Source organism: Corvus moneduloides, chromosome Z, assembly GCF_009650955.1.
Source record: "Corvus moneduloides isolate bCorMon1 chromosome Z, bCorMon1.pri, whole genome shotgun sequence".
NCBI classification, from domain to species: Eukaryota; Metazoa; Chordata; class Aves; order Passeriformes; family Corvidae; genus Corvus; species Corvus moneduloides.
Window position 1 is genome coordinate 26079878 of NC_045511.1, and position 71740 is coordinate 26151617.

Here is a 71740-nt window from a genome sequence, read left to right on the forward strand (position 1 = left end):
CACAGTTCCCCTTTCTGTGTTTATAAAGACCTGTTTCAGCCTTATTTTTCTAAGGAAGTGAGGTTGTACTGGGAATTGAGGAAGAGCTGGAACACAGTGGCTAATTGTAAGTAAATTTAATGGGAAGGTTGCTTTTGTGATAAAACTGCTTATATTCTCTGTTGTGAGAGGGAGAGTCCGTTATATGTTTGAAATATGTAAGAGGAGGGAAGGAAAGGCAGGCACATTTGCTAAAAATGTCAGGCTGAATACAGCTTCTTAATAAATAATATTTTCTCCCCTTCACAGAATAATTTTTTATTGACTTAAATCACTTTATATTTCTAGCCATAATATTATGTGAAGAGTATCGGATTTGCATGTAAATGCTACCCATTGAGTACCTGAATTGTACAGTATTTTACATTTGCCATACTTGTATTTATTTGCACATGGGTTTTGAGGGGTGAAGGTGGTTTAGGTGCAGAGTAAATGAAAAGTGATTGAGAGTTTATCTTGCCTCAGCCTCAGGTATCAGGTTTCCGACAGCTGGTTTTCCTTGTCCTGATAGTTCTGTTAGAGAACATGCTGAGTGAACTTTATCACCAAGCTCTTGTGCTTTTCTACATCTGCACACTGATAGTCTTTCACTGAAACTTTTTCTCCCTCTGCCCACAGAAATCCAAATGTGAACTGCTTTATAAGTGACTTTTTCATTTGTTTGTACTGTGTGTTTTAAGGATGTGGATCGGCACAGCTCAAGTGCAGGAGGAGCTGAGGCGGAGCCAGATGGCCTTGTATTCATTGGCAAGGAAGAGGACATAAAGAAGTCCCAAAGAATAACAGCCAAAGTCGATGGCAGAGAAATTGTTGTTTTCTACCATGAGGGGAAATTTCATGCTCTGGACTCTCGCTGCTACCGTAAGATATTTGCCTGTGTGATCTCAGTGTTGCTAGAGTTAAGCATGAAGTGTGCTGCATAAATTAATATGGTGTTCTGCCATGTTTCAGATGAAGGAGGCCCTTTATGTCAAGGAGAAATAGAGGTATGTAAGCAAAATAAAAATAATGCAGAGGCATAGAGTCATATGGAAGCTCTAATGGATTTTTTCTAATGCCTTTATCTGAACATAATATTGAAAAAACCCAGTCGTATACACATAATAGCAGACAGTCATACAGCCAAATTACCAAACATACATTTTGTCCTAGAAGATGACTTGCTATCTTTTCTTCTTCTTCCTGCAGGATATCGATGGACAAGCATGTATTGTTTGTCCTTGGCATAAGTTTAAAATTACCTTGGAAACAGGAGAAGGATTGTATGAAGGAATAAATCCTCTGGAGCCATCACTAACACCAAAGTGGCAATCAAAAGGAGTAAAACAAAGGATTCATAAGGTCACAATAGACAATGGAAACGTTTATGTGAATCCTCCAGATCTGTCTGTGAGCTTTGACTCTGATTATTATGCTGACAAGTACAAAATTGGTGGTGAATTAGCTATGGGAAAACAAAGTCACTCAGAAGCCGCGGAGTAGGTCACAGCCAAAAAGCAGAATCCCGGGGAATGCACCAATGAAGAACATTTGTTGGGAAATAAAAATGTACTGTGCCATGAAGGTTGTCTCCAAATTATATTCCAGCGTTAATGTTATGTTAAAGCATCAAAATACATGGAAATGAGAAAGATAAGCAGCCCTGCATTGCCAGAAATGTGACTGATCTTGTGCTGAGGACATTTTTTTCACTTGCATTTCAAAAAAGACTTAATTACAGCAGAGTGCCTCATAATATTTGATATTTTGCTAGAACTATTTTAAATTTTAAGAGGGGATATTGTATATTACAGTTTATAAAACTTACTATGTAATTTAAGGTAGATAGTCATGTGGAAAGGTTATCTTTATATGCTTAACAGTTTATACTTCTAATGCCTTTGGTAAAAATTGCATGGGAATTTTTAACTTTTGAAGTACTTGTGTGATCTCTAGGTGTTTATTAAGTGCCACAAAGGGAAGCACAGAATTTCAGCATATTTTGGTGCACTCCTTTGTGCCTATTTGTGCGTTGCTACCTTGAGTACATAGAGCCATTTATTTTCCTTCTCCTCACTGAACTCTTGTTAGTTCATTGAATAATGTGGCAAGGATTTGTTATGTATAGCTTGTTCTTCCTGATTCTGTTGGTTAGAGGGAGCTGTTTGGTGTCATATGTGATGTAGTAGCCCTTGTTTGTTTTATTTTTTTATTTATTGTAACCATATTTTTATTCATTCATTTGAAAAAAAATCATGCTTTCTGTGTAGAGGCAAAAGTTGTGTTTTTCTGTGTGTGTTCACTGTACAATATCAGACCTGCCCCTTCCAAAGAAGTTTCTCTCTGAGTTCTGCTGCCCTCCGGGACATGGTGGGCTCTTCTGTTAAGCCTGTGGAGCATCACGGAATCATCGAGGCTGGGAAACACCTCTAAGACCATCAAGTGCAATGGTTAAATCAGCCCTGCCAAGCCCACCACTAAACCATGTTCCCAAATGCCACACACATCCCTTAAATACACCATCTTGCATTGCTGCAATTCTTCAGCATGTTTTTTTGTGTGTGTGTGATGTGTTGGCTTTTTGCAAAGTTCGTTCATAGTCAGGTTCAGTTTTAAATGCCTGCTCTTCAGCTTGAAGTTTCTCTTGTGTGTGCAGCAGGCTGGCTTGCTTTTAATGTATGTCACGGGCAACTAGGCCTGTGCCAACACAGTTGTTCATACAAAGGTGTTTAGAAGTAGTGAGGCAGAGGGAAGAATCAAAGGAAAATTTGTGCCCCATTGATCACAATGAAAAAAAGCAAAGCACACAACAAATTAATTTCACCACATCGAAATTGAGAGAACCACCTCTGATCATGCCTCCTTGACATGATTTTTGTGGTTGACAGGGGAAAAGCATATTGAAAGTGCTTTTGAGCTGACCTATCTCAGTTTTGTATTTTATATGAACTACAGCACAGAAACGCTTCTGTTGCTTCCTCCTCCTCCTCCTCCTCCTCTTCCTCCTCTCCCTGACCACTCAGCCAGCCAGTGCCAATGACCAGATGCAAATGCCTGCCTTCTGTTAAATGAATCACATCTTGATTATCTGCTAGAAAATGCTGTTATGTACTGACCAATTCTGTGATTCGTTGGGGGTTTTTTATTACTATTTGTTTGTTTGCTTTAAAATGAATATGTCATCTTCTCCTCTTGAAGCCACAGGGTAGACAGCAGGAAGGTAGGGCAGGTACCTTCCTGCTGTCTACCCCAGATGATGCCCCAACGGGCTTGGGTGGCATGAGGGGGATGGAGAAATGCTGCCCTTCCCTCCCTCCTCACTCAACCACCTGCACCTGCGATTAAACTTGACCACAGACATCGTGTCCTAGTGAAAGACACGGATCATATAAAAGGAGGGTATTGAATCACCCCAAACCGGGTGAAGAGACACTGCAGAGACAGAGTCAGAGAAGCGGGTATTTGCTTTATTCGGCACTGGGTGCGTGGGGGATCGCTCCTCCGAACACACACAGCACTTGCTACAACACAATATTAGGGGTCAGATTCATGAATATTCATCAGGTTCCTAGGGATAGGAGGGGTTATACAAATTAGTTCTCGGAAGTCATTAATATCGTTAGCGTATGTGTCACACGTGCGGTGTACCCTGGTGGTCTCACTGGGGAAGGCTCCTCTTTTTCCTCCGGGGTCTTTCTGATGAATATCAGTATCTTCATCACAATGCACTTTTCACCTTTCTTTCTGAGGCATGCATAGTCCTTTACAGAATGATTCAGCAGTTTCTGTCTTGGATTCAAGTAAATTCTTGTTCCTCTTATCTGGACAAGATTGAGTCCTGCTTCTTAGGTTTTGATCAACATTTGCTGTCCCCCAATACTTAACTGCGCTTACATGAGTTAACTATTGATCATTTTTATCAGTATTGCAAGATCTTCAGCTACGCCTGCATTGGCTCATGGATTGTTGAGATGGTATTTTTTAATGACATTTTTTGAAGCAGTGCATTACTAGAAATTGACTCTTTAAATTAGTAAATATGCAGTTCAGTTTAAGAAAGTACCAACTCTGAACAAAATGCTATTGACTGTATGACATTTAGAAGCATGCTGGTAACAGGAAGTTCGGTTTGAAAGCTTCATGGACATGTTCATACCAGTGGAAGAGTGCTCATGATTTTGCAGAATTGCCTTTACTGGCTAAAATTCAGAAAAGTGTTTATTCATGGGCTTACTCTTAATCATATGGAATAAATGCAACTGCATGTCCAGGCATAGGTAAATCCTTTTTCTTCAATACTTCTCAGGTGTAGTAACTATCTGCAAGCTTTTATGGTTGCTTTACCTTTTTTTTTTTTTTTTTTTTTAAAGTGTTCTTTCCCAGGAGGATTGCTTTAATTTAACATCTAAAGCTTGCCCACTTGATTTCATTCCCCTCGATTTTCCTGTTGATGATCACAGGAAGAACTGAGAATTATTAACTTAGACAGCCATGAACAAAGCCAGGAAGGTTGGTGGGCCATTAGTTTTTCATTTAATTTTCCTCTTTTTCTTTTGTCTTTTTTTCCCTTTTTCCTTTTTTTCCTTTTTTCTTTTCCCTCCCTTTTTAAATATTATTTTTGACAGCAAAGAACAAAGCCTTCAGTAAGTTAGTCACTTCCTTTAAGAAAAATACGTGCACTATTCTGAGCTTTGAAGTGCTAGACTACGCACCTAATTTGAAAATAGTTTAAATATTTAATGTCCTATATTTGAACATTCTGAGTCTTTTCTTTCCAGCCCTTTCTAGGTCCCCAGCTATACCGGTAAGAGTGCATGAAGACATGGAAAGCACAGGTGTTTTCCTGAAAGGGAACCAGTCAGGAGATTTTTCGTGAGGGACAGAGGGGGGAATGCGGGGGGATCCCAGATGTGCTGGGAGGGCAGCGCCAAAGCTGGATGAGGAGTGCCCATACAGGAAAAAAAGAGGAGGTGTTGATCCTCACAAGGAAAGGAAACTTAGGTGGGGAAAACCAGGAAAAGCAGCAAAAGGCACCTTTGGGAGCAAGGACGCTGGAGCAGGGTGGGGGAACCGAGAGCCGTCCAGGGTAGCCCTGGAGAGGCTGGAGTGAGGCTGGAACGTGGCTGTTCACAGTCAGGGACTCACAGCGGGACGGGGACAGAGGCGAGGAGTAGTTAAGATGCTAAGGTGGCATTTAAGGGACAGTAAAGAGACAGAAGGAATGAGTAGCTGCGGGCAAGAGGTCAGTGAGTCAGTGGCTGGATAATTACCGCTTCCTAGAGGGGTGTGTTAATGACAACCAAATCATTCTGGAGGAGTGTTTTGTTTGTCATGGGGGGGAGGTTTGGTTTAATTTGACAAATGAAAAAACACCATCTGGGTTTTTTTCATCACAGATCAGTCAGGCAGGCAGCAGAGAAATAAATTTTATTCTTTGGAATGAAAATTTTCGTGATGATTCTGCAAGACTTTCAGGCTCTGTAATAAGCAAGCAGCTTGAAGACAATCAATAAGTTATGTTTATACTATCATGGAAACATCTTTTCAAGAAAGACAAGTGAAGACTATGTAGCAGTTTGAAACGCAGCGTGAGCCTTTACCTGATGTGCCTGCACTGCAAACCTTGATTAGAGAGTAGTGACTGTAAGGCTGGGCGCTGTCCCTTTCCTTCTCTTTGTAGTACCTTGTTGAGCAATGTTCCCCGGCTGCACTCAGTGCTGCACACTAAGTTAAGGATCCTTTCAATGTAAAACCTGCTATTAAGTTGGGACTGAGAAGTTCATTATTGAGCATGTTTCTTGGACAAGAGCAGTCTTTGCAGGATGGCAGAACACAGGGAGAAAAAAATGTGCATTCTGTAGGAAAATAATTTTTAAAACCACCTTTCTCTGTTGAAGACCTTTTCAATGGCTTTGTACAGTTCCTAATTTCATACTTAATATTGGAATGAAATCAGTTCTGAATTTTGCATCTCTGGTTTCTGAAATGATCAGAAGTATCTCACGTGGTTCTCTTGCTGGTGGTACAAATATGGACTGTTAAAGTCAGCATTCACCAACACCCATCACTCTGCCTCATTGGCTTGGCAGCTGCTTTCCAAGGTTTCTGGGGGAAGCAGGGGCCAGGGAATGGAAATAATCTCAATGGAGAGGTACTTCAGCCTCTGTGTGTGTGTGGGAAGGCTGCCCTTTGCTGGCAGAGCTGTGGGAGAGCTGCTGCCACAGCAGATCCGACCGCTGGGGTCTTCCCCACCCCGGCTGCACCTGAGGTATCTGGGGTCTGTTGTTTTCTGCTGGGCCAGCAAATTCAGCCAGCTCCATCAGCAGGCGAACAGGTACCATGCTGAGGGAGGCAGGAGGAGTCAGTGAGGCTTAAGGGGGTGTGATAAATTGGGTCAGTTCTTTGAACTCTATTCTGCAAATGCTCTTTTTGATGTGGCATTTATTGATGCAAACCTATGGATTTCATTAAGTGAATTTTTTAGTTGAATGAAGAGTTGAGCACAGTTTGCTGCCATCTATAAGTTACTGAAGTAGATTAAAAATGAAAGTGACAGTTTTGCCTGTAGGGAAAAAACCTGGAAAATCAGTGCAGATGTCCAAATTAGCCCATCTGTGACTCTTCCTCCATGAGACGAAGAGAGGTCCCTGACAAGCAGTAGCTGTGATGCTTGAACAGTGGAATTGTTCCCCTGAGAGATGTCAGAGAAGGATGGTTTGTTGTTGCAAACCATAGTAGTTAGAAATCCAAGGCTTATGAATGAAAGACTACTCCAGAAATAATTATTCTACTTGAAAGTAAAATGTGTTATTAAAACCAACAAATGAAAAGTTATAATTAATTTAACTCTTCAAATTACAATTAATTTTTGCATCAGCTGTGTTTGACTAAGGACCCAGATAATGAAGAGATTACAAGTAAAGGTGATCCCTCTTTATTAAGGCAGTCATTATAGTGGAAAAAGTGGTAAAGCTTTTACTCCTACTGAAGTAGGTCTGTAGCACCTGAAAGTTTTCTGATATTTTTAATGTATATATGTGAGTTTAATAAGAGGTTTCACCTCTGCACACAAATGTCCTGCCTTTATTTCCATTAACATCCAAGACTCATATTCAAGGAAAAACTATAGGTCTTTTATTAGAGTGTGTGCTGAACATATCCCCTCCCCCACACCCCACCCCCTCCAAAAATGCAAAACTTCATGTTTATTTGGCACAGATTGCTCCAGGAAAGACTGAATAATTGTGTATCTTTGTTTTGCCCCAGGAAAGCACAGAAGAGTAGTGAAGTGATGGTCTCTCACATTCATTGCAAGGCCTTGGGTATTCCTGGCGCAGCACTGGCTCAGCACCCAAGAGACCAGCACAGTCACCCGCATTTGAAAAGCCATGGATGCTCAGGATCAGCAGCACTTCCCTGGAGGCTGTGTCACCTTGCAGTGCTCATGGTATTTTTCATGAGACTCAGCACTGAAAGAATACCTGAAGCTAATAATAAGTTTGGAGGTGCAGGTGTTCACAGTAGTTTTCATTATCAATTTTCTTGTGCTAAGCAGAATGAAGATTTGATGTCAACTGCATGGATATGCAAGGTTCTGCACCTGGGTCAGAGTAATGCCAAGCACACAGGCAGGGCAGAGAGAATGGTGGAGAGCAGCCCTGAGGAGAAGCACATGGGGTGTTGGTGGACGAGAAGCTCGAGATGAGCTGGCAATGAACTTGGACGGGCCAGAAAGCCAAAAATGTCCTGGAGCAGCAAAAGCAGTGTGGACAGCAGGCCAAGGGAGGTGATTCTGCATCTCCACTTGGGTGAGACCCTGCCTGCAGAGCTGCATCCATCTCTGGGGTGCCACTATAGAGGGATGTGGACCTGTGAGTCCAGGGAAGGCCATGAAGATGATCTGAGGCTGGAACACCTCTGCTATGGAGACAGGCTGACAGAGTTGGGGTTGTTCAGCCTGGAGAACAAAAGTTTCTGGGGAGACATTAGAGCCCTTTCCACTCAGTAAAGGTACTCCAAGAGAGCTGGAGAGGGTCTTTTGACAAGGGCCTGCAGTGACAGGACAAGGGGAATTGGTTGAAACTGACAGGGGGCAGGTTTAGATTAGGCAATGGGAAGAAATTCTTCCCTGTGAGGCTGGTGAGGCCCTGCCACAGGTTGCCCAGAGAAGCTGTGGCTGCCCCATCCCTGAAAATGTTCAAGACCAGGATGGATGCGGCTTTGTTTGAGCAGGTCTAGTGGGTGACATCCCTGCCCATGGCAGAGGTGTTGGAACCAGAGCCCCTTTAAATGTCCCTTTCAACCCAAACCATTCTGTGATGTTATGATTTTATATGATGTGGTACTCTGGTTAGTTTTTCCATTGCTTTTTAATAGCTGATAGCTGTGAAATTGAAGCAGAAATAACCATTTGAAATGTTTCCTAGTTTTGCTATGGAGTATTATTCCTCTGTTAAAAAAAGTGAAAACACTGGAAATGAAACAATAAAAGATACCAAATGTGGTTTTGGCATTTACCCAAACACTCTCCCCGTATCTCCCTAGTGAAAAAAGGAAACAAGAAACAACCCAAAATTTCCCTTGGCCTAAAGAAAATAAATCAGACTTCTCGTCTTTTGAAGTTCAAATGGGACAAAAACAGAGCTGTTCTAAACTCCCTTCCTGAGATGACAGATAAATGAAGCACATGGTGGCTTCCCCTTGCTCAGGGCAGCAGTTTTGCTCTCCCACGGTGGTGACAGGCTGTCCTGTGACTGCAGCTGTGCCATACTTACCCTCTCCTTACCTGTATAAAGCAATTTGTCAGAAAGCTCCCAAGCTCTCCCTGTACCTGGCTCTGCAGAACTCGCCCCAGAGAGGGTGTGGCTCAGTCGAGTAAGTGTCAGATTTGGTTGACAGCCTGTGTCTAGAGGGTTTTTAGTCAGCAGGTTCAGCTGGAAACACAGGTTTGGAGTCTTTGGCCTTGCAGAATGCACAATAACAAAGGAACAAAGTACCTACGGAGACATGTTATGGGGTTTTATCTGTACTCTGTACAGAAGTGAGTGTTCCCCATGCTTTCTGCTTAATGTACCCTGCAGGCATTCCTGTTGGGTGTGTGGGTGTGTGTATGTGTGTGTTCCGTTCAGAAGCTTCCTCCAGCTTCATGAGACCAGTTGGCCCAGTCTCCAGCAGGATTTTATAGCCTTTTGCAGGCTGATGTGCACCAAAACCAAACATCTCAGCTGCCTCATCTCTGGAATGCACTAATTATGCATGGGTGGTTCCCCCTGCAATTCCCACTTGCTGTTCCAGTCTTAGGAGAAACCACATTGCCCATCAGAGACGGTGGGGGGAAGGAGGAAGGAATGTCTCTGTCACACCCCTCCAAGTTCCTTTCTATAGGAGCTGCAGGTGGGAAGAATATCAGTTTATTTTGACAGAGTTGTTCTAGCTGAAATTAAAAATAATAAATGCAACTTCACATTGACAAACTCCTGGTGTTTAGCTTTAAACACCTGGATGACATCCTCTGCAATGCCGTCTCTATACCTGAGGAGCAACATAAGCATTAATTAAGAATGAATGCTGCTAACAAAAATCGCTGTCAAGATCTTTCATGTATCACCCATCTCCAAGTTTCCTTGAAGCCAGGGAAATGGAACAATGGAGGGCAAGCTGCCCATCAACCAGCAGAATTAAGCCTTTATTTCAAAGGGGAGGAACTGAGTTTCCAAAACAAGCTTCCTTCACTCCTTGCAAGATATTTTCTAGCCCAGCAGCTCTTGACAGGTTGCACATCTGAGTTGACTGCAGCTGTGTCCCATCCTGCTGAATGTGGGGCATGTGGGATGCTTACTGCCAAGATGGGATATTGGCACGACACTTTGTGGTACCTAGGAATGCACCCTAGTCACAGGTTTATTTTAATTAGGATTACGAGGAGCTATTGTACATGGTTATGCATATATATGCGTATTGGGCAAGGTTTCTGAGTAAACAAAGCTGGGCCTGCCAGGAGGCAGCACATGGTGAATCGCAAATGAGGTATCTGCAAGATCCTGCCCTTGTTCAGAAGTTCATCCTTTTTAGAACTTGATAATCCAGGTTCCAACAGGAAAATAGAATCCTTAGAAATAGGAGTATTGTAGCACCTGCAAATCCGCTGCTGCCTCCCCTCTGCCTCGTGCCAGTTTCAAGGAGGTCCATGGGCAACTTCTGCCTTGTTGACCCTGTGTTCCTGTTCCCTTTGGGTGGCTGAAGAGCTACTTGTGGCCAGTCTCCTCCTTCTCAAGTGTCTGCTGGCCCTTCTCCACCACACTGGCCACAATGCAGTCACCAGCAGGGAAATCTCCAGCAACCCAGCCATCTGGGGCCACACCTGCTGAGCCCAGCCAGCAGGATGAGGCCTCCCATTGAAAGAGTTGATGGAGCTGATGGAGAAGGTGTGTCTGGACCAACCAGCTGCAGCCTTCCTGTCCCACCAGAGTCTGGGTGCTCAGACGTCCATGGCAGTCTCCTCTCTCCAACATATGCCAGTGGGGAAACTGCTGGAAGAGCTGCTCCACATCCCCAGCCTTCTGTGAAGGGGGCTGCTTTACAACTTTTCAGACACTTGGGCTGAGAGCAAGGCTTTGATGTGTGCAGGTGAAGGTGCTGGTGGAGTTTATGGTCGAAAACTATGGTGACATCTTTGGGGAGGTGATGGCTGGCCTCTCCTGTCCATCAGTTGAGGAGACCCCCACGGCCAGTGACAGGTACAAGGGTGAACTAGAGTCTTGTCACAGCCTGGGGCTTGGGATACCAGAAACCTCAAAGTTAAGAAGACAGCTCTGTGTGCTTCAGGTGTTCTTGATGGAATGACATGGAGCTGTGTCAGGGAGTGTTAGTTTGGATATCAGGAGAAGGATTTCACACAGGGGGTGATTGAGCACTGGAACACGCTCCCCAGGGAAGTGGTCATGGCACCAAGCCTGACAGAGCTCAAGAGGTGTTTGAACATGATGGGATTCATGAGGCTGTGCTGTGCAGGGCCAGGAGCTGGACTGTGAGATACTGATGTGTCCCTTCCAACTTAGGACATTTTATAATTCTAATTTGGCTGAAATGGCTCACAAGGGCCAATGAGGAACAGCATTGTGCAGAGTGCGGAAAGAACTCCATGGCAGATCCCAGGCCCTCTCACTCTCCACTCTGAGCCCTGCTGTGTGGCACAGGGGCCCAGTTCACCTCTGCACATGCACAGGGCTCTATGGGCATCACCCACAGACAGAAGGTGCTGGAGCCATCCTGTCACCAGTGCCAGCCATTAGTTCTTTTCTGGGCTGTAATGACCCTGCTCTGGGTGAGCTCCTGACCTCAAAGAACATTGACCTGGTGAGGAGCTGGGTCAGGACCCTAAACTTCAGCTGAGTAAACTTCCAGCTGTTCAAAGAAATAGTGAGATCTGCTGGGATCTGTCCTTAGTAACGGATCTGACCAGAGGTGGCAACTCTTTAAAGCAACTTTTCTTGGAGCAGAAGACCTTTCCAAGCTGATGCGTAAGGAATCAAGCAAGGCAGAAGGGAAAGTCCCACAGATAAACAGGGATCTGCTCCTGAAACTGAGGAGTAAAAGGAAACACACTGCCAGTGGGCATAGGACTGGTGACCAGGGAACAGTACAGAGATACTGTTTGGATGTTTGGATGTGTGAGGATGGGATCAGGAAAGCCAAGGTAAAAATGAAACAGGACATGGCAAAGGGTATGAAGAGTAACAAAAAGGGATTCTATAAGTACATCAGTCAGAAGAAAAAGGCCAAGGAGAATGTACCCCCTGATAAATGAGAAGAGAGAACTGGCGACAGCAGATATGGAGAAGGCTCAGGTACTCAGTGAGTTCTTTGCCTCACACTTCAGTGGCTGTCAGGCTTCCTGTGTCCCTTGATTCCCTGAGGCTGCGGGTGGGGTTTGGGGAAGTGAAGTCTCCCACATCATCAGTGAAGACCAGGTTTCAGAGCACCGGATGCGCCTGAATGGGCATAAGTCTATGGGACCTGGTGACATGCATCTCAGTGCCCTGATGGATGATGTTGCCAGGACACTCTTGCGATAGTTGAAAAGTCACAGCAGTCAAAGTCCCCAGTGACTGTAAAAATGGAAGCATCATTCCCATTTTTAAAAGGGGAAAAAAGAAGGCCCAGGGGACTACTGGCCAATCTGGTGGCATTCTGTGGTGGAGTGACTGCAATGACTGACAAGGGAAGACTGACCAGTCATCTACCCAAACTTCTGTAAGGCCTTTGACACAGTCCCACACAACATCCTTGTGTCCAGATTAGGGAGATATGAAGGGTGGACTACTTGATGGATAAAAAGTTGGCTGGGTGGATGCAGGCAGAGAGTTGTGGTTGATGGCCCACTGTCCAGGTGGAGCCTGGTGACAAGTGGGGTCCCTCAGGGCTGTGTCTTGGGGCCAGTGCTCTTTACTGGTTTTAATGATGACGCAGACTGTAGGATTGGTGGACCTTCAGCACTTTTGCAGATGACATGAGGCTGAGTTGGTGCTGCTGACACAAGAGAAGGATGGGATCCATCCAGAGGATGGACAAACTTGAGAAGTGGGCCCATGACAACCTCATGAGGTTCTACAAGGCCAAGTGCTGGTGATGCACCTGGGTCAGGGCAATCCCAGGCACGAGTACAGACCTGGAGAATGCTCTCCTTGAGACCAGCCCTGCAGAGAAGGATGGGTGCTGGTGGATGATGGTGGATGAGAGGCTGGACGTGAATAACCCATTTATAAAGACACCTTTATTTATGTCCTTTCATCACATGGTATTTCTCACACCGCATGCAGAGTTAGGATGCAGCAAACACTCTAAGCAGCCAAACACCTCTTGAGAGAGGTCTGACCTTCTGGAATAAGCAATATGAGAGTGCAGGATAATGCAAGAGGCTACAAGGCTAAAATTAAGTTAATTTCTGACAGCAGTAAGGACAACGTTTAAATCCATGAAAAACATTCAGTTGTCACACACCGTTCATCCTCTCTTGCTGCCTTGGTAATTGCTTCTGTATTTAGAGGTATGCAGACAGAAAAGGAGGCTGAAAAATAGAAAGTAGTGGTGAAATCATAACAGAAAAGAAAACAAAAAAGAAATCAGGAAAGTAAGTTAAAAAGAAAACAGATGATTGGAAGTCTCACTCTGAACGGCCTATGTGGGTTTTAGTAAACTGAAGGGTTTTCTTAAGTATTTTTTTAAAATACAAAATGGCCATCCACTGGCAGATGATTAACATCAATATAATGAAAGTTAATTAACAATGTGCTATGTCTTTTGATTCTGGAAAAGTACAGTTGTATAAAAAGGGTTAGAAGGCAACTTCAAACAGGAAACTAACTCCTGATGAAGATCTACTTATGATTCATTGAGACCTTACAACTTCCATAAGTGAATAAGCGGTTTTGTTATGCAGAGAGTTTATGGCAGTTATTTGTATATCTAGGTATAATCTTTGTTCTTTAATTTTCTCTTCTTAAAATGAACATTAACTCACGTATTTTGCTGACATTATTAGATAATTTTCATTTACCATAGTTAATGAATGCTATCTTCACTCCTGTTGTATGTTTTTAATAAGAAAAAAGTGGAAACATGACTTTAGTAAGAAAAACTATAAAGTTATACATTGCTGAAAAAAAAGCGTGGGCAGACAAAAGGCAGAGCTTCTGCAGGGGCACGTTAAGTAGTTTGAGGCACCTCTCCCTGTAAGATTCACGTGCTGGGTCACTCAGTCTTAAGTGCTTATCCAGGGGATCATAAGGTGGATTAAAACAGCTCAGAACTTTCAAAACATGCTGAGCGTATGCCATCCCTCCCCTGCCCCCAAATATCAGCAGCATCTCTGGCCAGGGTGGTACCGTTCTCAGTACCTAGTGGGAGAGCACACCCAGGCAGCAGGGGTTTGTTGAAGCGATTTGATCAGTATGTGTGGCCAGGCTGCCCCAGAAGAGACATTTCCTTGCTCTCTAGTGAGGATCACGTGCCGCTTCCCCATTCTTTGTGGTGCTTGCTCCACGCCCACCTCTCCCTGCAGCTCAGCCTCAGCACAAGTCCACACCAACAAGCCTTGGGAGGGGAACCAGGGCAGGCTGGGGTGGGGGTGATGCTCCTCTGCATGACATGCTGGTCCATGCCCACCTTGTGGCAACAGCTTCCCTTTCTAAAACAGCAGAAACAACTACTTTTTTTGGATCCTTTGACCTGCATTCTAATGCAATTAATAAACACTTGTTAAACTATGACATGAGAATCACAGGATGCAACTCTGCATTTACAGTTGGGGGTTTTCACCATTGTGAGCGGGGTTTCTTCTTTCACATCATGTTGTGCTTTCAGCTCTTCACCTCTGGAGCAGGTTGGGGCATTTAGGTACCACACGGGTCCCCTCCTCATGGCACAGGACCTTGTTTCTTTCACCTCCAAAGGCAGAGAGCTTGCAGGGCTGTTCTTGTGTGGGACATCTGCAGCAGCAGACCGGGCTCTTGTTGTCCACATCTCGTCTTCACAGGGCTAGCAGCTTTCCATAGCTTACTAGTTGCTTGCACAGCTGTATTCTACCACAAACTGGATCTGGTTTTAAATTTAGAAGTGATATTTTTCTTTCTCCTTGTCCTCCCATCAGATCATTTCCCACCCACTTCGTATTTTTGTTTCAATATTGCCCAGGTATTACTTGATCTGATACACTAAGACTAGAAAAAAAGAAGTAGTAAAAGTAGATGTTAATAAATAGATAGGATTAGACGAAACTGTGACAAGAAAAAAATAATAATTCTCTCTGGGATCTGTGTATCACTGGAGGGCCCCAATATATTCAAAAACTCTTTTAGCAGGGCCTGGGGAATGCCAGAGTAGTGGGAGCAGCTACCACTCCTGGTGAGAGGACACATCCTGTGACACTAAGTGAGATCCAGGGATGAACACAGTCTGTTGGGAAGCTGTTGGAGAGGCTCCAGTGAAGTCCAGCATCACTGGCTTCTGGAGGAAGGGTGGTAAGTATGCCAATAAAGAGGGTCGTGTGGGCATAATAATCCTCTTGCAATTTCAAAAAGCCTTTGAGAAGCTTTTTGCAAAGCTTATTAAACTTTGTAAAGAAAATAAGTTGCCACAAGATTGGATGAGAGGTTGGTTTTGGAGTTGAAAGCTGGTGTAAGAAGAGGAAGTGAGGGACAGGGCTTAGTGGTCACTCTCCAGGAAGGAGGAGATTTGTGCAGTCAGGGGATAATTCAGGTCAGAAGGGACCTCTGGAGGTCATCTAACCCAACCTCCTCTCCAAGTGTGTCTAAAGGGCTAAGGTTGTGCAAGGACTTCTTCAGTGAAACCTTGAATACCTCCAATGATAGACATTCCACAACTTGATACAAAAGCCTTCCAATCTGAGCAGTTTTTTCTTGATGCCTCCATCTGTGACCTCCAGAAAGAAGTCAAGAGTGAAACCTGTTGGGCTGGAGGGACATCGGACTCTGGCTGTGGGTGCCTGTGCCATCCCTGAAATAGACTTGGATATGGAGGGTGGGGCTGAGCTTGGTGATGCTTAAGGTTCTTTTCTGTCCCAAACCATTCTGTGATTTATATGTGGAAATTGAAAAAAATTGCTTCCAAGTTTGGGAAACACTACACGATTTTTCTGGCATGGTTATGCTGAAAAATACTACTGGTCCTGAACACTGTCCCTCCATTCATTTCCCACACACAGCTTTTGTTGGTGGGGGTGTGGCAGATGACTGCAACAATAGAAAACCTCCTTTTTGTTTGCTGGTGCTTTGTCTGAACAGGGGGTCTTGGCTGGCAGCCGTGTCTAGTCTGGACAGGAACCAATAAAGCCAAGCCTATCACAGGTTATTTTTTGCAGTATTAGGAGGAAACAACTTTATACAGCAAAGTTTATTACTGTTATTTGGAATCATCTTCTATCTTTGAAAAAAACCACCTGGAAATTTACCTCTCCTAGAAAAAAGAACTCATTCAAAAGGTCTTGTCTTTCACCTGAAGCTGATCACACCAGCAGCAGCAGCAGCAGCTTTTTGCAACGTGCAAATTCAGCTAATGAGCAGGTTTGGCAGTGACTTTGACTTCAGGTGCATTAAATCTCCTCACTGTCCTGAAAATACAGGCTGGATAGTTCTGCTTGGACCAGTACAAGTAAGGCTACAGCTTCCACAAGGGAAAAATCCTCCTCCTTGACTTGCCTGCACTTATCTCCTTGCACTGGAAAATATCATTCCCCTTTGTCATTAGCGACTGTGTATTTGTTCTCAGAGCTTTATCTGAGGTGCTCACCGGAAAGCTACAACGGAAGTGGTTTGAAACAAAACAATAATGTTCCAGCGCAAACTACACACGACCGAATATGCAATTGTTTCCTGGACCCTATCAAAGACTCCCTTTTCTGCAGTTAGTGTTTGTTTGTCAGCAGCAATGGCAAATGCCTGCTGGCTGAGGAGTTTGCTGATCACAGGGTATTCAACTTCCCGACTGCCAAACAGAGAACAGTCAAGCAATCCTCTGCAATCCTCTCAGTTAAACAATCTTCTACGGCTTTCCCTTGCAGTGCCCATGTAATTGGCAGAACGCATCTAGGGTAGGGGTGCCAAGCAACTTCCCTATTTGTGGTATTTATTATCCTGCCAAAGTGAACTAATTTCCTTCCCTGTTTTGTTTGTTTGTTTATTTGAAGTGTATTGCACAATCCCTGAGCAATGCAAGCAAAAACTGGGTTATGGACTTACTTTGGCAGGAGTACAGATAGCATTCTCATCCAATTTTAATGCTTGCTTTAGATATTGTTCTCAGTCTTCTAATTGCTGGGAAACACTAAGACAAGTTCAGTGTATTTCAGTCTGTAAACTTTAAGTGCTGTTCATCAGCTGAGATGAATCTCACATCCACCATCTGCCTACTTTGCCAGAGCTGATACTTTTGTCAGCCCCAAGTTTCCCAGGTGGTTGAAGGAACTAGTGAGAGGAAGACAGGTGTTTTGTGACCCTCCTTCTTGGTTGGTACCCCTGCCTTTGGCACCCCCGGGCAGGACTTGGTCCACAGCAATGAATGAGTTTTGTTAATTGGAGTGTGGGTTAATTGGGTCACTCCTCATTTGTACTGCCTTACTCACCAGTCTGGTTTTTCTTGTTACAACTATCTATATATGTGTCCACATCTGCATGTATATGTGTGTTGTATTTATAATATGCATGCATACATGTTTTTAAACATATGCGCTTATAAGTCTGTGTATGCACATTTGTGTATGTATATGCATGCGCACGTTTATTCATGTATTTAGTTATTTATGCATTTAGCTCTACCAGGTCAGGCTCATTAGTGGTGTGAAGAATTTTTCTCCAAAAGGTTTCCTCATTTTCAATGGGTAGATCGCTGCAAGTGCAAATGTAAGAATTCCAGGGGAGGTTCAGTGACCTTTAAAAAGTACACAAATAGTCATGGTTGCAAAATTTTGAGTCCTCTGTTGACTCACAACATCATATACCCAGTGTTTGGGCACCGCTGAGGCTTTGGAGGTGTAGGGCGATACATCACAGTTGGAGGATCACCTGGGGAAAAAAACAGTGGTTTCCTGTGATAGTTTTTTAAACTTACCTAAGAAACACGTATTCTAACTTCTTTTTTGCAGGAGGAAACAAAACCACAACCTCCACTTGTCCTTTGTCTTATAGTTTTCTAGAGCAAAGATAGACTGAAAAGCAGAAGATCGAATGGGATAAAATGTGTGGAAAACAGGTTGGTAAATTATCTGTTGTTTTGTTCTTTTTTTTTTCAGTAGTAGAGTTTATAATAAAAATAAAAATAAAAATAATTCATTAGCATTCATTAGCAGATATTAATACTTACATTTTATTAAAATGGTCTTGCCATTCAGTACTATATTGGTACAAAACTTTGGCAGTGACATCAAATGGCATCTCCTACATTTGCAAATAGTGGAATAGTGCTTTTCTCAAACTATGGATTGTTGCAAGCAAAGCTCTATTCACTATTCTGTTAATAATCGTATCAACTCCTGTTTTGAATGAGTTCTTGCCCATGGGATTAACAGTAGCATGTGTTCACATAACAGAGTATTGTTTATCACTTAGAATGACTAAAATATTTTTACTTTTTTTTTTTTTAATTTTAGAGTATGCAGTGGTATCTGACAGCAAACATGGTATTTTTAGAATGGATTTGGTATATTTCCTGTGTGACCTCTGTAGGTGACCCTGCGTTGGGGGTTGGGCTAGGTGATCTTCAGAGGTCCCTTGCAGCCCAAACCATTCTGTGATTCTGTGATTTGTGTTTGTTTTAATACAATTTGAGATCATCCTGTTGGAAAATAGTGCTTTAAATGTCACATGAACACTAAAAAATCTGCATGGCATTTAAGAAATTATCAGCCTAATATTAAAAAGATATATATTATTTAAATTTTAAAAAATTAAAAGAGGTTTAAATACTTTAAGAGACGATCTTCACACTGCTCTTTCCTTTGGCTGTGACAGTCCCAGGTCTCTCCCCTGGTGCAGGCAAGTGGCGGCACCGTCCCCTGGTGTGGGGATGCTGGTCCTGTTCCTGCGGGGCGGCGGCAGAAGCAGGAGCAGAAGCGGGGTGGGACACGGCTCTGCCCCAGAGCCTTTCCCTGCCCCAGAGCCTTTCCCTGCCCCTGCTCACCTGGCTGCACCTGCTCTCGGGACGTCATCTCGCTCTGCCCATCGGGTCCGCGGTGCTCGCTGACGTCAGGATGTGATGGCCGTGACCGCCCGGCCGCACCCTGCTGCGCCTTCACCGACAGCGGCGGAGCGGCGCGGCCACCACAGCCTGGGCTGCTGCCGCCGCTGCCCCTCCTGCTGCTGCTGCTCATCCCGCTGCTGCTGCTCATCCCGCTGCTGCTGCAGACCCTGATCCTGCTGCTGCTGCTGCCGCCGCTGCTGTTACTGCGACTGCTGCTGATCCTGCTGCAGCTCCGGCGTGCGGCTGCAGTGCATCGCCCGGAGCAGCCAGCACCAAGTTATCCAGCCCGGCCAAAGCAGAGGGAATGCGGCAAGAGCTCCAGAGGTCACCGCAGCGAGGCTGAGCGTGGACACCAAGGAATACGAAGCCAAGCCCGCTGGGGATTTGCAATGCAAGCAGCCTTTCCAGGTTTCTTTTCTGCTTTGCTCCCACCCTGCTGCTGGATTTGAGATCATGTATGTGGTTTTGCTGTTGATTACAGGAGGGTGTTAAAATCTAGGGAGGGAAGAGGATTCGGAAGGATTAATATGTTAGTTTTGATTTAAGGGGATTTTATTTTCTTTCCCCTTATCCCTGCCCTTCATCTTTGTTAACACAACTTTGTCTTTATTATTTTTATTTTAGGTCGGTTAATATTGTAGCTTTTGGGAATGAAAGAGATGGTTTTTCTGAGGACAATCAGCAGCCCAGCCTGATCTGGAGCTATCTCAGGAGAAGTGCTCTCATTTCCCAGATCGACAGCAGCCTGTCTGCCAGTCACGTTGGAAACCCAGTTTTTACCGAGTATCAAGCCTGCGTGTTTGGAAATGTCAGACTGGTGGTACACGACTGTCCTGTCTGGGTAAGAGATCCATCTCAGTCTTTGTAACTGCAATTAGCAGTGTGAACTTATTTTAGTAAAATGAAAACATATCCTAATTTTATATGGTTCTCACTGTTGAGGAATTTTATTAATAGCTTCATTATTGCAAATAGTAAGAAAAACTTATAAAATGTAACCAGGCAAATGCTGCGAAATCTCAAAGGTGCTACAAAAAGTTTCCCACAAACAAGCCCCTGTTGGCCTCCTCTGTGGGAAGGTGGTTTTTTCAACTGTGCTGCTTAGTGGGAATTTTGTTGAAGATAATCCAGAGGTAAACAAGAATGCCTTCTTAGTGACACTGCATTATAAGCTTTCTCTTCAAATATTTATCAACAATAAAATGAAACTTAATTTTCTGTAAAAAACAGGCAGTAAGTTTTCCAGCTTTGAAAAATGACAGATGAAAAGATTTGATAGCTTGCAAAATACAATGTAGGGAGTAATTTTACTTCTCTTACAAAGAATAATCACATCTTAACATTATTACCTTTATCCGATAGTAAAAAAAAGATTTTGGCACTATTGCAAGTTGTCAGCACCTTTGTTAGTAAGTGAGAAAACTTAGTTATGAGTGTGAGCAGATCAATGATTATGTAAGAAATGATACTGATAATCTAAATTAAAACATATTTAATGACTACTTAGTAGCCTTAAAAAAACCCCATCAGCTTACCAGCTTTTAGAAATTAAAACAATAATCAGTTTCAGGTCCATAATTCTATCCTTTTGGGTGATTTTTGTGCTCCTGTAAGGGAAACCTTTTGGAGAATCTGCAGGAATTGTAACAGCTCCGTGAAATACACAATCAGAAGCTGGCAATCTTGAAACTAAACAATCCAGTTTAGCTGTCCTTCTGTTTTTTATTTCTTTTTGCCAGCTGTGCTTACAGAGACCAGTTCAGATGGACTGGAGGATCCTGTTTCTAATCTGTGAAGCTGCATGTGACCTGCATGTGCAGTTTGCTGGAGTCACTGAAGCGTAGTAAAGAGTAAAATCTCCTGAATATAAATGAAGTCTGTAGGACTTCAAAAGGCTGTTTCAGAGGAATGGAGGATTGTAAAGGAGGTGGGAAGGCAAGTGGGGGTAGCTGGAGAAGGGGAAGGGAGGGGTAGATTGGAGACACAGTTGATGAGTTTTTACACTGCTTTAATTACATTTGCCCTTCTGCAAAATGAGATTGTTCAGTTCTGGAGACCTTATAATTTCTGCCCTTCAAAAGCTAGCTTGTTATTGTCTGAGTCACTGCACATCTGAGCCCTCAGGTTTTTTCCCTCTGTAAGCTAGAGGAGGCAGAAGATGTATTACTGGGAATGTTGAGGACAAATTAGCATTTTTCTCTTCATAGAAGACATCTCAGATAGCAGGACTGGACTCTGGTGGTTATTTGCAAGCAGTGTCCTTGCTAGAGTAAGGCAGAACAGGACTATTTCCCATAGGTTGAGTGCTTGAGGCTTACCATGTAACAGTGGTTTATTCAGGGCTGCTCCCCTGCTAGCCTGGGGAAGCAGCACAGAACAATTCAAAATGTTGACAGATGTTGCCTCAAGTCAGATACTGCATGGCACAGGATCCCTGTTGGATGTTACCAAAACACAGAGGTGGTGGTGTGGTGGGTCTTGCAGTATTTCAGCCTCTACCATCTGAGCACAAAGGCGGATTTGTGTTTTACCTGGGATTTGTACCTCATCTAGATTAAATCCATATGATTAAGGCAAGTCAGTCCTAGACATGAACTTGGCACCTGAGTACACTGGTAGTTGGGAGTCTCAAAACTCAAGGGTGCCCCGCTGCTCTTTGTCCTTCACAGCCATCAGTCTGGAAAGGCAGTGTTGATGTGAGTTTACTGAATAGAGCTCCACGGTGAGTGGGGGGGACCCTTTTGTATGGCAGATTGTGGTGCAGTTTAAGTTTTCTTCAGTCCCAGTCTGCTGCTGCATCTGTCTGTCAGTCCAGGACATTGCTTGGCCTTTTGAGTCTGCAGGAGGGCCAGCAGTTCAGGTGTCTTTAGAAAATTAAAAAGATAGATTCATGTTTGCCAACATGCAAAACAGCATGTTGAGAGCAGCTCTCCTTCCTGAGGCAGTTGCAGGGTGGAGGATGGAAATGTTGACTTTGGGGACCTTATAATCCACGCTGGCTGTATCACAGGGCTGTAGAGACAGTAGCGGAACACCACACTTTTCAAAATGTGGGAGCAAAATGTCAGGGTTTCCAAGGACAGGTTGCTATTTGTATGCCACTCTCTGGGTGTACCATTATGGCTTGCTGTGTCCGGCACTGCTCTGGCAGAGCTGTGTGCTCTATGCAGGGGACAGCTGGACAGTGCACCCACATCCTTGTAAATCATGTGGCTTCAAAGCATTTTCTCAAAAAACACAGACCTAGGATGAGAGGAGACATAATGAACTAGGTAAAAGACATGTGTGCTAACATCTCTGCTGAATATTGTGATTTTAATAGCTGATCAGCTCCTATGCATGCTCAAGCTGTTCTATTGTAGGTCATATTGAAAAAGAATGTCAGAGTTTTTCTAATTTTGGAGGGGCAAACCTCTGTATGGAGCTAGTAACTCACAAGGAGTACCTTCCAAGAGGAATTTTAAGATTTGCTTTGGGAAAGGCTGCTTTAATAAACACTCTGTATTAGATTTGACAGTCTTCATGACTGAGATGCCATTTTACTGACTTGCATGAATTTTGCAATTCCACTTAACACTGAATTTTTTTATGCTTCTGCAGAAAAAGTGCAGGCACAATTTTTAATATCTGGTGACAAGTGACTCTTCTTCAAGTCCAGAATTAAGCACAGAATAGAAGCTGTAATTCGTGTTTTGATTCATTTAATTACAGCGCTTGAAAATAAATGGCAAAATAAAAACTTCTTTCTAAGTGTTCCCTACTTGCGGTAACTCTTGTTTTCCCCTCTCTTACTCAGATCAATACCCTGAGGATATGAGAGTGTTTCTGTCTTATCCTGAGGGTCTTGCTGCCCTTTTTGACTTTTTCTACTATGAGCCACCTGGTTTTGGTTTGGTTTTGTTTTTATGGCTTTGGTTTGTTTGGTTGATTTTTCCCCATGGAAGCAATACCCCCAGAATTTTTTTGGTTTCCCCTATTCTATAAAAACTGCTCCGTTTCTAGAGAATTACTAACATCATCAAGTACAGAAATGTTACAAAAGGGGAAAAAAGAGAGCTGGGTTTTGGAGATTGCCTTGTGTTGGATTAGATAGTTGCAGTGGTGCGGATTCTCTGCTGCATCTTCTCAGAGCCTTGCACAGAGCTGCAGATCTCCATGGGGCTCACTAGTACATAAATATATTAACTGCAACTTAAATATATTAAACACAATTTCGAAAAGCTGTTCTATGATTTTTTTTTTCTAATTCTCTCTTACAACTTTCTCATTCTCTTAGTCTATTTGTATTTTTTCTTGTCTGCTTTTTTATTTACTGCACCAACAGGAGTAGTCACTTGAACACTGTGAGCTTTCTTATGGCAACGGTATCATCCATAGTGTAGTTGTCTGGCTTTTTTCTCTTTATCATAATTCTTGTGCCCCTTGAGCTGCCAAGGCTGGCCAGTCCTTATCATGTCTAAAGGTAAAGGAATCGGATCCACTTTTAGATTTCATTTACTATTTTTAGAAATCTAGACAAATTACTGCTTCAGTAAAAAATGACAGCTTGTAACTTTTCATTTTTCAGAATGTCATCCCTTCTCATTTTTAAACTTGAATGCCTGAAGTGGCAATTTACAACAAATGATCATATCCTGGTAAAAAATACTATTAAATTAATTTATGAGAGGATGACACAGGCCAATATGAGCTTCCTTTGTTTTGTGGGGGGGACGTTTAGGGGGATTTCTGAAGAAGATACTTCCATCTGTGCTGCAGATTACTTATCTGAGTAGGTTCAGGGGACTAGTAAATTGTAGAGGGTACGCCCATAAAATTTGCCCTGCTGCACACCTGATAAGAAATTGCAGAGGAATCTTGAAAAAAAATGGGGAAGGCCCCAGATATGTGGTGTGGAGAGCATCAGTGTGAAGAAGGTTTTGGTAGTGGAGACTGGGTCTGTAAAAGGATCATAGGGAGGGATAACTCCCCAATATTCCCAATGCAGCTCTCTTGGATACTGAGGAAATCCCAAGGGAACTTTCCTAGGGGGTGGCCAGGCACCCTTGTCCCCACAAAGAGTGGCTGGCATTGCTGCTGCCTCAGATCAAGGGCTGGGCTGGGTGGACGTGGGGACACTTACGAGCAGATTTCAGAAAGAGTGTGGGCATTGCAAGGGCATTTGTGTGAGGAATTTCACTGCCATTCCAAAAAGGCATTCATAAACCATTTTTAACAAAGCAAGTATTGTTGTCTTGAGGGATCATGTGATTTTTGTAAGAAAACTGTATCTTCAATGCCTCTGAAAGCTTTATTTTCAACACTGAATCTTGAGAAGTATAATTTACTAATGGCAAGAATATGTTATGAGACACTTAGAATGAAGGCATGCAAGGAAGGATGAAGCTTTTCCTGAGTGGAACAACATCTGAAGTATAATTATAATTATAATTAATAAGGTCATATTAAAATAAATTTAGCTGTGCAGTTACTTTTTCCTTTTGTCAACGGCTGACTTGGGAAACAAAGCAAGAAGCATGATGAGGAGTAGCTGTTACACAAATTTCATGGATGGAACCTGAAATAAAGGTTGTTCCTGAATCTGAACTGATGTTCAGATTCAGAAGAAATTCCGTCTGTCATTTTTGCATAAAGGTTCTCTAAAAGCGATAACAAAGGAGGCTCCACATGCTCTGCATGTGCAAATAACCCATTGTCAGAGATATTTTTGGAGGATTTTCCCAACACATTAGATTTAGCTCTGTTGTACCCTTGAGTGAGTGAAAAACAACATACGGCAAAAACAATATACAAACTATACACAAATATGATATTAATACACATTAAATTCCTTAAGAAGTTTCCATAAGCATTTTTTATTACTCATGCTTAAAGTTGAGCAGTTACCACATATTTGTCCACCTGTGCTCTGCACTTTGTTTATGATACCGCCAATTGTCTCCAATCTTTTAGCAATGGGCAGGTACAAACCTGGGCTGACCTTGAAGAGTGTCAGCTGGAAGGAAATTGCAAAGGAACAGATGTGCTTTCTGTCTGCCAACAGAACAAAACAGATAAATATTCTATGTTATTTTTGGGTTGTACTGTATTTTTCCATTAAACCTTTGTTGTGTTAAATGTATACAACTCTATTAAAAATTCTCCATTGAGGTCTTCATCAGCTAAAAGATACTAAAGCTGTCCCTTGAAAACTTTCAATTTTTGCCTGCTTGTGTGACCATGTTCTCCAAATGTCCATCTAGACAGCTGTCTCAAAGCACTGTAGCTGGTAGTCTTACTGCTAGAGGTACTAAAGGTGCATTTATGTGTGAATGTTATGCCATTAACTGGGCCTAAATGATTGTATTAAGTGCTAGTTGAGACTCTCCTTAGCCTGGGATTATAATAGTCTTTAGCTGGTTGTCTCAAAAAAACAACTATCAAGAGCAGTGCACTTGACCTCCTCTCTTGTCAACATGGTTAATTATCTAAGAGCTATTCCTGATAAATTGTTAATTGTGGTTTACTTATTGCAGAACAAAAGCTTCTATTACAGAGATCAGTGGGAATGCCTACTACAATTTATCTCCTGATTTATTTTTTTGTGAGGTCAAGACCTGAATTGGGAATTATGTGCACTAACAGTTCAGGTAAATATTTGCTGACTTTGACTTCCATCAAGGTCATGCTACTTCTTGTAGTTAAGAGCATTGCAGCAACCTCATTGTATTTCAAACAATGACCCTTTTGAAATGATCAAAAATAGTTAAGTTGACAATGCAAGCCACATCACTTGTTGATATTACTAATCTTTTATGTATTTGACTCCCATTTATAATGCTTTTATTTCTGTGACTTGCTTTTCAAAATTTGCATTGATCCCCCCCAACTCAAACTTTGAGTTGTGCCCTTTTGTTACTTCTTCTGTGCTCACTTATTCCTGTTTTTCACATCATCTTTATTTCATTACCGCTGATTTCCTTTTTCAAGATCCCAAGTTCTTCTAGTTTTGCCTCATGATATGCAGGGCTGTGTAGAATGACAGAATCACAGATTGGTTTGGGTTGTAAGGAACCTTAGAGATCCCCTCATTCCGACCCCTCTCCCATGGGCAGGAACTACTTCCAGTAGACCAGATTGCTCAGAGCCTCATCCAGCTTGGCCTTGAACACTGCCAGGGATGGGGCACCCACAGCTTCTTGGGGCAAACTCTGCCAGGGCCTCACCATCCTCTAAGTAAAAAATGTCTTCCTTAAGTTCAACCTAAATCGACCCTCCTTTAAAACCATTTCTGCTTGTCCTATCACAATAGGCCCTGCCAAATAGTTTGTCCCCATCTTTCTCATAAGCCCCCTGAATATCTATAAATAGAAAAAAAAAAATCTTGGTTCTGAGAGGTGATAGTATTTTGGGTTATCAGAATTGTTTTTTGGTTCTCTGGACCAGTTCCAGATTTCTCTCAAGAGTTTTCAATTCAGCATACATTCAAAGGTAGGGCTATCCCAGGTATTTATGAGCTATCTTCAGGTGAAGCAGAAGTTGTGGAATCACAGCTCCATGACGAATACACAAGTAATAAACGTATATTGCATGTGGATACAGCACAGTTGGAAATTGACAGGGTATCAAACAATTTTAGAGGTTAAGTCCTCAGCATGAGCAATGAAAAATTGAACATGAAATTGAAAAAAGAAGTTCAGGTATGTGATTGAAGTCCTTATCCTGAAGACATTAACACCTGGTAAAGCTATGTGGAAGCTCTTGTGAAGCAGATAAAAATCACACTGAATTATTGAGTTTGTATTTAACAGTTCACAGGTACATGGGATAGTTCTGTGTAACCTTTTCCCTAAAATGGTGTGATTAATAATGTTTTTGTATGAATAGCTGAAAACCTCTACCACTGAAGGTGCTTTTATTTCCTAAATGAAACAGTTTTAAAGTTAAGTATTTAAACCAGCAAAGTTTCTTCCTAAAAGAAATATACCCAGATAAACTATATTTTCAGTTCTTCTTGCAGAATTCCTGAAATCATGGAAAATATTTGTGATTTATTCTAACAAACAACTTGCTCTCCACACAAGGAAATTACAAAGCATGAATTCTGCTCATTGTTGCATGTCTTCAGATAAGATCTAATCAGCCAAAAACACTTACGTAAAGTTTTGCATTAAGAATATTGAATATTTAGTCTTTTTCTTTATAGACAGTAAATTCTTGATCAGTGTTTTTTTCTTATTAGGATATATTTGACAGTGACTGGTACACGTCCTGCAGGCTCATTGGAGGAGCTGATATTATTGTGATTAAATACTCTGTCAATGACAAGACTTCATTTCAAGAACTAAAGGACAGCTATGTCCCAATGGTAAAAAAAGCATTAAACCACTGCTCAGTTCCAGTAATAATTTCTGCTATTGGTGCAAGAAAAAATGGTATGTATCCAGCCTCCTGTAACGACAGATAAAATCTCATTTGGAATTTGGGTACAGTGTAATTTCAGTAGAAGTTGGTTGTTTTTCCAAGTTGTTAACAGAAACAATTAGTCTGTCAGGATGACAGTAATACACACATGTATTTTGGCTCTGTAGACTGATGTATTGGCTAGAACATTGTGCTTAATTAACCTCAGTGATGAAAGGCAACCTATCCTTCTTTGACCTCTGCGACGACTTTCTTGTGGAGCCATCACACATGGGGATTAAATCCAGTAATTTGGATTAAGCAACATATGTTTGGGTATAAAATATGTCTAGTGTACAAGATCAAAATTCTATCCAGCAGTCTGCAAACACTGGAGAATGGGTGGGAAAAGCCTTGAAATTCTCTGGGATTTTTTTCCTAAAGTAATGAATGAAAAACACAAGCCTGGCTTGTCTTTTACTTTATGACACTTGTCTAAAACAAGTGCTTCTGAGCATCCCTCCTTTTAATGAGTAAGGGACGCGAAGAGTGTAGATGTAAACATTTATTTTATAATGTACATAGAAATATTCATCCATATGAGTATATCCTCTGTGGATGGAATGCTCAGTTTTGCCAGGGTCAACTTATAAATCTTCTAGCTCAGTGACTGATAAAGGACAGTTAAAGATCTCCATAACAGTTAAATATTTATTTTCTTCCATTTAATAATTCACTGATCACAACCAAAAGCTTTTATGCTCTCATTTATACAGGAGTAATAAATCTCCCATTCTAAAGGCAAGATCTTGGTAAATTGTTTGTCTTCCCAACCCTTTTCTTACACTTAGTATTTAAGCACAGGATATCACCAAACTGAATGACTCCTCTAGTGGTTTTTTTTTTTTCTTTTCCACTTAGTTTTTTCTGTCTTCCTCTTTAAATAATGTGGTCATGGGAGACATCAGGCTGGATCTCTGGGTTTGCCCTGGGACCTGTCAGAGCAAACTGCTGTGCACACACAGAACCCTTTTGTTTCTAGGAGGTATTTGTGAACACAGCAGTTTGCTCATACAGATTACTAAGATCTTAATCCTCTGTAGTGGTAAATGGCGCTGCCAAAACAAATGATCAGAAAAAAAAAGAAAAAGCTCTTTTAGTACATGTTATCCATAGGTCTAGGCAGAGGACATTAACATGGAGCATGCACAGCACGTTTGAAAGCACATCCATGGCTGGCAGGTTCTTACTGTCATTGAGCAAAGCTGACCCAGTGTGGCTAAAAGACTTTTAACATTTAACTGGCATAATATTAAAAGTTCCTAATTTGTTTTTTAAAAAATGTATGTAAAATATGTGTAATTAAATCAGATCCTGCAGTATGTACATACCCATCAAAGGTTGGTCTGGAGTGGAAATTTTCCTTTTACATTTCTGTGTGTGCTTCCTGCATGGACAGGCCACAATAATTCAACAGGTTTAAGGGTGTCATTCATGAATGATAACACCTGAAGGCTAGTACAAGACCTGGGCATGCAAATGTAATGAGCCAAAGCCAAACCTGGCTTCTGGAAGTCTGGCTGGGCTTTTCCACCTTAACAAAACCAGTAAAGTAATGCTAGTGTAATGTGTATTGAGGTTTGTAGAGTGACTAGTATTTTGAACTGATTAATAAGAAGTTGGGGTTTTTTTCTGTAATTACAGATTTCTTACTATAAAATTACTGTTTTCATTTCCCTCTTTGTTCTCTTCTAAAATAACTTTACAGTTATTTAGGAATCAAAAAATTCTGCATTATTTGGCCAAAATGGGTTTTTTTATTACTTTTTACCCCAGGAGTGCCTTGCACCTGTCCCCTGTGCACTTCAGACAGGAGAAGCTGTGTCATGACCTCTGAGGGAGTTCAGCTTGCAAAGGAACTTGGAGCCACTTACCTTGAACTGCACACTCTTAATGACTTCTACATCCAGAAATACTTTGGAGGAGTGGTGAGTGAGAATCTGCTGGTTTGGAAGCAGGTAGAACACAGAGGGAGTGCATGATTGATGTGAGGGCTTTAGAGAACCAGGGGAGGCATACCATGGGCCCTTCCACTGAGTGCAAGTTCCCACTGATGCAAGATTCAAGTTAGAAAGAAGTCCTTCACTGTGAGGGTGGTCAGACACAGGGACAGAATGGTCAGGGAAGCTGTGAGTGCTCCATCCTTGAAAGTGTTCTTGGCTGGGTTGGACAGGGCTTGGAGCAACCTGGTCTAGTGGAAGGTGTCTCTGCCCAGGGCAGGGGGATTGGAACTCGATTGTCTTCAAGGTACTTTCCAAGCCATTCTAGGATTCTATGATCCTGTGATGCTATCTGAATTAGCAGTACCTAAGTTGCTCTGGTTTTAACTAGGAAGGTTTAGGAAAGCCATACAACACACTGCAGTTTTCCACTTGTATTTCTGTCCTTTTATCTTAACACCCAACTGAACGAGGCCACTTCACAAGATACAGTCAGCATCTAAAGAGGTTGTTAAATTGAATATCTTTGTGTCTGTCATTTCTAGGAAGATGAAATACCCAAAAATTAGCTACAATCATTTGAATAAATCATGTTTTAAATGGTACTAATTCCATCTAAATATGGTAGCTTCTGCTAAGGAGTGTTGGGACTCTCCTGGATGATTCATAATAGTGTCAGTAGCTTTAGCGCTGAATACAGAACCTGTTATACTTCTTAATTTGACATCTAGGTTGTTATTAAACAACAAGGGTTTTTAAAAAAATGTATTTCTTGTCTTAGTTGGAATATTTTATGATCCAAAGTTTGAATCAGAAGTCATCTGAAAAAACGAAGAAAAGGAAAAAGACACAGAAGTGCCACCGAGTCCAACCACCTCTGCTTGAACAGCCAGGTGCTCACTCATGTCTGGTCTCTATTATCATTCCTTATGTGTGTCACTTTCTATGCACAATTAATATTTTTTATTGCAGTTTTTACTAACAATTGTTCCTGTGAGCTGTGCTATCTATTGTCAGTTATTCTGAGTATGTTGCATCATCTTTTAGTGATGGTTTAATTAACTTGAGGAGAATTGTATGGCAATATGTAACATTGCAATGGATTTCTAGTTAATTTTAGATATAACTAATAGCGGTTTTCTGGTGGACTTAATGAATAGCGAAAACATGAATTAATAAAATCCTTACATAAAAGGCTTGTGGACTGATTACAAAAGAAAGCTGTTAGTGCATGAATTACTATTCTACAGCATCAGCAAGGGAGAGAAGTATGCACTTTAATGTGATTTCTGACCATATGATGCATTTATTCTGTGAAATAATTACTGACAAGTAGTTATCTCTAAATTTGTAATTGTCTCTTCTTGTATGTTCTAGAAATTTGCTCAGACCTCTTAGATTTGGGATACACAGTCAACATTTCTTTATAGTGTAACTGTCTATAGAAGGTTCATGGAAGGACAGGCACTTACTGTGAAATTAAGTATTTCTTAACTTATTTACTGTACCAAGTATTTCCATTTTTAGAGTATTTTACTGAAGATAGTCGAACTGCATATAAGAAATTTTCTCATTGAATACCTCTTTTAAAAATTGCCCTTTGTTTGATAAGGTCAGTTGTCCTATGATTAACACTTGCCTAAGTTTTACAGCCTGACTTCTTTTGCAGAAAAAATGCCGATCCTGAAAGGTGAAGCCTCGCACTACAACGCAGACCTGCACAACCTGCTCTGCTGCTGCCAGTGCACAGATGTGGCCTTCTACCCCGAGGACCTCAGCAGGGCAGTGGAGGCTCACAAGATCATCCTCTGCTCCGTCAGCCAGCTCTTCATGCTGCTGTTTGGGGTGAAGAGCCCATCTGACGCCCACGATGCCTCCATCATGCAGCTGGCACAGAGTCTCTTTGCGGTGGAGGCAGGGGATCCCTTCCCCTCATCCCCCCGTGGTGTCCCACCCTGTGTCCCACCAGTCAGGGTGGTGGTGAAGGATTCTGTCTTCTGCTCTTGTCTCCCAGACATCCTCCACTTCATTTATTCAGGTACCTACTGGGAACAGGTCTGGCTACCCATTTCCTATCCTCTCATGAAGGAGTATGTGCATTACCCTAAGGAACATGGGTTTGCTGTCGCGAGATGATGTTTCACCATGTTGCCACACGTATTTTATCCTTTGTGACTATTATGGACAATGGAAAAAAACCATCACCTAGATTTAACAAAGATTAAATTAGTTGTCATTCCAGACTTAATGGGCCTAAATTAAATTAGTCCATAAGCTAACATCAATAACATTCAAAATTTTGCCAAAAAAAATTTGGAGTTCGAGTCATTTTCAGATCCTAGGCTCTTAAAATGTTGTAGGTTCTAAACACAAGAGCAAGAGTGCAGAGTTACTTAAGAAAACCCAAGTAATTTTTCTTCTGGGTATGGTGCTGCTGAAGAGAAAACAGTGGTAAATGGTGGGAGTCTGGGGACTTCCAACATGTTGCATGAGTTTTGTTACCAGTTTGTACAGACTGTGACCTCACCTACGTAATGCCAGCTATTAAAATGGCACTGATATTTTTTTCACTTTTCAGATGTTGCTTAGAAACCCTCAGCTGAAAAAGTTGGGGTTTTTTACTGGAAGTAGAAATACCTGTTTGTTCTTTAAAATTATTTTTCAACCTGTCAGAGAATCTTTCAGCTTTCAGTTGGAGTCTGCTCATCAAAGGCATCCCTTTCAATTCTTTCCAAAACAGTGACAAACATTAAGAACAGATGCAGAAGTTTTTCACGGTGAATGGATTTTTTTTGGTCTCATTTATTGGAGACAAGGATAGGGGATTAAAACTGGAATTTCAGCAGGTGATGGATAAATACAGTATTTTTAATTAATAGAATAATTTGGGTTGGAAAAGACCTTGGGATTATCAAGTCCAATCACTAACCCATCACTTCCAAGCCCATCACTTAAACCATGTCCCCAGGTGTCACATCTTTGAAGTGCCTCCAGGGATGGTCACCCCACCACTTCCTTTGGCACTTTGTTCCAGTGCTTGGCAACCCTTTAGGTGAAGATGTTTTCCTGATATTGAATCTAAACCTCCTCTGGTGCAACTTGAGGCTGTTTCCTCTTGTTCTGTCACTTATTACCTGGGAGAAGAGACTGACCCCAACCACAACCTCCTTCCAGGCAGTTGAAGAGAGTGACATGGTCACCCCTGAGCTTCCTTTCTTCGAGTCTAAACATCCTTGTAAACATCTTCATCTGTTACCATCTACAACTTGTGTCTGCTGCCTTGTATGCACTAATTTCACTTTTTCACTTTCCTTTATGTCAACCAAGGAGCTGTGAAACTGTGCAGTTGCAGGCAGAGCTCTGCTTTAGGTCACAGGTCCCAGCATGAGGGGCATTGCCAAAAGTCCTTGTGCCTTTTGGTGCCTCTGAGAGGTGATCATGTCTTTTGAAGGCATGTGAGGTATGGGCTGAGAAAAGAACAAATAATGAGTTTTCAGGTTTCCAGGACTGTGACATGATGCCCATGAAGTTATAAACCAGTGTGGTATAGCTGGGAGCTGACTGAGCTGAGGATGCTGTGTGCTGTAGGTGCTGATTTAGCCTCTCGACAGCAGAGCATCTTCAGGGCTGTGCTAAGTTGGTCTTGGCACTGAGCTTTATCTATTTCTGTGTTCTTGTCCTGGGTTAGAACTGAAAGTTATCACAAAGCCCCATGGTGCTTTTGAGAGTTACTCCAGTAAAATGCATGAAGATAAACTATCTTTGTTTTAACTCTCTTCATTTTCCCAAGAAAGTTATTGAGACACCTCAGTGAGTATCATGGCTTTGACTGTGAAAACAAGAATAACAGAAATTCTACTGCAAACTTTGTGCTGGTTTTAGCTATGAGGACTCAGAATGTAACTGCGCATGAAGTTTTTGTGGTTCAGTCACCCAGAGAACAATGCAGCCAGCAGCAGTGGCAGAAACTAAAGAACTTCCACAAATATTGAAACACTGAGGATTACTTTTTTCTAAATCTCTACCTGCAATATGTAGTGACTGAACTGGGAGGAATTCAGAAACTGAGTTTGAAAGCAAGGGAGATGCTCTAGTCTGTTGGTACATGGTTGCACTATAAAAAGTATCATGGAAGTTTTAATGTGCAAAACTGCATCTTTCCCCTGCTAAAAGCAAGGATCTGGCTGATTTATGTACAAAAATCTACCATTTCTGCAGGATGTGTTTGGCATTGATATCACCTTTTCTCTGCCTGCTGAGGCCCATGCTTTGTTGATGTATAATCCATTTCTCCCTGCTCCTGTGACAGGTGCTTTTCAGTGGGAACGATTAGAAGAGGACATAAAAAAGAAATTGAAGGATCCAGAAAAAACAGACCATGTGCTTGAGAAAGTTAAATGTATCCTGAAAACTCCAGGGAAGGTACATCTGACTCCCTTGGGGTCACCGTTAGTTACTTAAGCTCTCAAGAAATTGTTTTGTAGGCAATGGTCTCTTGTCAGTCTTTGTTTTAAAGTCATTTTGGCTTACACAGCTTGTGCTTTTCATGTTTTCAGTGGCTTGTTTGAAGAAACGTACACAGTTATCCTGATGTAACATGCAGAATTAACATAATTGGTAAAAATCACACAAGTACGTATTCTAAAAGGATTAGTTGTATTCACAGCTTTCTGGCAGTATGATTATGGGTTGCTAATTCCCATGTAATAGAGGCTGCCTAGGGAAGATTTGCTCCTGAACATATGCCAAAAGTTGGGATTCTGCAGTAGATCCAGAGGGGTAGTTTCTCACATAAATGTTGTGATATGGAAAGCCGTCTATAACTCAGTATAGTTCATTCAGTAGAAGACCTCACAGAAAAATGTAACATATCATATTATTAAGTTAATAAAAAGTTACAATGTAGAATTAGTTTTAATATAGAATTAGTTTTTATAGACATTTGCTTGTGGAGCTTATACTTTCCCTAATATTATAGAACTTGCTCTAATGATTTCTATCTGTTAAGATGGGAAAACCTCTCAGAATCTCTTGGAATAACACAATATAAGGATCAAAAAGTTACTGAGCTGTTTTCAGCTTCTGACTGCTCTGTCTTAGGCTTACCAGCCCTTAGTGCCCACAGCTAAAACATTTATAGGTTTGGACTTGGAGAGGCTGGAGACTTTTGAGATACTGAGCCTGCACTGTTGTCATTTTTTTTTTTTTTTTAATGCCTTCAGGGTACTCTTATTTCATTTTTCTTTGGAGGCCAAAAAAAGGAATTGTGATTTTTCTTAGTAAAACTAAAAATTGATAAATTTAAGATTTTAATCATAAATTCATCTAAATTTCAGTTGTCACAATCTAGCAATATGATTTTAATGTTGTTCCTTTTGGCAGCTTTGGATTACATTTTTAAAGTAAGAAAACCAAAACAGAAAACTAGCTGGGAGTATAGGGCTTTGGAGGGTCTTGACACCACCAGGTTACTGTAAGAGGAGTCTGTGCTCCAGCCTGTGAGCTCCCCCTGCCTCTGTGGAGGAAATTCCAGGGCAATATAAAGAAACACAGAACTCTCACCTGCCTTGCGTCTGTAGAGAGCATCGTCCTGGGGGGCGGATGTGCGTCCCCTGCTACCACCAGAGACCTCAAAACTCGTTTTGCTGCAGTGTTGGGTCTCAGCAGGGAATGTATGAAGAAGTGTGGACTCCAGAAAACTCCAATGAAGCCCAACCTGTCTGGTCGGGCTGGATGGGGGAGTTTAGTCAAAGGCCAAAAAAGGCAAGAGCTGAGGTGTGACTGTGGGGAAAAAAGAGACCCCTCAGAGCTGCTGCACTGTAGGGAATAGGAAATTAAAAGATAAAAGGTGATTGCAGAGGAATGCACATGTGAGAGGCTGTTGTTTATTTTCCCATATAAATGATGTTCCATAATATTTAGTTCTGTGGGCTGCCACACGACAGCTCTTTATTACCAATTTATTTTTCAGCTAAACACTGTAAAGGAGTGCAGGTCACACGAGATAAAACGGCTCTATAATACATCTCTCAGGCTGTTCTTTAACACACCTGTCCTGGCTGATGTCATCTTCAAAATACAAGGTAAGATGCCTCTGCTCCCTTTGCCTCCAGCCTTTGTCCTTTCTCCCCTCTTCAGGAGTGTGGGGCATAGAGGTGATCATGTTCTATGGAATCAAAGCTAAAGAAATGTGAATGCTTTGCTGTCACTCTGGAAAGCAGGGAAAGCTTTCCCTGTGGATGCTCTGTAGCACTGTCCACTTCCAGCATGGTTTGCCTGGGCTGAGCCTATAGGAATTCCCTCTGCCTGTCATGGTAGACTGTGCCATCCTGATTGACATTATCTTTTATTCTATTTTATTCTGTTTTGGTTTACTCCATTTTGTTTTGCATTCTTTCATTTTGTTTTACTTTGTTTTACTTTGTTTTACTTTATTTTATTTTATTTTATTTTATTTTATTTTATTTTATTTTATTTTTTAATCTCACTCCAGTTCCCAGCTGCACAAGCACTAGAACATACTCAAGGGCTCTGCCCAGCATCACACCTTGGAGAGGCATGGGCTCCACCTCTGTGCTTGTCACCCTCAGTGAAAAGATCAGAGATGGTGGTTATTGACTCCTGCCCAACATCCCTCTCTCCGTCTCAGGCTGGTGCTGGCTGTGGAAGCACCCTTCTTGTTCCCCCAGAAGCTGACAGGGACTGGATTCACTGTCCTTGCTACCAGGGTTTGGTGACCTGCAGATCTGATGCCACTGACATTCAGCACATTTTACTGCCTGATGTGCTGCAGTGTCAGGATTGAAATTTTTGTCTGGAAATTAAATGTGCTCATCCTTACGATAAAATATGCAGTGGGAGAAACATGTTGCATGCTTTTGTAAGAATAAGAATGAGATGGTTTTTAAAAGTTAACACTATTCTCTGTCCATCCTCACCCTTCACGTAGAAATGGCCTGCTAGAATTAGACAGTTGCTTAATTATTTTCAGATGTAAATCTCAGGGCCAAATATGAAGCATTAACTCCTCAAGCATAAGCACACAAGGGCAAGCAGACTCCTTCTAGATGGTCTCTTTAATACATGGAAAAAAATTCCACAAAAATATCTTTGAAAAGGAGAGGGAAATACTGATGTTGAGCTCAATGACGTGAACAATTCACCTCAGTATCCCACTCCTTCAAAAGGCTTTGTGGGAAGTTGATGAAACCAGAACAACACTATATATTTCACAGAAAAAAAACCCAAATCCCTGAATGGGTTGACAAGAATTTTAAAAAAGCATGCTCATCCATTAATAAAATATGAATTGTTTTTCTTAATGCTTGATACATCTTCCAAACTTTTTCTCTAATTCATCAATCACAAAAAATGTATTAAATAACTACTAAGAGAAATTTAAGGCCTTAGTCTTAACTAGACAAACAAATTTGTACATTTTTGAGAAATTCCTTGGATACTTAGCATTGCTTTGAGCTTTCTAGCTTACAGAAGTAGGGGAGTCAGGAAAAGTGGGAGCCCATTATATCTGTGTAAAGACACAGAACGTGACTGAGCTTCTTAATTAGTAGATGAATGTCCATTCACAAGCACATACAGAACTGCATGTGTATTTTACATCAGAGCAGCATCATGTTACTACAGACAAACTACAGAAATTTGTAAATACTACATATTTACAATTACATAAAACTATTGACAAGTGTTCTTTCCATATAGACATACACACACATATATGTGTATATATATATATATTTTTTTTTTTTTTTTGTATGCAGCTTAGACATTTTGGAAGTAGAAGCACAGGGGAGTAGAAATAGAACAAAAGACAAAAATGCCAGAAGGCTTAAAAGAATTACTCAGGTGCCAGTGTTGTGGTTAAAGACATAATTAAAACAGCAACTTCTTTGTAAGTATATACAGTATATTTATCTTGCATGTCAGTTGATCTGTTTATTATAATTTTGATAAAAACATTTACATCCAACTCTAAATGCTCATTTTGGTTTTGGTTGCTGTCCTGACTGGCACTTGCTTGACACTTCCTTGCACGTGGAAATGGACTGCTCAGTCCAGCTGGACTCTGCAGCCTGAAAGGCCTCTACCACCCTGGGCTGTTGGCCTCTCCAGGTCTTCCAAATGCTGTAGTAAAGCAAAGGACTCACTTGCAAATACTACAAAATTAATAAATTTATAGAAAAAATCATCAGTGGTTTTTTCATAAGACAACCATTCGGGAAGTTCACTTAGGCACAATATTTAATCCAGTTAAATTTATACCTACTTACTGGACTTAATGGAATTTCATCTGGAACAATTTGCCTTTCTCTGCTTTGTGTGGTTATTCTGGTACAAATATTAATTACCAGTAGGGTTGCTGGTGAACACAAATGACCCATCATAGAATCATTCAGGTTGGAGAAGACCCCTAAGATCATCAAGTTCCATCAGTAACCATTTGCAAAAGAATTCATAGCACTAAATATTTATGCAATGGGCTGGAGGTTCAGTTAATGTGAACAGATGTATTGGTTTAGTCTATTTCATTTTGGTTTAATTAATTTTTGTTTGCTGTTTTTTGCTTTATTTTACTATTCATTATTCATCTTAATTAGCATGCAGTGAGTGTGCTGTTAGTTACTGTCAACTTTCAACACTTCAGTCATGTTCACTGGAGGGAAGACCTTCTAAGAAGACACGAGCTTTAAAATGAACAAGATCTGTGTTATAAAACGTCACTGTATATTTATTTTAATCTTGCGTCCTGAAGGTGCAACTGTACCAGCCCACAGGGCAGTTCTGGTGGCCCGCTGTGAGGTTATGGCAGCTATGTTTAATGGTAATTATCTAGAAGCAAATAGCATTCTGGTTCCTGTGTACGGGGTTTCCAAAGACACTTTCCTCTCCTTCCTGGAGTACCTTTACACTGACTCCTGCTTCCCAGGTAAGAAAACTGTAAAATACAGTTCTTTATCTGTGACTCATTTTTCCAAAATACTCATTGACAGAGAGTATTGTAGCAGCATTTATTTAATTGAAAAGTGCCAATATTTGAATATGCAATGTCTCATATTTTTTCGTATTGTGCAATAAAAAAAGAAATCCGCCCTATTCAAGTAAAATCAGCTAGAGGCAGAAGAAATACTGCTAATAAAATTATGTATTTGCTTTGTGCTTACATAATATGATGCAAAGAAGTTGCAATTTCATTTCTGATCCATTATAATATTTGGGATTTTATTTTTACACTACAGTAATGTTGTTTTCTAATCTTGATTCTGTGTTTGATTTAAAAGTTGTAATTTCTTTAACACGTATATAGCTAAGTTTAATATAAACAAGGTTAAATTGCAAGATTATCTTATTTTTACACATGGTTGTCTTACATGTATGTAAACCCAGAAAAAAAATGTCAACTGGAGTGTTTGGAAAGAAAAATTGAGCTAAAATATTCTTTATGTCTCGACCTTTATCATTTTTTATGGGAAGAAAATCTGCATACTACATGTAAAACATGATTTTAATGCGGCTAGTTTTTCCTTGATATAATGAATGATGTTGTGATATGGTTTTTTGCTTTTGTTTTCTTTTGAAATAATTATTTTACCTTATTCTTATATTTTCCATGTTTCTCCTTCCACTCCATCTAACATTTCCTTGCTTATCAATTTAAATAAGCAACCACCATGCTATATTTAAAAAAAAAAAAAAAGGTTGCTCTTTTTTGTCTTTGGCCTTTTGGCTATATTTTATTGTATCATAAAAGTGCTTTTTTGAAAGAGAACTCAGAAAGATAAATCCTCTTATTAATAACCACTTACTCTAAATAGATCAACAACACTTGACTCATCATCTTCAAGTTCTGGGATATTGACAGTAATTCTTTACACCTACCTGCCAAAAAGTTCTAAACTCTTTTTTTTTTTTCTTAATTGAAAACTTATCTGGAAAAATAAGGTGATACAGCAAGCATAAATTTATAATAATGAAAAATAAAACAAGGTCATCACAGGTGTCTGATTTTATGTTTGTTCTTAGGTATTTAAAAGATAACTTGGTGAAAAGTAGCTTTGATCATCTTATCAAAAAGGTAAAAAACGTGTAACTTACGTCTTCTTGATTTTTAGCCAGTATTCTCCAAGCGATGTCTCTGCTGATCTGTGCAGAGATGTACCAAGTAATGAGACTCCAGCATATTTGTGAACTTTACATCATCACGCAGCTTCAGAGCATGCCTAGCAGGGAGCTGGCTTCCACAAGCCTCAGTATTGTTAGCTTGCTCAAAAAAGCTAAGGTATGTGTTATATATTTCAAATGAGAATATGTATGTTGACTTTAGTAAGTTGTTTGATTTTTAAGATTTTTAAGATGTTAACAGCAATTTGTGTTCCCAAGGAAATATGCTGGTATACAATCTGTTTATTAGGGATAACTGGTGATACCAGGCTGGCCAGAAGATGTCCTTCAGCCTTTAGTTGCAGAATGTGCAGTCACAGAAACACAGAATTGACTCTACCACTGTCCCCAGGGCAGCCTGCTCCAGAGCTTGACAACCCTTGCCATGAAGAAATTTTTCCTACTATTCAACCTCAACCTCCCTGGCACAACCTGGGACCATTTCCTCTTGTTCTGTCACTTGTTTTCTGGGAATAGAGCATGACCCCCATCTGTGCACAACCTCCTTTCAGGGAGTTGTAGAGAGTGATAAGGTCCCTCAGAGCCTCTGTTTTTACCAGGATAAAAAACCCCACCTCCTTCAGCTTCTGCCCATAAGATTTGGGCTCCAGACCCTCTAGTCATACCCTCACCTGTGTAATTTCCTTTATCATGGATACACTGCAGTAAGTCATCTTAACCATAGCTTATGCCAGAAAAGATGTGTTTTAGGCAAGTGAAGATGTACTCCTTCCTCTTTTAGTCAAAAAAGAAAATTATGCGGTATGCAGGTGACAAAGGAGATCTAACTGGACAGAATATTGAGAGAAATGCATAAAAAGTATGAAAAGAAAAGATTTGAGGCTGAAAAAAAAGAGATACAATATAGGCAGGGTTGGAAAACGAGGAAAATAAAAACTAGATTGCAGGCTATTGCCTTAATCAAACAGGATTTTCTGCAGAAAGAGGAGACCACAAAACCAACATCCACCTTCCTTCCCTCCATTTGTGTGAAGCTCTGCCTCTGTGCAGATGACTAAATTTCCAAGATTCATGATTGCTCAGGGGTTTTTCCTACCTCTAGGAGAGGGAATTTTGTGATTTGCTCTTTGGTGTTTATCTGTTTACATATTTGTAAATTCACACGTTTACGTATTACACCTGTTTCCACTAAATGACTTTTCCTTCATTATCTTCCACAATCAAAACTTTATTTAGTAAACTGCGGTATTGGCAGTGGAAACCTGAATATTTTGATACATGAGATGGGGTTGTGTTTTAGACATTATAGCATTACATAGTTTTTTGTGTTTCCTTTCTTTTCACAGTTTCACAATTCTGATTGCCTTTCAACTTGGCTTCTTCATTTTATTGCCACTAACTACCTCATCTTCAGTCAAAAGCCTGAATTTCAAGATCTTTCAGGTATTTTTCTGTTCATTTTGAAGAAACAAATATTTTTCTGTTCTGAAATTCTGAGATTAGAAGTGATGTTCTGGGCAATATCAATTTTGCACGAGACAATGATTAGGGTTTCTTTAGGATATTCCAGCAGGATGTTTCACCACGCTACTGTGGGATCAGCACACAACATGATCCAGCCAGCACAGCACCACCATTTTTTTCGTTCCTACTCCGATGGCCAGGTTCCCACCCATGCCTGAATTTGCTGGAACACTTTGGCCATTGCATGTCAACCCCTTCATGTTATCTTGATAATTTAAATCAAAGGCAATGGGTCATTTTTGGTACTTCTTCATTAGTGCTGGGGTTTTCCTTGAAGAAAATAGCATTCTTATAGTACTCTCCAGCAGATCTCATAAAATGAAAAAACTGTGGTCCATTCAAGTAAACAAATCCAGCTTCTTCCAGGAAACTGATACTTATTTTTCCAAGCATTTGTATTTGCTTCCTGATATGTAACTAGAAAGTGTTGCTCATTGCCTGTGTGATTTTTCTTTACCCTGATGAGGGGTGCATCTCTTTGACCCCGATACCTCTCTTTGACCCATGACACCTCATCACCTCGAGGTTCAGGACAGAAATACAGCAGCAGGCAGTCACTCTCCAAGGGCTTTCCAAGACCTGAGACCTTCACAGAATCACAGAATCAGCCGAGTTGGAAGAACACACAGGGATCACTGAGTGCAACTCCTGGCCCTGCACAGCACCATCCCCAAGAGTCACACCTGGAGAGTATTGTCCAAAAGCTCCATGAACTATCAGGCTGGTGCTGTGACCACTACCCTGGGGAGCCTGTTCCAGTGCCCAAACATACACTGGAAGGACTTTTTTCTGATCCATTCTAAACCTCCCCTGACATAACTTCAGGCCATTGCCTTTGGTCCTGTCACTGGTCACCACAGAAAAGAGATAAGTGTCTGCCCCTCTTCTTCCCCTCTGCCCCTCTTCTTACCCTCACGAAGCAGGCCCCAATGAGGTCTCCCCTCAGTCTCCTCCAGGCTGAACAGACCAAGTGCCCTCTGCCACTCCTCACATGGCTTTACCTCAAGGCCCTCCTTTTGACACTCTCTGATAGTTTAACATAACTCTTATACTGTAGTGTCCCAAACTGCCCCAGCACTTGAGGTGGGGCCACCCCAGTGGAGAGCAGAGCAGGACAATCGCCTCCCTGGCCTGGCTGGTGATGCCAGGCCTGATGTCCCCAGAACACGAATGTCCCTGCTGGCTGCCAGAGTACTGCTGACTCATACTCAACTTGCCACCAACCAGGACCCCCAGATCCCTTTCCAGGGCACTGCTCTCTGACATCTCATTCCTCAGTCTGTCCATATATCCAGGATCACTTCATCCCACATGCAGAGTCCAGCACTTTTTACCTGTTTGAACTTCCTATGGCTGGTGATCACCCAGTCTTCAAATTCATTGAGGCCTCCCTGCAGGGCCTCCCTGCCTTTGTGGGAGTCAGCAGCTCCTCCCAGATTTGTATCATTTGTAAACTTGCTCAGTGTCCCTTCCAGTCCTCCATCCAGGTCTTTTATGAAGATGTCGAAGAGCACAGGGCCAAGGATGGAGGCCTTTGGAACCCCACTAGTGACAGGTCACCAGTCTGATGTCACCACAGTTACTGTAACTCTTTGTGCACAAGCCGTGACCCAGTAGCTCACATAACATGTTTATCCAGCTGCAGGCTGGATATTTTGTCTAGAAGGATCCTGTGAGAGACAGTATCAAAATCTTTACTGAAATCCAAAAACATTACATCAACTGGCTTCCATTGATCAGCTAGGTGGGTTACCCTGCCACAGAGGAAATCAGATTTGATTAGCAGGATACTCCACTGAAGAATGAAGCCCTGATTTGCGCCCAGTATGAGCGCAGTTTGCCTGCCCTCAGGCTCCCCAGGCTGTGGGCCTCTCTGCTGTGCCTTGGTCCAAGCCTCTCAACCAGGAACCATGGCTGCAGGCTGGCTCTGGAATATCTGGGGTTAAGGGGATGAAAACGCACCTTTCTGCAAAAGCAGAAGAGATTAATCTAAATAATATGGTTAAAAGACACTGTTATATAACTTTGCCAGTGATAAAAACCACATGCAACAGGAGATTAACATCTTGCTGAATTCTTAGTTGCAGTCCTCATCTTGCTTTTTGTACTGATCTTGAGACAAACTACTGGCACAGGAATTGACATACCCTGCTTTAGAGTGCTGCAGCATAGAAAAATCCTTGCATAGCACACCTGGCTATCCTCTAGGGATAAAGAATGTTCATCTTTAGGAATATCTCTCTGCTCTCCTTAATGAGTATTGTATTCACTAAAAAAGCCCAACTTGTTTATTACTAACTTAATAACAAGGAAATATTGTGTGATAGCTCTTACATCTGCTCCACAGCAGAGCTGAAGCAAAATGGGCAGCACTCATCTTTATCTTTTCAGTTTTATTTATAGCCTTAATGTTTTTTAATCTATTTTAAAAGACTTTTTACAGGCTGTGCATGTGTGCTCTATGTCTATACATTTAATTCCTTTATTTCTTTCTCTAGTGGAAGAGCGCAATTTTGTAGAGATGCACCGATGGCCTTCAAACTTGTACCTGAAGCAGCTTGCTGATTACAGGAACTATATCCACTCTCAGAAATGCCACTGCACAGTAATGTAAAGAAGCTGAATACACACAAAGTGCATCTCAACTGTAAAATTTCAGATTGGGGATTATATAGAATATAAAAACCATGTCAAGTGTGAAACCTGATGCTGACCTCCTGTGGAACTTACAGACATTCTTTGTTTTGCTAACAAATCACTCTAATTTTTACCTTGAAGCATTGAGAATGTATGTTGAAGTTTTATTTTAAGCACAAGGACTTCATATCCATGGGGATTAAACGTAGTACAGGACAGTGCCATGACTGCCATCTGTTCCCCCTTCTAATTTCTTTATTGCTTATTTTATTGTTTTTCATGGTTATTTGTGGCTGCTAGACTGAATCTGTTGAAAATAGACTAGTTCTGTAAATCTGAGTGTAATAGAAGCATAGGAGCACAGTAGCAGCGCAGGAAAGCTGAGAAGCCAGGTCATAAGTTCTTCATATACTTGAGGACGCAAAAATTTTCTGCAACATTTGTTAGTTCACAATATAAAGGGTAGGCTTAATAAGTACTGTGGTTACTACTAATTTATTACTTCAGAGAAAGCTTGTAGTTCTGTTACAATCCTCTGAGTAGATATTTTAATTCCAGAGGAATGCCTATGCATCACTGTATTCTCTAGTGCCTCCCAAATATCTAAAAAATGACATAATTTTTCCTGCCAGTATGTAGAAGAAAGCCTGTTTTAACAATCAGCAGATTATTAATTAGGGATAGGTGATGACAAAAGCTGGCCAGAATAAGTCCTTCAGTGTCGCGATAGAGGGGAAACCCAGACGCTCAATATGAGTGATCAGCAGGAATCCGATTTATTGATTGTACCAGAACTCCTTATATACTAACAATAATAAGCTTTATGCATATTCGTAACGGCACATTCTAAGTGGTTCACGTCGACTAAGCTGATTCTAAACCCCTCCTTAGACCCCCTTTCGTGGTCAGCAGTTCTGCCTTTTTCCCTGGCCTTCTAACCACAGATGTCCATTGTTTTGCTGCCAAAACCTAACCTTGCTGGCTCTGCAAATAAACCCATAGTTCAGCAATAAGACTCAATGGTGGTTCAGTTACTGAGAAAGATACATGTAATATTCTGTAACTTCAGTTGTTACACAGGATGTGTGGTGCATTGTCTTATGAGACCTTGCTCAGCTAGCTGCAAGGGTCTATGTGCCCATTCTCACGTAGCCAGCTTCTCAGATCAGTAAGCTGCAAAGAATCTGTATATCCCGAATCTATATGTCCCTTTTCACGTAACCAATCTCTCACAATTCCCCCGTTTATATTAGTTTGAGCAAGCAAAACTCCCTGAGTTAGTTGATCTACACGTTTGGCTAAACAAGAAGATATAATGCGTGCTCCAAGCAATAGCAAAAGTATGATGCCGACCCATCTAAGACCTTCTTTTATGAGACTTATGGCCCAAACTCCGAGTCCTCCAAAGGTCCCTTGAAACCATCTATTGAAAGGACTGTCCTGAACAGTGAGCTTTTTGGTATGTTCAGTGAGCCATTGAAGCTGAGAATGTATGGATTTACTGTGATCTGCTAAGTTAAAGCAGCACATTCCTTCTATGTCTTTGCATCCATGTCCATGTGCTAACAGTAGGAAATCAATGGCTGCACGATTTTGCAGTAAGGTGTGGCGTAAGCTATCCACGTCTGCAACAAGCTCACCTATCAGGTGTGAGGTGACATTTGCTTGCTTGCCTGTCCAACTTGCCAACCTTCTAAGCTGAGTGAGGGCACGTGCTGATGCAGCTCCTGGGGCTAAAAGAGAAGCAAAAAAGACAGCAGGAATTTTCCATAACTGCATATCGTCTCTGCAATTAGGATCTAATGGAAGAGCGCTTCGTCGTGCTCGCTTGTGTGTAATATTTAACAGTTGCTGAATGCTAGGAGCAAACATTGTTAGTTTCCTAAAATAGCACGGTCCTCTCACTGGTTTAGAAGGCACTCCTGGCCATGCCCTGTCCCCACAAATGAGGAAAGTTCCTGAGGGAAAAGCCCTGGATTCTTGTGGAGGATTATCAACTGGCCATACTGAGCCATTGCAGTACACCGTGATGTTAAAGTACCATGAGGTGGTAGGGCTCAGCCATGTACTGTCTTTGTTTGGCCTTTGGGGGCTGACACTGCTGTCAAAGTGACTGCCTCTAAACATAAGACAATAGGGACTATGCTGAGAGCCTAAGAGATCTAGCTCTTGTGGCTCAAACATAGATGTATTAAGGCCTAAGGCAATTGCTCGTGCTTGGGCAGCTAGAGGGTTTTTCTTTATTTTAAGGTCATTGCAGATGTTAAAAGTAGAGAGGTGAGTATCGAGATAGTTATCAGTGAGGGTAGAATAGCTTGCATTACAAAAGGTTGAGAGTGCAATTTCCTGCTCTGAGTAGCTGAGGGTGTATTTTTTAAGGCTACCAGTTTCTGCTAATGGAACCCCAATAAGGCAAGTGCGGAAAGGGTCAGAAGGCGTTGCTAAGGATAAGCAAAAAGAATCTTGGCCTGTTTGGTTAGCCCAGGTAATCCACATGTTTTTTCAGTGGTCTATTGCGCTAACGTGGTGTGGATCGGTAGCGTGCACGGTTATCAGCAATGTTGCAAGCGCTAAAGCGATGGCACATGCATTCCCACTCATGGGTACGCACCATCCATTGGCGTGGTATCTTAAGGCCATCTCTGCAAACTTTATGCACTTTTGCGGATTTAAGCTGTAAGCGAATGCGAGCAACCTCGTGATTAATTCGATAGCGAAATTCAGCAATAGCTCATTGTTCTACTGACTCATAAAGAGTAAGACCCTGAAAAATTGGTAAACCAGTTTCCCGTTCTAAATCTCTCTGTAACGTGTCACGTCGCCAAGTTCCCTCACAAATAATACACCATGCTCCCCCTAACAGAAGTGTCTGAGGAGCCCACCACTCTTTGTTACAGCCCCCACATCGGATAAGAAACCATGCAAAATGCCCTGGCTTCCCGCAAACACCACAGGTTCGACAATTAAGTTTCCCTGGATAATACTGTTCAAGGGCGTCCAGTAGCTGTTCTGCTTCCTCCCAGGATTCAAAGTGCCTAAGTCGGGTAGGCACGATGTTTGCAAGAGGTACGATCACTGGATCAGCTACTAGATGTAGCCGAAGCAGACTCAGCTCCGGAAGATGATATTGTGGAGGCTCCAGACTTGAGTGGTGTCGGTTTGACCCAGCGGCTGGGTATCCACTGTGGACCTGTAGGAGTAAGCACACAAACATAGCCACGACCAAAATATAACACCTCTGCAGGGCCTTTCCATTCCCCTGCAGCCATGTCCTTAAAGTGAACATAGCTTCCAGTCCCTCTTTGAGCTGGTGGAGGGGAAAAGTCCAAGCAATGGCCACTCCTAAAAATTTTGGTCTGTGGTAAGAACCATGTCCATTTGAGCGAGTATGTCTCGTCCCACCAGAGCAGCAACACCAAGTGGCAATGGGATGATGGACACACTACAATTTACCACTTGATCAGCTATAGTCCATTGCAATGGAGGGGACTTGTGAGCGAGGGTAAGTCCTCCCACTCCAGTGACTGTAGCATCAGATTCAAAGGTGGGCCAATGCTGAGGCCAGTGGTGACTGCTGATGATGGATACATCAGCGCCAGTGTCCAAGAGTGCTGTCAGGGTAACAGTCTCTTCTTGGTATGTTACTGTCACCTGGCGGCGTGGCCGACTTTTCAAGCTCACAGTGAGCATGGCTGCCAGTCCTGTGGATCCGAAGGCTCCCTCACCCCTAGGGTTGGAGTGTACAGGTGATAGTCCTTTAGTGAGAACCGGCAAAGGCACCAATTGGGCTAGTCGAGTGCCCTTTTCTATGAACATTGGTGGAAAAAGAGTCTGTACCATAATTTGAATTTCTCCAGTATAGTCTGCATCAATTAGTCCTGTAAGTATTTGTAATCCTTCCATAGTAGCTGATGAGCGTCCGATTAAAAGTGCTCTGACCGCTTTCCCATTTATAATTATAGGTCCTTTAATCCCGGTGGGGACACGCTGCGGTCGAATGTCTATAAGAGTACAGTTTATTGAGATTGCCAAGTCCAATCCGAGGCTCCCCCGGGTTGCGGGCTGGAGACGAAAGTGCTGGTCAGAGTCGGTAGAGGTGTGCAGGTGTTGATTTCCGGGGTCACTGGGTATGCTGCCACTTTTGGTGTCATCGCAGGGCGGGCCTTCCCGCTCGACTTCCCGTTTCCCGACCTCCGGCAGGCAGTGCTGGCATGGGTGTCCGATCAGCAATGCTGACACCAGACATTACCAGCGTTGCAATCCCGTCTCAAGTGACCGGAGGCTCCACAGCGAAAACGTCACAGTCGGGTGGTCTGTCGTCGAGACCCACTCCGGTGATTTTGCAAAGGTGCAAGGGCAGCTAAAACCTGACTCTGATTTGCCTCAATCTGCCTCTGAGCTACCTCAGCCTGCTGTTTCATCCCTATTCCCAGTTCCTTTCCAAGTTCCTTTATTGCATTAACAATCATAGCTTGGGGACCTACAGGGACCTGTGACATTCTCTCTAGTGCCTCCTCAATAGTCCAAGTAGCAGGCAGAGTAACTAACACACTACGTGCAGTGGGATTACAATTCTGGATAGCACATTGTTTAAGCAAAATACCATGCATATAGTCTGGAAGCCCAGTTGCTACAATAGCGTTTGCTACGCGATCTATAAAGGTACCAAATGGCTCATCTCTTCCCTGTTTGATACTCATATGTGATGGTAACCCCCCTGGTTGCTTAATATGATCTATTGCTCGTCGTGCTAAATTCATGCTTTCCCGAACCTTATCAGGACCTATGAGAGCCTGTGCTTCTGTCCGGGTGTAATTTCCCAGACCCATTAATTCCTCTAAAGTTACCCCATGTAAAGGATCTCCTGTTCCCCACTGCGTTGCTACCGACTGCTGGCATAAAGTCTGCCAGTAAGCTCCAAACAGCATACGCTGGTGCTGTGTTAGCTTAGTGATATTTTTAATATCATTCGGTAGCAAGAGCATAGAGCCCCATAAATAATCAAGCATTTGACGAGTTGGTTCCCCTTTTAACCCAGATTCATTAACAGTGGCTTGCAGTTGGGTAAGCACTTTCCAATCTAAAGGTCTGATATTAACAGTGATCTGTCCTTGAGCATTAGGAGGTGAAAATTCAACTGGAAAAGCCTGTACAAACTCTCTGGCAGAATCTATGTCTCCCTCAGCAGCAATATTCTTAGCAACCTCTCTCCAAAATTCCTCTCGTTCCTTAGCTATCTCTTGAATTCCTGAGTCTGTGTTTACACTAAGTGAACTATTAGCTTGCTCAGAAGGGAGTGAAAGTGCTGCCGACTGGCTCTCAGGCGGTGGCGGTTGAGGGCAGGCTGTGGGGGATTGTTCAAAAGGTGGGGCTGTAGGTAATAACTCATGCTCTAACGATGCAGAGGGGGCACTAACAGCTTGGGGAGATGCAGGAGGCGAAAACACAGAATCTGAAACTACTTTTCCTGTCTGCATAGTAAAAGTATTCATTGTGGGAGGTAACAGGCAGCTATCACCCATGTCCTTCTCCCGAGTAAGCGGCGTTCCTAAGCACTGCGCAGCGGCTGCTGCAGCCTTCTGCTCTGCCTCATACTGTGCCAAAGCATTACTCACTGCCCGCCACGGTTTCATCATCTTTTTAGCCACCTTATCATCCTGCGTAGCTGCATCAAATATCTTATCCCCAAACACTTTCCACTGCTCCCTCTCAAAAACTTCATTCGGATCAATAAAACAACCCTTAGCAATCCCATAATCTAAAAGTCCAGGGAGATCCTTTTTACAATCTATCCCTGGTGTGCTCTGCTTTTCTAAAAAGCATTTGAGCAATTGATACACCGCTTGTCTCTTAGCCATACCTAAACGTCAGCGTGCTGTTGCAGCCTTTGCAAGACCCGGCGGTGCGTGGCCAGCAGGACTCCTCTGTAGGTGCTCCTGGGCTTGGAGGTGTGGACTTTTCACCACCTCTGCAGCCTCCCGAACTGCTTACGGGACCGACGCAGACTCTCTATCGTGCCGTGGCTACAGGTTGTCCGCCTCTACGGTCCCTATTCCCCCCAGGTTGACGGACGCAGGTTATCCATCTCTACAGTCCCTTTTTTCGTCCTCTGTTCGGGCGCCAGAATGTCGCGATAGAGGGGAAACCCAGACGCTCAATATGAGTGATCAGCAGGAATCCGATTTATTGATTGTACCAGAACTCCTTATATACTAACAATAATAAGCTTTATGCATATTCGTAACGGCACATTCTAAGTGGTTCACGTCGACTAAGCTGATTCTAAACCCCTCCTTAGACCCCCTTTCGTGGTCAGCAGTTCTGCCTTTTTCCCTGGCCTTCTAACCACAGATGTCCATTGTTTTGCTGCCAAAACCTAACCTTGCTGGTTCTGCAAATAAACCCATAGTTCAGCAATAAGACTCAATGGTGGTTCAGTTACTGAGCAAGATACATGTAATATTCTGTAACTTCAGTTGTTACACAGGATGTGTGGTGCATTGTCTTATGAGACCTTGCTCAGCTAGCTGCAAGGGTCTATGTGCCCATTCTCACGTAGCCAGCTTCTCAGATCAGTAAGCTGCAAAGAATCTGTATATCCCGAATCTATATGTCCCTTTTCACGTAACCAATCTCTCACACTTCAGCCTTTAGGTGCAGAATGTGAAGTCACAGAATCACAGAATTGATTCTACCACTGTATCCAGGGCAGCCTGCATGGTCATACTGTATTTTTCCCCAGGAGGAATAAAGAGAGGGAAAACCACATATGCTCAGGACATATCTTATGGTACTGATGGATGGGGGAGAAAGGCAGAGGGGTTAACAGCCTTTCATGGGGTTTGAGAGAGAAAACTCACTAGCAGAAGTGAGTTTTTGGGAAAAGTCTGTCTTGTAATCATAGGTCCCCAAAATATCTGGCAACATAAATGTTAGATGTGCTGGACATGTAGGAAGTGACCCTCACAGATTTGCCAGTGTTGCAGGGATGTCGGCTTTTGTGGTGGGACTTCAAGCTCAAACATCCCCAGGGGCGACTTCATTCAAATTTAGTTATCATCATGTCCTCATAAGCTGCACCGTGTGAGACAAACCTAGCTGTGGATCCTTTCTGAGATACAACAGAAAACCCCAGAATATTATGACTGGCAGGGTCCTTGCAGATGCTATTTAGCATTTTCTTGACCAAAATAACTTGTCATGCTGCTGACTTGTGTGTACATAGTATGTGCTAATGCCAAAATGAACCCAGCCTTTACCTGAGCGTAGGTGCTTTTCTAGAAGCGAAATCTAATCAAGGAGCTAAATGTCTCATTATCATTCTTGCACTTTGAATTCTGCTTTTTCATCTGTCTTTGTGTTGGGGTTTCAGTTTAGTCTTAGTTTTTTTCCTGTTAAAGGAATTTTTTCCCATATGCATGTTGCTAGGGGACAAATAGCTGTACTTAAGAAAGACAAAAAGGGGGGTGGGGCGGGCCTGGCTACTCCTTTGTCTACACCTGGGTGTGGGGTCAGTTCTCTCTGAGCGTCCGGAGAGAGAAGCTGCAGAGAAAGGAGCTGCTGCTTCTTTCTTTTTGGCCGTTCTTTCTTCCTGCTGGAAACAACACCGGGACCCCAAAAGCCGCTTTCCCTGCCCTGCTGGAGGCCGAGCTGTGGCTGCCCTGCCCCGCTGCTGCTTCGAGCTTTTGCTACGCTGTAGCCCTGCTCGCCCTGCCTGCCTGGGCCTCCGTGGGGTTCTCCCATCTGGATACATCTCGCCTGCCACCTGGGGTTTGTGTTTGTCCCTGCCGCTCCAGCCTGCCGTTCCAGCCTGCCGTTCCAGCCTGCTGTTCCCGAGAGTCCGGGATCAGCTGCCCAGGGGTTTGTGAAGCCTTTGTTCCATCCCTCCCGGGATCCCAGGGCACCGGTGCCGCGTGCTCCCCGAGCTCGCTCCGGAGCGCCCCCTGCAGCCGCGGGGGAACCATCGCACCTGCCCTGCTCACCGGGAGCTGCCAGCGCCCCTGCCGGCTGCGAGCGGAACTGCACCCGAGGGGAAAGGGCCCGACAGCCGAGAAGGCTGGGACTGGGTTTGTGATTGCTGTTACTGCCATAGTTGTTGTTGTTTTGTTTGACTGGTTATATACATATATATATATATATATATATATATATATATATATAGTAAAGATCTGTTATTCCTATTTCCCACATCTTCGCCTAAAGGCCCTTGATTTCAAAATATAATAACTTGGAGGGAAAAGGGGTTATATCTGCCACTTCAAGGGGGGGCTTCTGCCTTCCTTAGCAGACACCTGTCTTTCAAAACCGAGACAGATCTTGGCGCCCAATGTGGGGCTCGAGGGCATTAAGAGATAGAGGTGAAAAAGGAATAACAGTTCCTGGATAACTTTATTTTGTGTGCTGGATATTGGAACCTTGTTAGGCAGCACTATGTGGTCTAGTTTACCCTGGTTCGGGTGGCATGTGGCTGTGGCTATATTCTTCCCCTTTGCAGCTCCTTACTTGAATATGGGTCCTCTGACTAAGGCTACCATTGCTGTTATCCAGCTTGCGTTATGGGTCGAGAAGGTGAGGAATTCATGGGTTTTTAACTTCCTCCGGAATGTGGGCACATGGATAAATGGCTATCACACACTGAGCACATGTTTTTGGGGTTATGTTAACAATGGTACCTTCTGTGAGGAAATGACACCAGGGGAAGTTTTCCCCCAACCCCTCAACCAGTTCTTTGGGCCCACCCCATCAATTTTCGAAGGGTTTAAATTCCCTCTGAATACTAACCATCTGCTGCTGATAGGCCTACTCTATTTAGTACTCAAGGATAAGTTGAGATTGGCTTGGATATCTACCCGGACACCAGCCCCAGAGACTAGAGATCCTGCCCCAGAACCTGATCCTGCCCCAGAGAGTAGAGTTCCTACCCCAGAGCCTGATCCTGCCCCAGAACCTGACACGGCCCCAGACACTAGAGATCCTACCCCAGAACCTGACACGGCCCCAGACACTAGAGATCCTACCCCAGAGCCCGATCCTGCCCCAGAGCCTGACACAGCCCCAGACACTAGAGACCCTGTCCCACAGACTGATACCGCCCAACAGCCCACCTCAGAAATGGACTACCCAAACTGGGTGGGAGTACTGGCAAAAGGGATGCAGGAGATATGCCAGGAGATGTGTCAGGAGATGGGCCAGGTGCGCAAGGAGATGTGCCAGGAGATGGACCAGGTGCGCAAGGAGATGTGCCAGGAGATGGGCCAGGTGCGCCAGGAGATATGCCAATTGCTACGGGAATACACCTCCTCAGCTAGTGAAAAACCCTCTCCCTGCCCCAAAGAGGGTGAGTCCGATGGTGCAGCAGTGGAACCCACGGATGTTACAACCGTCCAGGCTTCAGCTGAACCACAAGGACAACCACAGCCAGCAGCAGTCGCCCCTGTGCAAAGGAGGAAGTGTAAGACCAAATCAGTACGACCAGTTAATGATGATGGGCAACCAGGGCCCTCACAACCAGCAGGAGAGCCAGAGCCAGAAGTCATCACTGAGTCCCTGTCGCACGACAGTCTCCGTGCTATGCGAAACGACATTGTGCGAAGGGGGCGTGAGCCTTATACCACCTGGCTGCTTCGGGTTTGGGACCTTATGGGCACAAGTGTGCAACTGGATAGTGGTGAGGCAAGGTATCTGGGATCATTGACCCAGGACCCAGGTGTGGACCAGATATTTGTGAGGGAGCCAGGGCCTCTCTCTCTCTGGGAGCGGCTCTTAACGAGTGTGAGAGAAAGGTTCATTCACAAAGAAAGAATGCAGGAGTATCATCATAGAATGCAGTGGAAGACACTCGAGCAAGGGATCCAACAGCTAAGAGAGGTAGCAATACTAGAGGTACTCTTTGGGAAGGATGGACAGCATGATAATGACCCCGATAAGGTCAGGTGCACAGGACAGATGATGTGGAACCTGGCAAGGCTAGGGCCATCGCAATACACCACCTTCATTGCAACGATTGATGCCGACAATACCCGAGAAACAGTGGGCTCTGTTGCCAACAAGCTCAGGCATTATGACAGCATGATCAATGGCCCGCTGAAAGCTCATGTCTCTGCTGTGGTCCAGGACCTCAAAGAGGAGATGAAGGAGATGAGGAAGGAAATGAGGGAGGAGATGAGGGAGGAGATGAGGGAGGAGATGAGGAGGGTCAGTGTGGCACCAGTGCGAGTCACAGGCCCCCAAGTCAGAGCCCGCCGTCCCCCTGCTAGAGAGAGAGGGTACACCCCACGAGCTGAGCTGTGGTTTTTCCTGTGTGAGCATGGGGAAGACATGAGAAGGTGGGATGGGAAACCCACCTCTGCCCTGGCAGCGCGGGTGCGTGAACTCAAGGAGGGAGGCACTAACCGAGGGGGTTCCGCTAAGGTGAAGGTAGCCTCAGCCTCCCGTGACCGAGCTGCCAGGTATTACAGAAGGGAGGATGATATGTCGGATCCCCTTGAAGGTACCTCGAGCATGTACGCCCAGGGAAAGAATGATAACCAGGGCTAGAGGGGCCCTGCCTCTAGCCAGGAAGAGGTACGGGAGAACCGGGTTTTCTGGACGGTGTGGATCCGATGGCCTGGCACATCAGAGCCACAAAAATATGATGCATTGGTTGATACTGGGGCACAGTGTACTTTAATGCCATCGGGACATGTGGGGGCAGAACCTGTATCCATCGCTGGGGTGACCAGGGGATCACAGCAGTTGACCCTTTTGGAAGCTGAGGTGAGCCTGACTGGGAAGGAGTGGCAAAAGCATCCAATTGTGACTGGCCCAGAGGCCCCGTGTATTCTGGGCATAGACTTCCTCCGGAATGGCTATTACAAAGACCCAAAAGGACTCAGGTGGGCATTTGGGATTGCTGCTGTGGAGGCAGAGGGCATTAGGCAGTTGAACACCCTGCCTGGACTATCTGAGAATCCTTCTGCAGTTGGGCTCCTGAAAGTGGAAGAGCAACGAGTGCCAATTGCCACCTTGACAGTGCACCGCCGGCAGTATCGGACAAATCGAGATGCTGTGATCCCCATCCACAAGATGATCCGCGAGCTGGAGAGTCAAGGGGTGGTCAGCAAGACCCACTCACCCTTCAACAGCCCCATCTGGCCTGTGCGCAAGTCTGACGGGGAATGGAGATTGACTGTGGACTACCGCGCCCTGAATGAAGTGACTCCACCGTTGAGCGCTGCCGTGCCAGACATGTTGGAGCTCCAGTACGAGCTGGAGTCCAAAGCAGCGAAGTGGTACGCCACTATTGACATTGCCAATGCCTTCTTCTCCGTTCCTCTGGCAGCAGAGTGCAGGCCTCAGTTTGCCTTCACCTGGAGGGGCGTGCAGTACACCTGGAACCGACTGCCCCAGGGGTGGAAGCACAGTCCCACCATCTGTCATGGACTGATCCAGACTGCACTAGAAAAGGGTGAGGCTCCAGAACATCTGCAGTACATTGATGACATCATTGTGTGGGGGAACACCGCAACCGAAGTGTTTGAGAAAGGAGAGAGAATAATTCAAATTCTCCTGCAAGCTGGTTTTGCCATCAAGAAGAGCAAAGTCAAGGGACCTGCCCAAGAGATCCAGTTCCTGGGAGTAAAGTGGCAAGATGGACGACGTCAGATTCCCATTGAGGTCATCAATAAGATTACAGCAATGTCTCCGCCGACCAACAAGAAGGAAACACAAGCTTTCCTAGGTGCTATAGGTTTCTGGAGGATGCACATTCCCGAGTACAGCCAGATTGTGAGTCCTCTCTACCTGGTTACCCGCAAGAAGAATGATTTCCACTGGGGCCCCGAACAGCAGCAAGCCTTCGCCCAGATCAAACAGGAAATTGCTCACGCCGTAGCCCTTGGCCCAGTCAGGACAGGACCAGAGGTGAAGAACGTGCTCTACTCTGCAGCCGGGAACAAGGGTCTGTCCTGGAGCCTCTGGCAGAAGGTGCCTGGTGAGGCTCGTGGCCGACCACTGGGATTCTGGAGCCGAAGCTACAGAGGATCTGAAGCCAACTACACTCCCACAGAGAAGGAAATCCTGGCAGCTTATGAAGGAGTCCAGGCTGCCTCAGAAGTAATCAGCACAGAGGCACAACTCCTCCTGGCACCCCGACTACCGGTGCTGGGGTGGATGTTCAAAGGAAAGGTTCCCTCCACGCATCACGCCACCGACGCTACTTGGAGCAAATGGATTGCCCTCATCACGCAGCGTGCCCGAATTGGAAACCCAAGTCGCCCTGGGATCTTGGAAATAATTACGAACTGGCCGGAAGGTGAGACTTTTGGGTTATCTTCTGAAGAAGAAGAGGAGCAGGTGACACGTGCCGAAGAAGCCCCACCATATAACGAGCTACCAGAGAGTGAAAGACAATACGCCCTCTTCACTGATGGTTCCTGCCGAATTGTAGGCGCTAGCCGGAAATGGAAAGCCGCTGTATGAAGCCCCACACGACAAGTTGCACAGGCCACTGAAGGAGAAGGTGGATCGAGCCAATTTGCTGAGCTCAAAGCTGTCCAATTAGCTCTGGACATAGCCAAAAGAGAGAAGTGGCCAAAGCTCTACCTCTACACTGATTCATGGATGGTAGCCAATGCTCTGTGGGGTTGGCTGGAAAGGTGGAATAAGGCAAACTGGCAGCGCAGAGGAAAACCAATCTGGGCTGCTGAAGAGTGGAAAGACATTGCCACTCGGGTAGAGAAGCTATCCGTGAAGGTCCGTCATGTAGATGCTCACATCCCCAAGAGCCGGGCTAATGAAGAACATCGTAACAACAAACAGGTAGATCAGGCTGCGAAAATAGAGGTGTCCCAGATAGACTTGGATTGGCAACATAAAGGAGAACTGTTCCTAGCTCTATGGGCCCATGATGCCTCAGGCCATCAGGGCAGAGATGCCACCTATAAGTGGGCACGAGACCGAGGGGTGGATCTAACCATGGACAGTATCTCCCAGGTGATCCATGATTGTGAGACATGCGCTGCGATCAAGCAGGCCAAGCGGGTGAAGCCTCTGTGGTATGGTGGGCGATGGTCCAAATACAAGTATGGGGAGGCCTGGCAGATTGATTACATCACACTGCCTCAAACCCGCCAAGGCAAGCGCTATGTGCTCACAATGGTAGAAGCCACCACTGGATGTCTGGAGACCTATCCTGTGCCTCATGCTACTGCCCGGAACACCATCCTGGGCCTGGAAAAGCAAGTCCTTTGGAGGCATGGCACCCCTGAGAGAATCGAGTCTGACAATGGGACTCATTTCAAGAACAGCCTTATAAACACCTGGGCTAGAGAACATGGCATAGAGTGGGTGTACCACATCCCTTACTGTGCACCAGCAGCTGGGAAGGTTGAGCGGTGTAATGGACTGCTTAAAACCACCTTGAAGGCACTGGGTGGGGGGACTTTCAAAAACTGGGAGATGCATTTAGCAAGAGCCACCTGGTTAGTTAACACCCGAGGCTCCACCAGCCGAGCAGGCCCTGCCCAATCCGAACCCCTACAAACAACAGATGGAGATAAGGTTCCAGTGGTGCACATGAGAGGTATGTTTGGAAAAACTGTTTGGGTAAAGTCTGCCTTGAGCAAAGACAAACCCATCCGTGGGGTCGTTTTTGCTCAGGGACCAGGTTGCACCTGGTGGGCGATGCAAAAGGATGGAGAGACCCGATGCTTACCTCAAGGGGACCTTGTTTTAGGGTGAACTACCCATGGCTCTGTACTTGTATCAGTATCAGCATGTATATTTGTATATAATCTGGGTGATGCATAGATTTATATGGTTAAAAAAAGTTAAGTTTCATGTAACATGTTAGTATGGAAAAAAATTCGGGGTGGATAATGTTGGGGTTTCAGTTTAGTCTTAGTTTTTTTCCTGTTAAAGGAATTTTTTCCCATATGCATGTTGCTAGGGGACAAATAGCTGTACTTAAGAAAGACAAAAAGGGGGGTGGGGCGGGCCTGGCTACTCCTTTGTCTACACCTGGGTGTGGGGTCAGTTCTCTCTGAGCGTCCGGAGAGAGAAGCTGCAGAGAAAGGAGCTGCTGCTTCTTTCTTTTTGGCCGTTCTTTCTTCCTGCTGGAAACAACGCCGGGACCCCAAAAGCCGCTTTCCCTGCCCTGCTGGAGGCCGAGCTGTGGCTGCCCTGCCCCGCTGCTGCTTCGAGCTTTTGCTACGCTGTAGCCCTTCTCGCCCTGCCTGCCTGGGCCTCCGTGGGGTTCTCCCATCTGGATACATCTCGCCTGCCACCCGGGATTTGCGTTCGTCCCTGCCGCTCTAGCCTGCCGTTCCAGCCTGCCGTTCCAGCCTGCTGTTCCTGAGAGTCCGGGATCGGCTGCCCAGGGGTTTGTGAAGCCTTTGTTCCATCCCTCCCGGGACCCCAGGGCGCCATTGCCGCGTGCTCCCTGAGCTCACTCCGGAGCGCCCCCTGCAGCCGCAGGGGAACCATCGCACCTGCCCTGCTCACCGGGAGCCGCCAGCGCCCCTGCACATGTATAGTAAAGAACTGTTATTCCTATTTCCCACATCTTCGCCTAAAGGCCCTTGATTTCAAAATATAATAACTTAGAGGGAAAAGGGGTTATATCTGCCACTTCAAGGGGGGGCTTCTGCCTTCCTTAGCAGACATCTGTCTTTCAAAACCGAGACACTTTGTAATTTGGTATGTAGCTTGAGACTTTACCATTTTCTCAATGTCCACCACACCAAATGCACCTGGAAACTACACTTGTGAGAAGAAGGTGGGAAAGCAAATTGCTGGAGCTGCAGCTTTTTTTTTTTTTTTTTTTAAGCTATAAGAATAGTTTTATTTTTCAATAAAGTTTTATAAGTAAATTGTTCTTTTCAAGTTTCATTCTAGAGTCATAGGGATTTTTTTTTCCTTGGTGATAATTTGCAGAACTTGAGAGTGTGTTTCCTTCCCTATTTTTGTATATACACAAAATAAAAAGGAGTTTATGATTCAGCTGGCTGCTTCAGACTCAAAATTCCGAGGTTAGTTTTATGCAAGAATGATTTAATTTTTTTGAAAACTTTGCATCTGCTGATCTTAAAGTCCTTTAAAAGACAAATACACTATCTACATCTCACATACAAGAAGTCTAAAATACAGAGCATTATATTGCTTTTTCAAGATCATTAAGGAAAAAAAATAGTAGGAAAGTAATACATATGGAACTAAAACATGAAAAAAAATTTTATCATTATACAGTTATGAAAAAAGTTAAGCAAAAATTAACTGGATAGATAGGAAAAAACTGTAAGTTTTTTGAAGCTTAAAGTCCTGGAAAAATTTGTGCATACAGCTGAAGTACAGCTTGTCTAAACATCTGATAGTATCCTTGGTTGCTTCTACCAGAAGCCAGCTCAATTATCAAAAGTGGGGATTAAATGCTTCATACTGACATCGTGCAAAAGTGACACAAAAGCCCTGTGAATGTTTGTCTGAGTTTTATGTAGTCCTGCATTTTTAATACTTTGAAAGCTTTTCCAGGTTTTTTGCTAGGAGTTAGTCTGTTGCCAATGATGTGTGGTTTACACTAAGCGAACTATTAGCTTAGTGGTTTTAATTATCGGTAAATGTTTTATAGGTATTTAAAAATAAGCTTAATGGAAATACAAACACTTTATATCCAACCCAGAGAAATATTTTGCTATTATGCATTTTAGTCAGTGGTAGCCACAGGTTTTATACAGGTAAGTCAGGCAGTATAAAAATATTTATTATTTATTCAGAGGTTCGGAGATTAATGCTTACTACTATTCAGACAATAAACCATGTTTCCATTTTACTGAGTATCCCCATAATGCTGTCTGTATCAGGTGCAGATGTGCTGTACTTGCAGACAGACCATCTGGTAAACTTTAATTCTTAGAAGAATTCTTACTATAAATTATTATTTTCATTCTCTAAGATGATTTTCTGTAGAAATGTATATATCTTAAAGCTGTTTTTAAACCTGATACTTTTAGCATTTAGAAACATGACTGAAAGTAGATAGTGATGCTTTGTGAGTTATTATTCATAGCTGGTTTTAGTGGAGGTTTTAGGACTGTATCCATCACAGATAGTCAGGAATTAGGGCAGTACTGAATTTGGTATTTATCTATAACTGTGTATGGCATAAAATAAAAACTGCTATGATACAAACTCCCCCCACCTTATGCTATGGTATTAAGTAAAAATCAGGAACCAACTGAAAAAAAGAAAAACCAAAATATTTCTGGAATTCTTCCACTGGTTTCAACACCTTCCAAACTCCCCTAACACTGGCAGCATTGGGATGCAAGAAAGAGGTCAGTGGTTGTAGCGGGTTGAGTTCGAAACCAGGCAGAAACACCAATTAAATGTAGTGCGTTTGGTTCAAGATATTCATTACTTACTTATTTTCCTTCTGAGAGATAAGAATTAGGAGAAAGCAAAGCAGGCACAAACCTTAAACAGTTGCAGTACAATGAAAGAGCTTTATTACTAATAGAATTAAAAGTAAAGAGAAAAGAACAAAAAAAAATTAAAGCAAATCCCCCTCCCTCCCCCCTTTCCAGTACTTCTCTCCTTTTACCCAACTCGCACAAAGGATAACAGAACATGGGATGTTAGTCAGTGTTCCAGTTCTTGAAAAGTCTCTCTCTTATGCTTAAGGAAAAAAGGGTTTTCCTTCAGTTGCACGTGGTTCCCAAACTGCCACCAACAGCAGACCTGCCCGGAAACAATCAATCTGCTGTGGTGTAAAACATCTCTCCCATGAAAAATCTCACAGTTCCTTCACACTGCAAAACATGGGCCATCACATGGGGTTATTAATCTTTTTAAGGATAAGTTATTTTGGCCTGCACACAAAGGCTTTTCTTCGCCACAAGTCTCTAAAAGCCTCTCACTGCTTCTATATAGCCTGGCATAGGCACTCTTCACAATCTTCACAGGCACACGAGGATCCTCCATCCCCCCATGTTCTTCAAATGGATTAAAGAGACAAACAGTTTGTGGTATTACAGTTTCTTACCATGGCAGGCAAGAAGGTTTTTTAAGCTACGCGCGAGAATCGCGGCACCGCCCTCTTTTCTCCCATTGCCATGCTCAGCTCCGTCCCACGGGACTCACTTCTCTTTCTCTCTGACTCTGAAGCTGCCATGTTGAAGGGTGTTCTTGTTCGGGCTTTACGGTGGGGAAAGCCTCGCTCCCTCTGTGCTGCTGGCTGTGTGGTGTCTTCTTCAGTTCAGCGCGAAGTGTGCTGGTTGTAGACAGGAGGCTCTGCCGGCTCCCGTTGACTCCGCCGGCTCCGCATGGAGAGGAGAGACACCTGCCTGTCCCCAGAAGCCGCGCTGGATGGGTCCAGCTGTGAGCAGTCCATGGCTGGTTTTAGCTGTGAGCAGTCCATGGCTGGTTTTAGCTGCCTGTGGCTCTGGGACAGTCCCCCCGCAGTGATCCAGGGTCCGTGCCGCAGCGTTGGGAAAAGGGGGAAAAGGGCAGTGGCCCCGGCCCGGCCCGGCAGGGCCTGGAGGCTCGGAGCCCCCCCACCTTCCAGCAGGCGAGCTCGGACAACAGGGAAATCCCGGCTTTCCGTGCGGTTTAAATATGTAAATTGTGAGAAGAGTCATTGGTCTCAAAGACTGTCCATCAACTCAAGGTCAACCCAATACAGTGGTGAACTTGGATGCCCTTCAGCAGTACTTAAAGCACTTGAGATTATATATTTAGGCTTAAGTTTAAGTAGAGATGCAACTCCTGAGTCCTTCATTATAGACCTAACTCTTTTAAAATTATTTAGAAAATAATTTTTTTGAATAGTAGATTACACCCTTAATTCTTGCTCTCCTACATATGTGTTCTTGTCCCAAACTAGATCTAAGCTTTATAGAGACTAACAAAGAAAGCTTTCTGCACTAATAAGGTTTTCCACATGATACTCAGAAAACCTCTGCTATTGTCCTTAGGTCATGGTGTGTTTGATTTGAAAAAAAAAAAAGCTGTTAGAAAAAAGAATAACTATTTTATTGGGCATGTCCTGAAACTCTTGTATGTTTTTCTTTTAATGTACCCTGACTAAATTACACATTTCTAGATTGAATATGTAAAATTTTGATACAAAATTTAAAACCATTTCTCTAATCAATCTCATGACTACTTATAGATGTGTATTAGCATGCTTGAGTGTTACACTGGAGATATTTGTTGTAGCTTACTGCAACCATAGAACCATACTGGCTTGGGTAGAGCCATTGGCTTGGGTTGCAAAGGACTTAAACATCATCTTGTCCCAACACCTGGGACAAGATGCCTTGGGCAGGGACACTTCCACTAAACCAGGTTGGTCAGAGCCCAGCCTCACCTTGGACACTCAGCTCCTCAGCTGAGTACCCACTGAGCCACAGCAGCAGCATTGAGCAGTGCTGGGAGCTGCAAGCAGTGTCCCAAAAGCCAGAGTGCATTCAGGCAGCAGTGGGAGAATTTGGGAGGAAGGGAGGAAGGACCTGGTTAATGAAGCACTGAAGAAAGAAAAAAAGGAAAGAGAGATCTGATAGGAGAGGATCACCAGTCCTGGGTCTAGCATTGATCCAGCCAAGGGTGTCCAGGGTATTGTGAGTTCCCCACCTGCGTTCTGTGAGGGTACCTTTTTATAGGTAAGCATATGTAGCCTCCCTGCATTTTTTTCTTACCTGTCAGACTTTTCCAGTGGTTCTGAAAACAAGAGGCATTTCAGCCGAGGACAGCATTAATACTCTTTTATCCCATCTTCACTGTCACTACTGTAAATCTGTGGGAACCTGCTCATCTTTTTCCTAAAACCTTCTCTGGTGAAATTTTTGCCATCTTGTGGCAAGTGCAAAACTGCAAGAAACTTACTGTGGGAAGGGATGGATGGGTGAAAAATCAGAAATCATACAAACGATTGGCACTAAGTTTGCTGCAGATGGCACCTGATTTCCAGGGCTGTGACATGGTATTCAGCCTTCAAGGGTTACCAGGGATAGTTTGTGCCCACTTCCCTGCAGTGGTATCAGGGGAAGCTCTGCTGGTGGACAGAAAGTAATACAGTATTTGCTGTCCTTGTAAGTCCACAGTGCCTCTTAGAAAACACTGCAAAAAGTGATGTCAGCATGAAGACAGACATATCAGCCAGCCCGGGTCTGCTCCAGAAGCCTCAGGCTGCAAGACAGAGAAGGCAAACACCTAAGGCAGAGACATTTCACACAAGTACAGATGGTGGTTTGGGGTAGAAGACTGAATTCTGGTCAAAACTTTAATTTTAAAAGGTTTGCAGTTATTCTTCCTCTCCAGGTCAATATTTCTGACTTTGCAGTACAGTGATGTCTCACAGAGTGTTTTTTACTGCAAATGTTTCAAATTCAAGGCTATTATGATGAAAATGGCTATTTTGAAAGCATGTATCTCATTAAGTCTTGAAGCCATTCTTAGCCTGTCATATTTGGAAAGGAGGAGGAGGTTCAGGCCAAGAGATGGGGGAAAAAGCCCAACCCTTCAGTACTGAGATCCTTCCCTTTTCTCAGTTCTGCTCTGCTCCCGGCCGCTCATTCAAGGACAGCTGGAAACAATGGCTGAGCCCAACAAGAACATCACTCTATCCATCTTCATCTTGTGGAGGCTGCTGGCCAAGTCCTTTGTGTGTCAAAGAGGCAGACTTAGTCAGAGGAAAGTCAGCCCTGATCCTGACTTTTGTGGCTGTCAGGGTGAAATCTGTGTTTTAGGGTTTTTAACCTGAAAGATTTTCCACGTGACCTGGAGCTTCACGTGGGAGCTCCAAGCTGAAGACATAAAGTCCTCACTACTCTTTGCTCAAAAAGATAAAGACTCAGGGGCTGGCTCTAGGCTGTAAATGCACAATCAACAACTACCTACATTCTTCTATACGTCCAGTCATGCTCAGTTAACAAGAGAAATCATCTGGACAAGCCTGGACCATTACAGGCCCATCCTTTTGAAGGCCAGGGATACTCCAGTTCATATACAAAGACTTTCTAAAGACTGGGATGATTTTTCATTCATGAACCTGATGAGTTCTGCTTTTTCCTACACCAAAATCTTAACACCTGCAGCAGCAGGTGGGGACCATCCTGTGCACAGGTGCAACCTCACCAGCAGCACTGCAAGATGGGATGCTTAGCTGTGTTTTGCACCGTGGGTTATCCCAACTGTGAGCTGGCATGGGACAGAGGAGTGGTGACAGGCTCCTGGTGAAACCAACAGGGTGCCAACCCCCCATCACCTTCCTATGCCAAGGACACCGTGCCCTGCCCCACTCCCAAGGGTCTCAAGCAGCCTTCTGGTTTTCAGGGATGCTCCTGCTTTATTCCCTGGTGATGACCTTGTAGAGTTAGATGCAAGCTATGCAGAGCCTCCTGAGCCCATAGAATAATTTTTAACAGGCATATAAATCAGCTTTCCAGCAACTATAATTTACTGGATTTGTGGATTTTTCATTGTAAATTTAGAATGTCTTTTTCCATTTTAGGGTGTTGCATTTTCTGGTTTTTTTCCTCTTTGGAGCAGAGTGGTTTTTTTGTTTGTTTGTTTGGGGTTTTTTTTGTTTGTTTGTTTGTTTGGGGGGTTTTTTTGTTTGTTTTTTAGGGATCTGGACCAAAATAACAACCAGAAATATGCAGGCCTAATAAGTAACTAGACATTACACATCCTAAAGGAAGTTTACAGGCACAATGAAATGTGACCCAGAATAAGGAGCTCTGCTTGTAAACCCTCTGTCTCGGCCAACTCTCGACAGTAGCACTCTTGCACGCTCTGTCAACCAGCAGCCGTCACCAGGCCAAGGGGAGGCACCGAGGACAATTCACCCCGTGCTCCCCAGCATTCCTTGTGCTGCTGCACTGCACAGATGTAGGAGCACCCCGCCCAAGGCAAAGAAAGGACCCAAGTGTCAGGGTTTAAGAGGTGACATTTTATTGAACTTCAGCTGAAGGAGAACAGAAGGGCAACAACGGCTTACGTGTTCAATCACAAAACGCCCCAAGAGGCCTCAGGTACTGGGGCTTAACATCGTTGGCATGAAGACAATTGAGGAAGCTGTAAAATACTCTCCTAGGAAGAAAGGGGCATTCACAGCCCTGTTTGAAGGCTCCCTAATGTTGTCCTCCCTCAGTCAATTTACCCCAAAAGAGTAAGGTTATGGCATTGCTGGCCACACCTCTACCCTGTCAGCTGAATAAATAAATGACAGGAAACTTAGGAAAAGAACCAGACTCCAACGTCCCCATAGGCCTGTGCAGGAATCAACAGCTGTGTCTCTCTGGAAAGACTGGTTGTGACAGACTATGTTGAAAAAAGCTACAAAAGGGACAGAGTTTCCATAGGGACACTTTAACCCAATTTCTCTTGAAAACCCATTGAAGTACCTTGCCTCCAACACATCTCCATGTGTTTTTAAAACACTTGCAGAAGACCTGGATATTCCCTGGCTCACTGACAAGGTGAAGCCAAGATTAACAATCAGTCCTGGGAGCTGCTTCAGCTGACAGCTTAGAGCAGCCCATCCGCGTTCCTCTGTACCCCTCCAAAACAAGGTGATTTGGGGTTGTCCAAATTCCTACGCCTTCGACCACTTAAGGCAAAGAGCTTGAATTTACAAGAAAGGTTGGAAAACACCCCTATACTTAACATAAAGAATTTCCATTTGCTGCAATATTTTCTTAAAACGTGTGCATATTCTTAGTAGAGGTACTGGGTTCCCACCATCTACTGATAAAATTATTTCAGTGGACAAACCTAAGTGTTGAAGAAAAGAATTGACCAGAAGAAAGCCACTCCAAATATGACATAAGTGACAATAAAAGAAGGAGTTAACAATAATGCAACTTCTTTATTCTTACAGTTGAATATTAAATTCTGTAAGCTTTGACCAACTAATCCTTTTAATGTTTTAAACAAATAATCTTCTACTCAATGCTAACGTAACCTACTGTTCAATACTAACTTGAATAATCCTAAAAAACCTAATCCTCTATTTGAAATAAAAAAGCCGGAGTTCATTGATGTTCTCTTGCTGAAACAGACGACTGGTGCCAGGACTCCACTTGCCCCCTGTCAAATTCAGATACTCACTGCCGAATATGTGACAGCTTTTTGTGGAGATACTGCTCCTGCTGTTCATCTCAGAGTAGCTGGGGCTACCCTGTGAAGGAGAATGAAACAAAAATTAGGACATACACACATTTCTGCTGAGTTTAGAATTTGATGTCCTTTGCTTTAAAATACCCTTGACCCAGACTCAGCAGTTACCAAGCCCTGCAGGTCTGGTTTTACTTATGTAAAACACAAAAAATACACATAGTTTGACTCTAGAGATTTTTTCCCTCTGTGAGCTACCACCCTCCTGAGAACATTGCAAACTGAGACACTTGCAATAGAGACCTAAAAACACATTCCAGACAACAGAGAAACTTAACAAGGAGCATTCCCTAAGTTGTTTGTTAGTTTCTAATGTAAACAGTGGTGGAACAAGTAAAAATTAGGAACAAATGAATAGCATGGTGGAAAAACTGCTGGCACAAACTGCACAATCTCACCTGCTGAAGGATCTTTCCAAGGGAACCCTTGTAATTTTGCTTGAGCCCATCTCTCTACAAGCGAGCAAGTAACTCTGGGTTCTCGTAAGTTCTCAGAGCCAGTAAGTGAATCACCCTGTCCCTGTAGGGTCACTGATACACAGCGTTGCACAGAGTCCAGTCAGTGCAAGCTTCACAATTTTCAATTCTGTTTTGCCCCCATCGGACTTGGGAGTCTTCCCCTGCACCCTGGCAGGCATCGCAATTCCTGAAATTTATCTTCTTCTTGCACCTCATGAGTGCAGGCAGAAATGGAGCCCATTCTTGGAGACAGGTAAAGAGGAGAACAGGATGTCAAAGCAGGACTAAGGCAGAAGGAGAGTGGCCACCAGCTGCTGGCTGGACATCACTGGGCTTCTGCTCAATCCTCTGCTTTTTCCTCACCACAGGACTCGTAAAGATGGATGCCAGAGGCCATTTCTGCAACAAAAACCAAATAATAACAAAATCTATCATCAGACTTAGGTTTTGCTGCCATTCTGAAAAAGCAGGCAGTTGTTGAAAACACATCTTTCTTACCTAAAAAGACCTGTCAAACAAGGAAGTACTGCAGCTAAATATGTGCTCTATTTCATTCCTAATTTCTCACCCTCATATTTAGCAAGTCCTTCTCCAAATCTGCAGCTAAAAGGCTTTGGGAGAAAGACACACCCTTCAGCAGCTCTATCAAAGGCTTCCCCAAAATGAGGAGCTCAGGCTAGTTTTCTCTAGGTCCCTGCTTCTGCTTGGACACACCAGGAAAAGACTCAGGTCTTGCTGTCACACACCCACACGATTTACTAAAGCAGACACAAGAAGCCCCTGGTGGGGTGCTGAACAGAGAGCATGGATGATAACAACAGAGAGTAGCCCCAGGGTGGCTGCAGGTGTCATGCCTGATCTTCTCCAGAGGAAACCCTGGATCACAGCCTCTTCCCTACCAAGCACACACTGCTCCCATCCAGGCACATCAGCAGCTCAGAGCACGAGTGCCAGACAAGGCTCTGTGCCAGCCTGCTGACAGAAATCCTGTGGGCACGGAGGCAGGTTGGAAGAGGGTGCTGAGGCCTGCACCGTTTCCTGCTCTGGCTGGAACAGAGCTGGGGAAAAACAGAGCTGTGTCCTCCCTCCTCTATTTAAAGAGACTTCTCTCAGTGGTGGAAGGCTTTCTGTACTTCCCAGTTTGTTGCTCGACATAAAGCACGCATTTCATGTCAGAATGTCTCCAACATTTCACACATGGGATCCCCTGAATCAAAGCGCTGCCTTCAAAGTTGCCTAGAGGGAAGAAACAATATTCCTACAAGTGCATCACCACAGTAATTTGTCCATATTCTAGACTTCCCTAAGATTTCTATTGAAACAGTACCACCGAGATGTGTGTGCATGTTTTAGGTAGTAGATCTGTCTGTCCCCAGATTAAAAGAAGTAAAAGTAACAAAGATGCCCAGAATCAGGAATTCATCTCTTAGAAGCCGAACTAAATCCCACCTTGGGATAAATTTTGATGAGCAGTAAATCTTTAATCAGTTGAAATTCAGTACCAAGACAGACAACAACTTGTGCCAGGGATGCATCCCAGGCCAGATGCACCTGACTGCTGTGCTGGACAGTTCTGAAAAGAAAACTGTTGCAGTGGGGATCCTGCAACACGCATATATCAAACCAGGAGTCCCGTGGAAAGGAAATATATATGGACAGACAGACTCTTGATAGCTGTTTCAGAGAGATGTTTATTTCTCCAGCCGCATGGCCGGGGCTCTGCCGAGCAACTGTTCCAGTCACGGGACCAAGGGTCCTTCTGCCCGCGCAGGGAACACAAACCAACCAATGGGAACGAGGCTGAGCAGGGGCAGGGAAGCCCCGTGTCTGTGCCCTCAGGGCCCCTCTCCCAGGGCTACACGGCAGGGGAGGGACCCCAACACCTCACCCATTTTATTTTAATAAAAGGAGAATGAAAACAACTGGATAAACATAACAAGAACAGTTTCAAAACAAAACAAGCCACCCTCCTGAGTCTTTAAATGTCCAAACAGATTCTCTGGAACATCTTAGGGCTGACAGAAGGGAGACAGAATTCTCTGAGCATGCTTTGTGGGGAAACTGAGGCAGGAGAGGGTTTAACTTCTTCCCTCCCCCTTTTCATCCCCCACTCGGCATTGGAAAGGGATTTCTGGGGAAACAATTGGCAAAAGCATGGTTTTGTGAGGGAAACCATGGATGAAAAAACGGATTGGGAATACACTGGGGGTAATAGGACATAGGGTAAAAGGGATAGGTGGGATTAGGAAAGGGAGACTGTAGGGGGGACTTACAATGGAGATACTGTCTAACATGACTACGATTTTTTGCATATATACTGCCTTTTACAGGAACACCATCAGGCCCAGTGACCTGCGATGCTTGTAACCCTTTTCTCCCTAGTACAATATTAAATTCCACCACCTCTCCATCTCCCAAGCTTGGGATGCATTTTTCAGGGTTATTCTTTTTAATAGCAGTTCTATGCACGAATATGTCTTGCTGGTTGTCACACCTTGTTATAAAACCATAATTTTGCTTAACATTATACCATTTTACTATCCCTAAGATCTTAGTTTCTATGATCTTTTCTTTTTTCCGAGTGGCTGCTGTTTTCTGTCTCGCTGCGTCTTTGCTCTCTCCTTCGGTCGCTCCCGTGTTGGAATTGTCGGGGCTGCTGGTGCCTGCGCGCTCTTCCCGGGGTCGCGTTCGGGGCTGCGCGGGCCGGGCCGGGCCGCGCAGCTCAGTTCTCCGTGCGTCGCCTCCTCTGGTCGCAGCTTCGCTGCCGATGCCGGGCGCTGCATCCACGTCTCGGCCGGGCCCCCGAGCGATGACGCCCCCCGCGCTCTGCTCCAGCGCGCGTCTCGGCTGGGCGCGGCTCCGTTCCACCGCCGCTGCCGCCGCCCGCGCGCCGCCCCTCTCAGTCGGGCGTTCCCGGGGCTCGCTCCACCACGCGCTGCACAGGGCCGGGCAGACACTGCCGGGTCCCGCCGCTCCTCGCTCCGCCACCGACACTGCGGCTCGCGTGGCTCCGCCCGCGCGCGGGAACTGCCTCGCTGCTGCTCGCAGAGCGCTCGGTGCACGTGGCCTGGGCCGCATGGTCCCTGCGCCAGGCTTCCCTTCGCCAGGACACAGCTGACATTGCTCAGCAGTCTCGGTAACTAAATAATATTCACGAAAATATTCTTCCATCGGCATATATTTTGACTCAAATATTAACTGTGTCCAAACGGTTTTCCAAAAGCCCTTGGTAAGAATTAAATCCCAAGAAACATAGAAAAAGTTCTTAAACAACCATGCCAGGAAGTGTTTCAGTTCTTTCTGAGCTTGAATCAAGCTAAAATTTACAAATCGTTGTTCAAGAATCGTTTTAAGTTTAAGATAAATGTCCATATGCGGCTCTGAGAGCCAAGAGTCTTCCCACGGTTCCTCCATAGTTTAGATATGGAATAGCAAAGCAAAACCAAGAAGAGGAATCCAAAGTTTCCAGGGTTTACTCACACAAATCAGTCGCTTAGGGATCGGGGATCGTTCTGCCCGCATTCTCCACCATTTGTTGCAGTGGGGATCCTGCAACACGCATATATCAAACCAGGAGTCCCGTGGAAAGGAAATATATATGGACAGACAGATTCTTGATAGCTGTTTCAGAGAGATGTTTATTTCTCCAGCCGCATGGCCGGGGCTCTGCCGAGCAACTGTTCCAGTCACGGGACCAAGGGTCCTTCTGCCCGCGCAGGGAACACAAACCAACCAATGGGAACGAGGCTGAGCAGGGGCAGGGAAGCCCCGTGTCTGTGCCCTCAGGGCCCCTCTCCCAGGGCTACACGGCAGGGGAGGGACCCCAACACCAAACTACAGATGCCTTTTACATTTAGGGAGGTACTGGCAAGCACTAGCCTGGACTGCTGCCTTCTGCCCAGTGACATGCCCCAGCAAGAGCCCTAGCACAGGCCTGACTCAACTGCTTCCCTGCAGGGCCAGACTCGCCCTCAGCCTTCCCACGCAGCACCACTGGCTCTATCCAACATGGCCCAGGGCCCTGCCGGGCCTGCTCAAAAGGCCACAGGTGCCCCAGAGACCAAGAGCTGCAGGAGGCCTGACTGCCCTTGCCAACATCACTGCTCTGACAGACGCTGCCAGCAATTGCCAGTGTTTTATACCACACACACACACACACACCTCTCCCTCCCCTCCTGCACTGCAAATACAAAGAGGGGATGCAACACCACAGCTGCAGCTGACCCTGTGCAACTGCACTGCAGGAAGTAAGGGCCCATTCAGGCCTGACCCACCTCGGTGTTCATCTCTTCAGCTCTTCCCCACACCCTGCCCATCTCCTCCTTTTTCTTTCCATCTCCCTAGTTCACATTCACTGTTAAATAACACCTGTACTATTGACTTTGGAATAATGATCTTGCTTGCGTCTTAATTCAGGGAAAGGCTTCTTTTATTAACAAAATCTTTACACCATGGCTATCCACACAGGAGTTAGGAAAAGCAGCACATTAATACCTTCATCAAAATCCAAGGGACACGAGTACTTCAGCTTCCCCAAGTCTTGTCACTTCTTGTTGGACTGCTGAGTCTCCTGCTGCATCCTGGCAGCAACTGGGATTCTAGAACTCCAGAATTTGTCTTTTTGTGGCACCTCATGGATGCAGGGGGAAATGGAGCCAACACTCAGAGACAGGTATGAAGTGGAACGGGATGTGGAAGGCAGCACCAAGGTAGAAGCTGCTGGCTGGACATGCCTGGGCTGCTGGTCAATCCTCTGCTTCTTGCTCATCACAGGGCTCGTAAAGTTGGAATTTAGAGGCCCAGAGTTTGGATGAGGTTCTGTACTCTTGCCAGGAGCAGCAAAGTCAATTCCATGGTATAGGGGCTCCTGGCACTAAGGCGCCAATAACCTGCAGACAAAACTTGAGTGTTCCTCCTTAATGTGGCAAGACTGGGTTGGAAAGAGCTCGGCACTTGTAAATTGCTCTTTGGCTCTTTTCAAAGCCACTAGGGAAGCACTGCACACACAACCTCCAAGCCAACCTTTTTAAAGAAATGCTTAAGAATTAAGATAATAAAAAGAGCTGCCATGAGGAAAAGTCAGCTGAAACAGGAAGGAACAATCAGGATCTTGGTTATGTCTTATTACCACAGGCCTGGGCCTTAGGGTATATCACTGTGTCCCACAGCCATAGGGAGGAGGAGGAGAGAAGATCCAGCAGGCAGGAATTGTGCAGCAAGATTGATCTATTTAATTATTTTACAAACTCTTTTATAGACTTTTTTCTTCATCGTCTAATTGGACAAAGGATCAGCCACCCCTTGGGGTGATTGGCTAAAATCCTAAAACATCCATTGTCAAAATATTTTTCTACTATACCATAAACAAGACTTTTCAAGGTTGCAGGTGGCTTGGTTGTTTACATACCCTGCTACCTCTTCTGTGAAAGAGAAAAGTCTCTCACAGACTTAGAAAATAGCAAGAAAATCCTTGCTAGCAGCATTTTTGTATCTACAATGTCTCTCTGCTTTTCATTGGGGTTTTCTGACAAGCTTAAAAACACCATGATTCTTTATATTCTTTATTAGCTTACACTGCCACTGTGTACACACACTAGTCCTGTTAAAGCTCAGACCTTCTTGCCAATCTGGACTTCCACCATCTACTGATAAAATTATTTCAGTGGACAAACCTAAGCCTTG

General features: G+C 43.8%; 2 protein-coding genes and 1 long non-coding RNA gene across 3 annotated transcripts in view; 2 read left to right on the forward strand and 1 right to left on the reverse strand.

The window, feature by feature from the left end:
• RFESD (Rieske Fe-S domain containing) overlaps positions 1-2343 on the forward strand; it is a 3255-nt gene extending 912 nt beyond the window's left edge. The window contains exons 2-4 of the mRNA XM_032096774.1: positions 720-900; positions 991-1025; positions 1228-2343. Of these exons, the coding sequence (XP_031952665.1) occupies positions 720-900; positions 991-1025; positions 1228-1521 (510 nt within the window). The 3' untranslated portion in view covers positions 1522-2343. The remainder of the gene's footprint in view (positions 1-719; positions 901-990; positions 1026-1227) is intronic.
• A 16794-nt stretch (positions 2344-19137) lies between these two features.
• On the forward strand, positions 19138-43698 carry RHOBTB3 (Rho related BTB domain containing 3). Its single transcript, XM_032096745.1, has 12 exons — positions 19138-19223; positions 19393-19609; positions 26990-27182; positions 28987-29138; positions 29932-30043; positions 30820-31188; positions 33460-33572; positions 35122-35233; positions 37921-38094; positions 39278-39444; positions 40634-40730; positions 43310-43698. Coding segments are annotated over exons 1-12 (1824 nt in total). The 5' UTR covers positions 19138-19221; the 3' UTR covers positions 43426-43698.
• A 20661-nt stretch (positions 43699-64359) lies between these two features.
• Positions 64360-66599, reverse strand: LOC116438133. Its single transcript, XR_004237603.1, has 2 exons — positions 65999-66599; positions 64360-65604 (listed from the first exon to the last, which is right to left on the reverse strand). It is a non-coding gene; the product is annotated as an uncharacterized LOC116438133 (long non-coding RNA).
• Positions 66600-71740: the final 5141 nt, after the last annotated feature.

Coding starts and splice junctions, on each gene's coding strand:
- RHOBTB3 (XM_032096745.1), top strand. Junction 19,610..26,989: donor TACACGACTGTCCTGTCTGG/GTAAGAGATCCA, acceptor TTTTCTTATTAG/GATATATTTGACAGTGACTG. Junction 40,731..43,309: donor TGAATTTCAAGATCTTTCAG/GTATTTTTCTGT, acceptor TTCTTTCTCTAG/TGGAAGAGCGCAATTTTGTA.